Source organism: Pseudorasbora parva, chromosome 22, assembly GCF_024679245.1.
Source record: "Pseudorasbora parva isolate DD20220531a chromosome 22, ASM2467924v1, whole genome shotgun sequence".
NCBI lineage: Eukaryota > Metazoa > Chordata > Actinopteri > Cypriniformes > Gobionidae > Pseudorasbora > Pseudorasbora parva.
In genome coordinates, this window is record NC_090193.1 from 17,059,755 (window position 1) to 17,124,094 (window position 64,340).

The 64,340-nt window shown below is 40.2% G+C and overlaps 2 protein-coding genes and 1 long non-coding RNA gene across 4 annotated transcripts in view; 1 reads left to right on the top strand and 2 right to left on the bottom strand.

The window, feature by feature from the left end:
- Positions 1-2,024, top strand: part of LOC137058686 (uncharacterized) — a 2,142-nt gene extending 118 nt beyond the window's left edge. The window contains exons 1-3 of the long non-coding RNA XR_010900792.1: positions 1-16; positions 1,502-1,566; positions 1,913-2,024. The exon at positions 1-16 is cut by the window's left edge and continues 118 nt beyond it. This is a non-coding gene — a long non-coding RNA (uncharacterized lncRNA). The remainder of the gene's footprint in view (positions 17-1,501; positions 1,567-1,912) is intronic.
- A 19,117-nt stretch (positions 2,025-21,141) lies between these two features.
- On the bottom strand, positions 21,142-29,385 carry krt99 (keratin 99). The gene is made up of 9 exons (XM_067431509.1): positions 29,078-29,385; positions 28,544-28,672; positions 28,184-28,266; positions 27,891-28,047; positions 27,629-27,790; positions 26,834-26,959; positions 22,010-22,230; positions 21,860-21,918; positions 21,142-21,757 (listed from the first exon to the last, which is right to left on the bottom strand). The coding sequence occupies exons 1-9, from the start codon at positions 29,345-29,347 to the stop codon at positions 21,651-21,653; spliced, it is 1,314 nt and encodes a 437-aa protein (XP_067287610.1). The 5' UTR covers positions 29,348-29,385; the 3' UTR covers positions 21,142-21,650.
- A 14,138-nt stretch (positions 29,386-43,523) lies between these two features.
- Positions 43,524-58,057, bottom strand: hap1 (huntingtin associated protein 1). Of its 2 annotated transcripts, XM_067432021.1 has the most exons (15): positions 57,648-58,057; positions 54,145-54,221; positions 53,912-54,028; positions 52,198-52,289; positions 51,850-51,958; positions 51,676-51,754; positions 51,454-51,584; positions 51,162-51,236; positions 50,828-51,039; positions 49,738-49,953; positions 49,336-49,655; positions 48,027-48,221; positions 47,653-47,755; positions 47,366-47,412; positions 45,144-45,283 (listed from the first exon to the last, which is right to left on the bottom strand). In XM_067432021.1, the coding sequence occupies exons 1-14, from the start codon at positions 57,790-57,792 to the stop codon at positions 47,379-47,381; spliced, it is 1,905 nt and encodes a 634-aa protein (XP_067288122.1). In that variant the 5' UTR covers positions 57,793-58,057; the 3' UTR covers positions 45,144-45,283; positions 47,366-47,378. The 2 variants fall into 2 exon arrangements, with proteins under 2 accessions (XP_067288121.1, XP_067288122.1); XM_067432020.1 differs by lacking the exon at positions 47,366-47,412 and having other exon boundaries at positions 43,524-45,283.
- Between the last annotated feature and the right edge of the window lie 6,283 nt (positions 58,058-64,340).

The following is a 64,340-nucleotide window of genomic DNA, read 5'->3' on the forward strand; positions in this document are numbered from 1 at the left end:
GAGTAGCATGCACCAGGCAAGGGATATATTTCTTACAGGTGCCTGACTGACCTCTTTAAAGGTGCCCTAGAATGATTTGAAACAATATGTTAAATTGTTCTCTGATATCTACATAGAGGGTATGTGGCTTATTAAAGGGGAACAAAATGTCCAGATACAGTTTTACAGGTCCATTTACAACCCTATAAATTGTCCCTAGGATGTAATGCTCTGTTTTTGCCTTATTTGGAAGAGAATATTAATAATCATATTAATGTTGAGCTCTGCTCTGATTGGCTTATTTCAGCCGCTCACAGCTCACAGCAGTTCAGTAGGCTCATGACATGAGTCCTGACAGTCCTGACAAACACAGACTAAATTAAACTTTAAGCAGAACATCTCAAATGGAGATTACTAAAATGCAGCTTACTTGTTTATTGGTGTTTTCAGATCATTCGCAGAAAGAGCTCGCTGCGGTTGCCAGATTGCAGTAATTAAATCCCCCAAACAGAGCTTTTCTGTGAAAAGAAACCCGTATATTCTCGAGAACCGGAGGCTGCAGTTTCAGGACCATAGTTCTAAGACCGCAGTTCTAGGACCCTAGTTTTTTGTACCGAATTGAATCACCAAAACACTAATTTAAGATGGACGATGGACACTGATCAGACCGATATTCAATCAAGTTTTATTTTTTTCAGACGTTTAAATTAAACAAAATGTACTAAAGTGAGCTGCTAACTATGAATTAATAATTAATTCACACAAATTAAGAATTTATGTGCTAGTTTTATTAATTACTATGATGTTCTTGATTGTGGAGTGGCTGAGATTTATTAAATCCTTTTCGATTTTTAATGACTATAATACATCTAGCCTGCTGCCAGCACTTTAATTAAATTTAAAAAGATGACAAAAGCATGTTGGTGTAAGGGTATACGTTACCTGTAGCTTACTGTATTAGTGGGCAAACTTGCTGATTACTCATTGTTTTACCATAGTTAAGAATAAAATATTCTTACATTACTGCTCTGACTGCCTGGTTGCACTACAATATTAGTCTCAATGATGCCAAGTTTAGCCATTTATACTTTGGCTACGTTCTTATAGCCTGTACTGATATATTTTTGCTGTGAAGGATTAAAAAGTTTAAAATTAATCCTTTAATTTTAAAAAAATAATTTTTCTGTATGAATCTTGCACAAATGATTTTTTGTTATCCTTGGAGCTGGACTGAAAAGACTAGGCATAATATTGCAGTGATTAATAAATGCATATTTAGAGACTCCAAACAAATATTATTATATTCCATTCTGCATATCATGTAAATTTCCTAATGTAACCGAGATGGCAATGGCTTTTGACATGTATGTTACCTTTTTTTTTGCTTTTAGGGATTGCCACGCCATCACTGTAGAAATGACTGCGTGATAAAGTCTCAGTGTTTTTTTGTTGTTGTTTTTTCTTTTCTTTTTTTGCCAAGTATATGCTAACAAAGTATCTATCAATGTCACACCTCTTTCAGATGGACATGCCTTTCATTAGAAAGTGGTGGTGTCTTCTTCTGATGGAGCGCTTCAAAATAGAAGGGTATTATAACAATATATATTTTTATATTCATCTCTGTAACACTTGCTGGTTTTTATAACTTGTGCAGTTTTTTATTATCTACAGTTCATTTTGTGCCGTGGCTCATTTATCAAAATTACCATGGTCACCAGATTAGTATAATGACTGTCAGTCGTCATCCATTTAGCTAAGTAAGGTGTATATGAAAGGTTTGCAATAGTTGCCTTATGCTGTATACAGCTTCAACTGTAAAGTACCATTGTCTCAATTGGTGGATATTGCTCTTATATACTTACAAATTTGGAGTTTGGAATTAGACATGAGTAACATTAATATTCTGTTTGGCTTTCTTTCTCTACTCCAACAGTGCACAAGTGTTAATTCGGATATATCCATTCCGTCTGTGCAGCGACTGATGAAAAAAGGGGTCTTTTTGGTGCTCTTGTTATTGCAAAAATGACATAAATATATATTCTTCAATCATTCTTGAGTCTTGTCTTGCCTCTCTACAACCTTTAAAATATCTGACTGTAATTTAGTAACTGCATATACTGATTCCATCTTTATTTTACCTGATAATGAACTAATTAGTTAAAATTAAGGAGGTTAATCAATATAATTCAAGAAATTAAGATTTTTAGGGTACTCAACTTTTTTTTTAAGAGTGATATACATTTATCATTTATATTTTGTGTAAATTAATTTGTTTAAATTTAAAATTGTGCATCAAAGCAGGTATTACACACTTTGTAATTAACCTCTAAAACATTTTGAATTTAAAAAATCACATAAAATATACTCCTGAGATTAAATATCTTGATGGAAAAGGTGATGTTTGCTAGAAGGATCGAGTGAACGATCTAAGCAAAGTATCTACGGTTGTATTTTGTAATACAAAATAATATTAACCTTTGTGTTTAGACACACTATTTCGTTTTGTATGGTACTTGGGGTTTCCTATTGTTACTGTACTAGAATCCTGCATTATCTATTCTAGACAATGCGGTCTCCCTAAGAAACTTTCAATTGAATCAGAAATTGTTTAAACAGTCAATAAGTGGATAAAATCGCTACTTACTGCTTGCAGGAATGCAGCGAAGCTTGCTTGAAATGGGCCGAACAAACTAACAATCTTGAATTAAATTGTTGTGGTATCGGATTATAAACATCAACCATGACTGTTGAAATTTGTAATCTGTGGGAAGGGTAGAAAAGTCCTCCATTTCTCCATTTCATTTGGACAGATGCAAATGTTGGGGGTGGGGGCGTGCATATAAATGATCCCCAATGCTTGCGTCACTGTTGGGTTTATGTTGAGATGTCCCCGGGGAGAGATAGCCTTCTAAATTTGTTTCTATACCTGATGCATCCCACCCATTTCCCTGCTCACACAGCCCCTCCACATTTAAATAACCCGTAAGTCAAATAAACCGCACGAGCAGAGTATGGATGTCTTCACAACCTTGGTGTGCAGGACCAGGAGAAAAGGAAGGCTCACCGGAGCTGGACACCCTGCAGATAAATCTCATTTAAGTCACCACACACACAATCACACAAATTGGGGTCAGATAATTGCCAATAATTTCGTTTCTTCCCTTAATTTTATTTTTGAATTTTCTTTCTTTTTTCTTTTCTTTCACACATGCAAGCAGCTTCCTGTAGATAAAGAAGCTGCTGGTATATTTGCAGACAGCCTTTTTATACGTTCAGGCACACTTTGTGACGTCATTGCATTGCGTCAGCCAAGTTATGTCTCAAATGACACACTATATTTGAGGGGTGTAACAATATATCGTTAATCGATATATCATGATAAAAAATTTGATGATATTTATTGTTGATGTAAACGATATGATTCACAATATAGATTTGTTTTTTCCAAGGCTCAATTTGCTTTATTTATAAGGTATAAATCACCCAAAAATGTAAACTCTGTCATCATGTACTCACCCTCATGTAATTCATGTAGTTAGACACGATGGCTTTATATGATGAACAGATTTACCATGACGCACACGTAAACACGGACGTTCAAATGCTTTTACTGTGGGGACTGTATATGAGGGGCCCCACAGTACCCACCAGACCAGAGAGTCCAGCGACCATGTCTCCGGTCCACGTCCAGAGCCATACCACTGCCCCAGACCAGCACCCAGAGATGGCTCCAGCCACAGACCAGCATCCAGAGAGGGCTCCAGCCCCAGACCAGCATCCAGAGAGGGCTCCAGCCCCAGACCAGCGACTAGAGAGGGCTCCAGCCACAGGCCAGTGATCAGAGAGGGCTCCAGCCACAGACCAGTGATCAGAGAGGGCTCCAGCCACAGACCAGTGATCAGAGAGGGCTCCAGCCACAGACCAGTGATCAGAGAGGGCTCCAGCCACAGACCAGTGATCAGAGAGGGCTCCAGCCCCAGACCAGCGACTAGAGAGGGCTCCAGCCACAGACCATTGATCAGAGAGGGCTCCAGCCACAGACCAGTGATCAGAGAGGGCTCCAGCCACAGACCAGTGATCAGAGAGGGCTCCAGCCCCGGACCAGCGACTAGAGAGGGCTCCAGCCACAGACCAGCAACCAGAGAGGGCTCCAGCCACAGACCAGTGATCAGAGAGGGCTCCAGCCACAGACCAGTGATCAGAGAGGGCTCCAGCCACAGACCAGTGATCAGAGAGGGCTCCAGCCCCAGACCAGCATCCAGAGAGGGCTCTAGCCCCAGACCAGCATTCAGAGAGGGCTCCAGCCCCAGACCAGCGACCAGAGAGGGCTCCAGCCCCAGACCAGCGACCAGAGAGGGCTCCAGCCACAGACCAGTGATCAGAGAGGGCTCCAGCCCCAGACCAGCGACCAGAGAGGGCTCCAGCCACAGACCAGTGATCAGAGAGGGCTCCAGCCCCAGACCAGTGATCAGAGAGGGGTCCAGCCCCAGACCAGCGACCAGAGAGGGCTCCAGCCACAGACCAGTGATCAGAGAGGGCTCCAGCCCCAGACCAGTGATCAGAGAGGGCTCCAGCCCCAGACCAGTGATCAGAGAGGGCTCCAGCCCCAGACCAGCGACCAGAGAGGGCTCCAGCCACAGACCAGTGATCAGAGAGGGCTCCAGCCCCAGACCAGTGATCAGAGAGGGGTCCAGCCCCAGACCAGCGACCAGAGAGGGCTCCAGCCACAAACCAGTGATCAGAGAGGGCTCCAGACCAGCATCCAGAGAGGGCTCTAGCCCCAGACCAGCATTCAGAGAGGGCTCCAGCCCCAGACCAGCGACCAGAGAGGGCTCCAGCCACAGACCAGTGATCAGAGAGGGCTCCAGCCCCAGCCCAGCACCCAGAGAGGGCTCCAGACCAGCGACCAGAGAGGGCTCCAGCCCCAGACCAGCAACCAGAGAGGGCTCCAGCCACAGACCAGCAACCAGAGAGGGCTCAAGCCACAGACCAGCGACCACAGAGGGCTCCAGCCCCAGACCAGCGACCAGAGAGGGCTCCAGCCACAGACCAGTGATCAGAGAGGGCTCCAGCCCCAGACCATCATCCAGAGAGGGCTCTAGCCCCAGACCAGCATCCAGAGAGGGCTCCAGCCCCAGACCAGCATCCAGAGAGGGCTCCAGCCCCAGACCAGCGACCAGAGAGGGCTCCAGCCCCAGACCTAGTCTCCTAGTCACACCCAAAAATATTTTGCGGCGGGGCAGTGGATACCTTGAAGGGCCATGCTCCATGATCCAGGTCCACCCGCGCTCCAAGACCTAACTCCGCCCATACTCATGGCCCATGTCTGCCTGCGCTCTATGCTCCAAGGTCCAGGTACGCCCATAGCCCACAGCCCAGGTCCGCCCATGGCCTGGCCCACCATCCCTAACCCAAGACTGCCCCCTGAGATAGTTTGTTGGTGTTTTGGTTTTTTATGGGCATCTATGCCTGCGCATAGAAGGAGGTAACTATCACAGTGGTTTTTGGGTTATGTTTCATGTTTTTGAGTTTGTCATGTTCACTGTCTTGTTTCCTGGTTTGTCATTTTCATGCACTCATGTGTTCTTGTGTCATGTTCTCCTTGGTTCATTGTTTCATCATTGTTCGCAGGTGTCTCTTGTCCACTCATTAGTCCTTGTGTATTTAGCCCTTATGTTTGTCATGCTCTTTGTCTAGTATTGTATGCTGTAACCCATTGTTGGTGAAACCTAGTCTTTGTTTTTTTGTTTTGGATTTTGAGTTGAATAAAGTGCGCTTGGGCTCTGAAACTTGCCTCCAGTGGAATGATACATATACTATATACTCAACTATGTAGTGTATGAAATTAATAAGTTTATTTTGTCATTTAACATCGGAGTCTGATTGCCCATCTCCCTCCACTGTATAATTAAAGCTGCATTATGCATTTTTTCCTTCCATTAGAGGGCGCCTATTCAAAAGGCGTAGTTTGAAGATGCCAAGTTTGAACTCAAAATCTTGTGACGTGGTTTTTAACTCACAGCCAGTGGAAAATAATTGGGATAGGACTCGGGCAGAAATCAAATCATGTTCATGGATACGGTTATAAACATTACTGTAGTATGAAGCAGAGCAGGGCTAAGTGTTGAAAGAGCTGAGCAAGGCCGCTGGAGCGATAGGCCGCTACGAAACATACGGCTCACAAGCATCGGGACTTTTATTATGACGGGACACAGTTGCCGGGACCATTTCCACTTTTTCGGTCATGGGAATGAGGTAATGCAGCTCTGTTTATCATATTAAATACATTTAATAATAATAATAAGTTTAATTTTTTTTATTCTAATGTAAAAATTAAATGGGCAATTTAAGCGTGTAATTTAAGTGTGTAAATTGAGATGGGCAATTTAAGTGTGTTTAAAATGGTGTTATGATGGTACTCTGTGCGTTCGCTCAGCAGCTTCTGTGACACTTGTTTACACTGCTAAGAGTAAAGCGCTTCTGCCAAATAAAACCGGAAACCGAGGGTAACGCAGATATGACGCAACTGACAGGCGACTCTCTCAGACGTCCCAGCTCCTTGGTTAAAATAGCAATTTTATCAAAATGTACAAATAGTTGGAAACATTTGGGATATTGTAAGAACTCAACTGAACAAAAAATAACAATGGCCTCAGTGGTTTTTAGATATTTTACAGCAAAAATCCTAAATAGTGCACCTTTAAAGCTGCGAATATTGAGTGCATGAAAGTGTCCAACATTCCACGAATTGTTTAATTTAGTGAATCATCCAGGCAATTAAAGAGTACTTTTTCTTTTGGAATTTTATTTATACTACAAAACTTTATACTACAAAACGGCATAGAATAGTGCATAAGTATGACTTCACCCTTCAGAGTTTGACTGACAAGCGATCTGACAATCATAACACTGAAGACAAACAAATCAGATAAAAGAGTTAGGCTTTTAGATTAATTTTGGTGGACTTGAACTTGAAAAATGGTGTGCATTGACATCCTGTCATGGTTAAAACAACAAACCTTGTGACGTTCAATCATGTTTATTTTGTGCTTATTTATAAATAAGAAGATTTGTCACAACACTTTAAAGAGCCACAAAATTGTATTGTTTGTAGAACTTACTTAAAAAAAATGTAATCTGAACTGTTTGCATGCTAATGCATTTGTTACTCAGAAAACCCAAGTACACTTTACGTGACTGGTTTGAGTAACATTTTGCCAAAGCAAAAAAAAAAAACCCCAAAAAAACAGGTGGCCGGGCAAAAGGTTGAGGCGGGGCAATTCTTAATAGACTTTTTACTAATTTCCTCCATCTGCAGTCATCGTTCTTCTTAGATGCATTCACTCATTTTCCAGTCATCTTGAATGTTATTGACAATACCACTAAATACTTTGGGAGAGCATCACATAAGCTGACTTCATAAATTTATGTTGATTTCCTAAAATTCTCACCATTATGGTGATCAGTGTTCCCTTTGGTTTTGTACTTGGAACTTAATTTATATTACTATAAATCTCTTCCTGATGCAGCAATGCAACACGAAATCACAGTTATCTGATTACAAAGGAAGGGAAGTAATATGTTTATATATATATATATATATATATATATATATATATATATATATATATATATATATATATATATATATATATATATATGTGGCAAGGGGGGCGTGGTTCAGCGAGGTCTGCAGCGGGAGAGAGAGCCGCGGGACAAGCGGTAAGTGAGTGGGTTGGAAGCAGATTAATAACACCTGTCTCTCGTTCCAGTAATGAGCGCGGAGAGGGTATAAAACATCGGTGGAACCGGAGATCGAGGAGAGAGAGAGATCGGACGGTTGATGCCAAACCCCCAAAGAGACTGAGTAACCGGAAGCCGGAAGTGCCGACCCGGAAGTGATCGTGTGATCGTGTTTATGTGAATCCACACCTTAGTGTGTGTTTTGAGTTATTGAGAAAATAAAGAGAATAGCATCAACCGTCCAGCCGACCCCCGTGTCCTCTTCCTTCCTCATTATATCGAACTTTGCTACAGTGGTGCCGAAACCCGGGAAGGAAGTTGGACCGCGCCGCCGCCATGACAACACCAACGCCCTCCGCCTCACCGTTTGCGGACATCATCACCTCTCTCGCGGCCCTCCACCAGGAACAACACCAGTCCATGCTGGACCTGCGGGCGGACCAGGAGCGCCACTTCGAGGCCATCGTCCGCGGCCAGCAAGAGGACCGCGAGAGGTTCCGGAGCTGGATAGACCGGGAGGTTCGCACCGAAGCCGCCGGGCTCGCCAGCGCACCGGTCCACGTGCCCCTACACAAGATGGGGCCACAGGACGATCCCGAGGCCTTCATCGACCTCTTTCAGAAGGCAGCGGAGGCCTGCGGGTGGCCCCGGGCACAGTGGCCGGTGCGCCTCATACCACTGCTCACTGGAGAAGCCCAGGCGGCCGCCCAACAACTGCCGGTGGCGAACCTCCTGGATTATGAAGACCTGAAGAGGGCCATCATCCAGCGGGTCGGCCGGACCCCCGAGCAGCATCGTCAGCGGTTCCGCTCGCTGGAGTGGGGTGAGGCCGGCCGACCCTTCGCGATGGCCCAACAGCTCCGGGATGCGTGCCGCAAATGGCTATTGGCCGGTGGAAGCGACGTGGACCACATCGTCGATCTGGTGGTACTGGAGCAGTTTATCGCTCGGCTACCCAAGAAGACCGCCGAGTGGGTCCAGTGCCACCGGCCCACGTCGCTGACGACGGCCATCAACCTGGCGGAGGACCATCTGGTGGCGTGCCCGGGGGTCGGCGAGCCCCTACTAACCTCTCCCTCTCTCTCTCCCCCCTCTGTCTCTCCTTCTCGCCCTGTCCCTCTCCCTAGGTCCCGCCCTCCAGGGCCCCCTCGCATTCCCCCCAGAGGCCGGGGTGGAATGGGCCCAGGGCAGTACGGGAGTTCGAGGGCCCCGCCCAGGGGGGCGGGGCTGCTGGGGCCGGGCGGGGATAACGGTTCCGGTTCCACCCCCCCTCCGCGCTCATATTCCAACCCACTCCCCGCCGCAGGGGCGGCGGGCAGGCCTGGGCTGGCCTGCTGGCGGTGCGGCGACCCGGACCATTTTGTGGACCGATGTCCGATGATGGACATCGGGACAATGATCCGGGTCCCGGACTTCCAGCGGACCACCCCTGATCAAGCAGGAGAGTACCAAATTCCTGTGAGTATCAAGGGGGGTACATATCAGGCCTTGGTGGATTCAGGATGTAACCAAACCTCGATCCATCAAAGCCTGATGCAGCCTGGGGCATTGGATACAAGCCGCATGGTTAAGGTGCGGTGTGTGCACGGGGATGTGGTGGAATATCCGGTTGTCCCAGTCACGATACAGTTTAGGGGAGAAAATCATAGTGTTGAGGTGGCGGTTAGTCCCCACCTCCGGCATCCGCTAATTCTGGGGACGAATTGGCCCGCCTTTCCGGCGTTATTGGGGTCGTTATGCGCGGATGCCGCTTGGGAGAACAAGGCTAGGAACGGGGCGGTGCGTGTGCAGGTTGGCGAGACTGATACGGGGCCCTCGGGAACTGCTTCAGAGGAACCGAGCGGGGTCGAGAGACTGATTCTCTCGGACCGCGATGACTTCCCTCTGGAGCAGTCTCAAGACGAGACCCTAAAACATGCTTTCCAGCAGGTCCGCACTATCGACGGTCAGTCCCTCCAACCCGCATTGCCCGTCACGTATCCTTATTTTGCCATAATTAAGGACAGGTTGTATCGAGTGACCCAAGACGCTCAGACAAAAGTGGATACAACCCAGTTGTTAGTACCAAAGAGCCGCCGGGAAATGCTTTTCCAGGCGGCTCACTCTAACCCAATGGCGGGCCACCTGGGACAGGCGGCCACACTGAATCGTTTAATGACCCGATTTTTTTGGCCAGGCATTCACGACAATGTGCGCAGGTGGTGCGCGTCTTGTCCTGAATGTCAGTTGGTGAATCCACTGGCCGCCCCAAAAGCGCCATTGCGCCCCCTTCCATTAATGCAGGTCCCCTTCGAGAGAATTGCGATGGACCTCGTCGGGCCATTAGAGCGATCCGCACGCAGACATCGTTTTGCGTTAGTTATCGTGGACTACGCAACACGATATCCGGAAGCAGTGGCTCTCCGCAACATCTCTGCGAAGAGTGTTGCGGACGCACTGTTTCGTTTAATCTCCCGAGTGGGGATTCCGAAAGAAATCCTCACTGATCAAGGCACGGCGTTTATGTCACGCACGTTAAGCGAATTGTACGGATTATTGGGCATTAAATCCATTCGGACAAGCGTCTATCACCCACAAACAGACGGCTTGGTCGAACGATTTAATCGCACTCTTAAATCCATGATCCGTAAATTCGTACAGGAAGACGCCAAAAATTGGGATCGGTGGTTAGAACCCCTCTTATTCGCTGTGCGAGAGGTCCCATAAGCCTCCACGGGGTTTTCCCCCTTCGAGCTTCTCTACGGACGGCAGCCCCGGGGGGTGCTGGACGTCCTACGAGAAACTTGGGAGGAGGGGCCGTCTTTGGCCAAGAACGAAATTCAATATGTGCTGGACTTGCGAACAAAACTCCACACCTTGGGGCGGCTATCTAGGGAGAATTTGTTGCAAGCCCAGGACCGCCAAAGCCGGTCGTATAACAGGGGTACGAGACTACGCAAATTTACACCGGGAGAGAAAGTGCTCGTATTACTCCCTACATCGAGCTCTAAATTAATGTCGAAGTGGCAGGGGCCGTTTGAGGTCGCACAGCAGGTCGGAGACCTCGATTATGAAATGATACGGTCCGATAGGAACGGGGCACGTCAAATATACCACCTCAATCTCCTTAAGAAATGGAATGAGGTGGAATCAGTGTTGTTGGCGACGGTGATCGGGGGAGAGGATGATCTCGGGCCAGAGGCGAGCATCAAAGCACAATCGGTCGCGCTGGCCCCTGGGGGAGATCACCTCTCACCGTCCCAACTCACTGATCTCTCTAAACTACAGGCGGAGTTCGCCGACGTGTTTTCGCCCCTACCGGGACGTACCAACTTAATTCAGCACCATATCGAGACCGAGCCGGGCGTGGTAGTTCGCAGCCGGCCGTATCGCTTACCTGAACACAAGAAAAAAGTAGTTCAGGAAGAATTAGGGGCAATGCTCGATATGGGAGTAATAGAGGAGTCCAACAGTGACTGGGCGAGCCCGATCGTTTTGGTCCCTAAAACCGACGGCTCGGTCAGGTTCTGTGTGGACTACCGCAAGGTGAACGCAGTGTCGAAATTCGACGCGTATCCAATGCCGCGGGTTGACGAGTTGCTTGATCGGCTGGGCACGGCTCGATTTTATTCGACATTGGACTTAACGAAAAGGGCTATTGGCAGATCCCCTTGTCTCCATTGTCCAAAGAAAAGACTTCACCGCGCCGTTTGGATTGCACCAATTCGTCACGCTTCCCTTCGGCTTGTTCGGGGCACCCGCTACCTTTCAGCGCCTCATGGACAGGATTTTGCGTCCCCATGCCGCATATGCTGCTGCCTACCTGGACGATATCGTGATTTACAGTCACGATTGGCAGCGGCATATGCAGCATGTCAGGGCGGTCTTGAGGTCGTTGAGGGGAGCGGGGCTCACGGCCAATCCGAAGAAGTGTGCAATTGGGCGGGTGGAGGTAAGGTATCTGGGCTTCCACTTGGGTCATGGGCAGGTGCGTCCCCAAATTGATAAGACCGCCGCAATTGCAACCTGTCCGAGACCCAAGACCAAAAAGGAGGTAAGGCAGTTCTTGGGGCTGGCGGGATATTATAGACGGTTTATACCAAATTATTCGGACCTCACCAGCCCTCTGACTGACGTTACTAGAAAGGGGCTACCAGATACGGTCCAATGGACGGAGCCGTGCCAGCAGGCCTTCACCCGAGTTAAGGCTGCTCTATGTGGCGGGCCGCTTTTACACTCCCCTGACTTTTCTCTCCCTTTTCTGTTGCAGACTGACGCGTCGGACAGGGGGCTGGGCGCAGTCCTGGCCCAGGAGGTGGAGGGGGGAGAGCGGCCGGTGCTGTACATTAGCCGTAAGCTCTCGAAGAGAGAGGCTAAGTACAGCACCATCGAAAAGGAGTGCCTTGCCATCAGGTGGGCCGTTCTCACCCTCCGCTACTACCTTCTGGGGCAGGAAGTTACCCTCTGTTCGGACCACGCTCCTCTCCAATGGCTCCACCGCATGAAGGATACCAACGCGCGGATCACCCGTTGGTATCTAGCTCTTCAGCCTTTTAAGTTCCAGGTGGTCCACAGGCCGGGTGCTCAGATGGCTGTGGCCGACTTCCTCTCCAGAAATGGGGGGGCTGCAGGCCGGACGGCTCCCCGGCCTGAGTCGGGCGGTGGGGGTATGTGGCAAGGGGGGCGTGGTTCAGCGAGGTCTGCAGCGGGAGAGAGAGCCGCGGGTGAAGCGGTAAGTGAGTGGGTTGGAAGCAGATTAATAACACCTGTCTCTCGTTCCAGTAATGAGCGCGGAGAGGGTATAAAACATCGGTGGAACCGGAGATCGAGGAGAGAGAGAGATCGGACGGTTGATGCCAAACCCCCACAGAGACTGAGTAACCGGAAGCCGGAAGTGCCGACCCGGAAGTGATCGTGTGATCGTGTTTATGTGAATCCACACCTTAGTGTGTGTTTTGAGTTATTGAGAAAATAAAGAGAATAGCATCAACCGTCCAGCCGACCCCCGTGTCCTCTTCCTTCCTCATTATATCGAACTTTGCTACAATATATATATATATATATATATATATATATATATATATATATATATATATATATATATATACACACACGCATATATAAAAATGTAATGCCAGTTAATGATCTATTAACATTTCATTGCTAACACTTCTGACTAATTTTGAATTGTGTTGATATAATGCCTCTATATTTGTGACAATATCCAACAATTGACCATGCTTGAATCACACACAGACTTCAGCATGCAAAACACAACAATGGTAAAAAAAAACTAAAAAACATGTTTTTTTACACTTAATAAGACCTTTAAAAGTTCATTTGCTGTCCCTTTTGGGGTTATACTGACAAAAGACAGCAAATAAAATGGTCAAATAAAGCCAAAAATAATAAAAAATGAAGTTACGACTGCCCTGCGATTAATTTATTTGTGCTGCAATGCATTCTGGGAGTACACTTCCTCAGCTCACAGGTAGAATTATGTCAACACAACTTGAATGGTTTAAGTAAGCACAACTTGATGCAATTAAGCTTACTTAACTGAGTGTTAACTGCATTCATGCTAGGTGAACTACTAAAAATATGTTCACTTTACTTGAAGAAAACCTGGAAACCGATTGCACATAGTTTTTTAATTTGCCATAGCTGAAAATGACAGATTTAAAACTATGTTGAGTATAATTAAGATGTTTGCATAACATAATATAACACTGTTAGTTAAATGGAACTACTCTATTAACTACTATTATTATGAATAAATCTTAAGTAAGATTAGTAAATATCTAGAGTATGTTAACTAGAATAGGCATTAAACTGACTTGATATGTATTACTTAATTCACTTGGGAGGTGTAAGCTTTCTTTACTTTTAGCTGAATATAATTAACTTCAGTTTTCCCTTTAAGTTTGCTTTGCAAAAATAGCGCAATCAGTTGCCAAACTTTTTTTAAGTAAACTGAACTTGAATTTACAGTGCATAGAGATATACAATATGACCAAAAGTAAATGAATACCCAAACACCACATGGTCCACACCCTTATCTTCTTTCTAAACATTTGAATTCAAAACATGGGCAATACAGGGAGTTGCTCCTCTCGTACAGCTTTTTCTTTTCTGGGAAGGCTTTACAACTAGATATTGGAACATTCTATTCACATTTAATTTATTATCTGTATAGCACTTTTCACAGTTTCAAAGCAGCTTTACAGAAAATGCATGTGTCTGCATTATAATTTAAAGTTATTTGTTATAAGCAGAGACTGTGTCCAAGTTATGGATTTCAGAAAAGTACATATACAAATCACACAGTTAGCCAACAATGTATTAATAAACAATGTAATAAAGTAAGGTGGGCTCAATGGGCTCATTGAAGTAAAACATGAATGCAGGGATTTGCTCCCATTTAGACACATCAGAGGTCAGGCATTGCTTTTTGTGACAGCTTTGGTCTCATAAATTGTATTTCTCATGATCTGAACATGTTTTGTCAAGGATTTGACCTGTCATGCACAACAAGAACAATTCACGCATGAATCATGGGTGGATTCTTCAGTGTTGTTGAGAGGATTAACTGTTCAGGTGCATGATCATTTGTAGAAAGTTTATTCAGATTTTTACTTTTCCAGTTTTCAGGGAACCAAAAAAGGGGGCTACAATAAATAAATACATTTCTAAATATTAAATTACAATTAAATATTAAGTATGATGAAGTTAAAATAAATGAATGATAAAGAAAGGGTTAAGAAAGAAAGGACAAAATTACAAGTGGGTCTTAGAGTAACATCCAATTCGATACCAATAGTTGCAAAAGAAAAAATAATTTAAACCGCAAATGAAGCAATAAAACATGTCAATTAGATTAACAAAAATATTAGTGGCCAAAAGGGGAAATTTGTATATAAGTTAAATTATTATTTTTTTAATATTTTGAATAGAAGGGAATAACTAAATACTAAACTTTGTTAAGGTATTTATCTGACTAAATTATTTGGCAACTACAGCTACAGGTTTTCTTTATACAAAATTATGCATATAAGAAAACAAAAAGCTCACAGGAAAAAGCATACATTGACAACAACATAATCAGTTATTAATATCTAGTTGGTTCTCTCGTTTTTGCATGTGTTCCCGCCTTTTTTAACCCACTTTATATTATGTGGCCTTAATTGCTATGTACTAACATTTTAATTAATAATTTGATACAATGCACTTATTGTGTACATACACATTTTTACATTGTTCTTACGTTTTTAAAATTACCTGCATGTAATTACATCTGTAATTAATTTCTGTAGTTACTTTTATAATTATACCGTCGATACTTCCCCTAAACCTAACACCTAACACCCTTACACCTAAGATTGTGGCCAAAACTGGTACTGCAATCACTTTTAAATGACTGTAGAGCGGTGTACCCCCTCTCCCCCTCCCCCTTGACTCAAGGTTGCCAGATAAGCTGCAGGATCCAGCAGGAACCTTTGTAGCTGCAGCTGTGGTAACTAGAGCAGATCTGGCAACATGGATGCAGAAACACTACTGACTTCGTGATTGGTAGATAGGTGAAGGGCGGAGTTTCAGGCCAAAACACAACATCAACATCAGTCGAGGGCTGCAACAACACCTTTCAAAATGACAAAATCCTGCCCAGACTACTGTCAGTGATATAAGTATTTAAAATGAAATGTTGAAATGTTTTATTGTTTTATTTGCATATCATATGACCATTCAGATGGACCATGAACCCTGAACACACAAATGTTTTCTTAGATAGCCTAATTGTTTTAATTATTAACTTATCACGTTAAAATCTCAGAAGGTACTTCAAGTATATTAGGTCAAAAAGTAGTACATTTTAAATGTAATTTGTGTTTGAAAGACAAAAGCTGATGAAAATATAAAAACCCGATTCCAAAAAAAAGTTAGGACACTGTACAAATTGTGAATAAAAACAGAATGCGCTTATGTGGAAGTTTCAGATTTCAATATTTTATTTCAATACAACATAGATGACATATCAAATGTTTAAACTGAGAAAATATATAATTTTATGGAGAAAATAAGTTGATTTTAAATTTCATTGCATCAACACATCTCAAAACACGTGGTACAAGGCCATGTTTACCCCTGTATGGCATCCCCTCTTCATTTTATAACAGTCCGCAAACATCTGGGGACTGAGGAGACAAGTTGCTCAAGTTTAGGAATAGGAATGTTGTCCCATTCTTGTCTAATACAGGCTTCTAGTTGTTCAACTGTCTCAGGTATTCTTTGTCGCATCTTCCTCTATGATGTGAATGTTTTCTTTGGGTGAAAGATCTGGACTGCAGGCTGGCCATTTCAGTACCCGGATCCTTCTTCTACACAGCCATGATGTTGAAATTGATGCAGTATGTCTGGCATTGTTGGAAAATGCAAGGTCTTCCCTGAAAGAGATGACGTCTGGATATACTTGAATATATACTTGTTCTGAACTAGAACTTGGATATACATTTCAGCATTGATGATGCCTTTCCAGATGTGTAAGCTACCCATGCCACACACACTCATGCAACCCCATACCATCAGAGATGCAGGCTTCTGAACTGAGCGATGATAACAACTTGGGTTGTCCATGTCCTCTTTAGTCCGGATGACATGGCGTCCCAGTTTTCCAAAAAGAACTTTAAATTTTGATTCATCTGACCGCAGAACAGTTTTCCACTTTGCCACAGTCCATTTTAAATGAGTCTTGAGCCAGAGAAAGCCACCTGTGCTTATGGATCATGTGTAGATATGGCTTCTTTTTTGACCTATCATAAAGGAGAGAAAAGAAAAGAGTTTGAAGTTATCATCATCTACAATGAATAAAATCATCCAAAAACTCAAAGAATCTGGAACAATCTCTGTGCATAAGGGTCAAGGTCGGAAAACCATAACAGCGAATGGCACAGTGGATTGTATTCACCGACAATGTTTTCTGGAAGTATTCCTGAGCCCATGTTGTAATTTCCATTACAGTAGCATTCCTGTATTTGATGCAGTGCCGTCTACGGGTCAGAAGATCACGGGCATCCAGTATGGTTTTCCGACCTTGACCCTTACGCACAGATATTGTTCCAGATTCTTTGAGTTTTTGGATGATATTATTCATTGTAGATGATGATAACTTCAAACTCTTTTCTTTTCTCTCCTTTATGATATTGCTCCACTATTTGTCACCGCAGCATTGGTGGAATTGGTGATCCTCTGCCCATCTTGACTTCTGAGAGTCACTGCCACTCTGAGAGAGTTTTTTATACCCGTGTGACAATCAATCAATTCTGAATCATTTATTGCCATTGTGTGAATATTTGTGGCATATATATCATGCAATTTGTTTTGTTGTCTATGACCTACACGAGCAAAGGATTTATAAAATAAACCAAAATGAATGATTTCTATTCTGAACTGAATGATCTTTGAGTAATATGAGAAAATTCCATCGTTGCATAGATCATTTTGGTTTGCCTGTGAGGCAGAGCAGCTGTGCTGATAGTGGTCATGGGTGTGGAATCTTACCTCTTACTAAGTGTGAGAGCTTGAATGAGCTTGACAAAACTAGTTTTCACTGGTGACTCATTTATTAATCTGATGCCATCTCAGAGCTTTTTTGCCAAGGGCCTGAATATCAGTCACTTTATCTTCTTAATACTGTTCATTATTAAATTGTATAACTTTTCAAAAAAGAGGAGTTCTTTTGAAAATGTCAATGTCAACCTTAAGACTTTATTCGTTTGACAACCATTCAGCTCTATGTGCTTCTAATATCTCTACACCCATTATATAACAAAATTAAGAAGGCCAGGGCCAAACATGCCTAAAATATGCTTTGAGAGAAACGCAATTAGAAAATAAGATACACGAGAGCGCTTGTATACTGAGGAGCCTCAAAGTCTTCATGAAGTGTGAAAACTGCAGGTTGTGTTTATCAAAAGCTGTTAACCAGAAGTGCACTGGATATAGTAGCCCTATACAGAAATTGAATAAAAGGCATTCTACTTTATTCCATTTCATCTGTCTTTGCAAGAATGTAATGTTCTTTTTTACCTTTAATGTTTTACTTGAATTCAAGTAGGTTATGAATGCAAAATTAAACCTGGTCCAGCTCTATCACATATCCAGAAATACGTTCTAAAGTTTATTATTTTAACACCAGCTTTAGGAAATATTTACCCACCAACCAAACCCTTTATCTTTGTGTAATCCTTTGGATTTATTTCCTTAATCTCTAGAACATTAAAAGATTATGGATTTAAAAGGTATTTCGTTGAATTAGCCAGTTTATTTTACATCGTTTAATACTATACATTTTATAGTTTTAATTATACACCAATCAGGCATAACATTATGACTACTGACAGGTGAAGTGAAAAACACTGATTATATATCTTAATCGCGGCACCTGATATATTAAGCAGCAAGTGAACATTTTGTCCTCAAAGTTGATGTGTTAGAAACAGGAAAAATGGGAAATTTGAGTTAGTTTGACAACGGCCAAATTGTGATGCCTAGACGACTGGGTCACAGCATCTCCAAAACTGCAGCTCTTGTGGGGTGTTCCCGGTCTGCAGTGGTCAGTATCTATCAAAAGTGGTCCAAGGAAAGAACCGTTTAGCACCAGCGACAGGGACCTGGGCGGCCAGCTCATTGATGTACTTGGGGAGCTGGAAGGCTGTCCAGTGTGGTCCGATCAAACAGATTAGCAACTGTAGCTCAAATTGCTCATGAAGTTAAATCTGGATCTGATACACAGTGCTTCACAGTTTGGTGTGTATGTGGCTGCATAGCCGCAGACCAGTCAGGGTCCCCATGCTGACCCGTCCACAACTGAAAGCGTCAACAGTGGGCAGTTTTGAGCAGCCAGTGAGCTGGACCACGGAGCAATAGAAGAAGATGCCCTGGTCTGATGAATCACGTTTCCTTTACATCACGTGGATGGCTGGGTGTGTGTGTGATTACCTGGGGAACACATGGCACCAGGATGCACTATGGGAAGAAGGCAAGTCAGCAGTGGCAGTTTGATGCTTTGGGCAATGTTCTGCTGGGAAACCTTGAGTCCTGCCATCCATGTGGATGTTACTTTGACATGTACCATCTACCTAAGCATTGTTGCAGACCATGTACACCCTTTCATGGAAACAGTATTTCCTGGTGGCTGTGGCCTCTTTTAGCAAGATAATGCACCCTGCCACAAAGCAAAAAGGGTTTAGGAATGGTTTGAGGAGCACAATGAGTTTGAGGTGTTGACTTGGCTTCCAAATTTACCAGATCTCAATCCAATCGAGTGGGATGTGCTGAACAAATAAATCTGATCCATGGGGGCCCCATCTCACACTTTAAAGGACTAAAAGGATCAGCTGCTAACATATTTGTGTCAGATACCACAGAGCAGATACCTTCAGGGGTTTAGAGGAGTCAATGCCTCGATGTGTCAGGGCTGTTTTGGCAGCAAAAGAGGAATCAACACAATATTAGGACGGTGGTCATAATGTTATGCCTGATCGGAGTATCCTTCAGAATGTGTTTTACAGCATGTTAAATGACATAACACTTTTCTTTTTTCAAGGGCTTTATTGAAGCTCAGTGACCAATTGACAGTTATAGCTTACATTAGGGTGTCAACTTAATGACATTTTTGCCCATCTTCTGAGATTTTGAGAATATTCTTTAACTGTAGCAAAAGGGATGTTTTATTGTGAAAAATATCCTTTAATACCACAAAACATCACACAATTTATCAAATCCATTGCCAGTAGGCTACTTACTGATATTTGTCATGTTGTTTTCCAACCGAAAAGAAAGCCACTTCCTGGAGGATGTCATTGAGACTTTTGTTTTAAAAAGGGTGCAAAAACTCAAATTGTATTCGTGTCAGTTCTTCCTGTCATAAGCATAGAACCCCAGGCATGACAAAAATGGTCAACATTCACTCAAATTAAATTAAAGTTGATTTAAATGTTCATTTGTGAATTTAGTATTTCATCAGTTTTATTTTTTATGAAAATGTAGTCAGAAAGAAATTGCATTAGCCTACTATCACAGCGCATATAATGGTTGTATTACGACACCTAGTGGCCAGCATTCTGCATTATACTTCCGACATTTAATTATGCTGCTTTTAATTTCTGACGCATTGATTGATGCCACAAACAATCGTTATTTATATATATATACTGCCTCTCTGCCCTCGTCGCGTCGAATAGGTGCTCCTCTTGCTCCGCAGCATCGCTCAAAGTCTGTGGCCGTGTCTGCTCTCTGTGTGGAGACGACAGTTCCAGAATGTCGTCCCATTAACAGGTAAATTAATATTACAAAGTACAATCCACATTACAGACGGTGGTTGATCCGCGGAATTAGTAGTTTGGTAGTTTGTTTGTTTGTTTCAACAGTGCAAACATAGATTCAAAGCTCCAGCATGCCAGCGTGTAGGCCTATATCATTTGTATCATTTGGACCTATAGGCCAGGGCATACTGACAGTTTGTCACTTTTTAACTCCTGTAAAATATATTTACGATTATAATACCTTTTATGAGTTAATACTAGTATATATAACATACGTCATATTTATGATATTTTATTAAGATCATACTAATTGTATACACAATTTAAAAAAAGGTAGCCTAAAGGCCTAAAATTTGTTGTATCAGGGTATAATGGGGCTAAAGGCACAACCTAAGAACCCCACACCTTAAGATAAATGTGCCTTCAATCATGTCTAAGTTTATACTTAACTTTTTTGATGAATAAAATAATTAATTATTGTTTAGTAAATAATAAAATGTTAGTATAAAAATATTTTTTAAAATACAGAAACTATTTTTAAGTAAATAATCTGAAAAACAACTGAATTAATGAGATCGCATAATAATTTAATACATTTTTACAGTAGTAACAACTAAACATATTTATATTATATGATGATTATCATATTTTTATTATAAATATGATGATTATCTCTGAGGTGGAGACCCAAATTAATATGAATCTTGACCATGTCATGTCAACAAATGTTAAAGTCAGCTGTTTATTATAATGTTAAATAGGCCTATGCCATTTACCCCAAATAATTTTGTATATTCTGTTATTGAAGACTGTTGTGTATGATTTACAAAAATCATAAACAAGACCTTTGTCTCAAAATATATTCAATAATTTTAGTGATTCTCATTTGCTACTTACATCTCCAATAGAAAAAGAGGGATCAAATTATCGCAGAATCAACTTTTTGGAAGCATAATTACAATAACGTAAATTGAATTAACTCTAAAGCAGTTCTATTAACAGTATGATTGTAAAAAGGTTTGTTATTCATTCTCTATATTAAGATGATATTCAACCCCCTTATAGTGCCCCTTTTTTTGGTTTGGGTCACTGCCCCTCAAAATGTCTGTGTGCACGGCCCTGGTTTGCAATTCTAGTAATAGCATTAAAAAGTTGCAGTTTCTGCAACAATTTGCATAAAGAGTGGTTGTTTCAAATGACGGAAAACGGCAATATGTCAATTCGGCAATATTTGCTTAGGACATTATGAAACATGTTTTGCACTGACTCTCAGCCTTGTTAGGCTACATTTAACCGCAAAGCAATGAAACAGCAAACTGTGTACTGTGTATGTATTATTTAATAAATGTTCCTCCACTGGCACAAATCTGATTGCACAAATTTTCTGAGTGTCAATGTTCACATTTGATTTGATTTTAATAATAACAACAACAACAAAACCTCACACCACACACACTATCTCAAGCTCAAGCTCTAACTCTGAACCCTCCCCTGTTATTTTAAGACTATAGCTGATCATTTAATTGATGTACTGTGACACCTAGTGGCTAGTATACAAAACACACCAAATCTAACACCAGAGTCATTAGAGTTTACATACAGGATATTTTAGGTTATTGCATTATCTTCTTAGCTAACTTCCTCGATGTTCTCTTTAACAGAACAAGCTATGACTTTGCCATCCACAAGCTCCTCCACAATGACCTTCACCCTGCGCTGGAGGTGAGGGTTATGCTCTGTAAGGGTTCAAAAGACACATTTGTATTACTAGTTTCATTCATTTCTGCTCCATGTTGGCTGAATGAAGGGGCCAACAGAAAGAATTTCATTTCACTCACCCTCTGTTAATTCAACAGTTTTGCTCACTGTTTCTGTCTCTGTCGTGCAGATGGTGGTCCTAAAGAAAAAAATGATAGACCCTGGGTCGCATTCACAACTTCAGAAATGTAGAGCAGAACATTTAAACGAATCCGTTCTACTGTACGTACGTTTGAGCTTCTCCTTCCAGCAGCCTCCTGTATTCAGCGATCTCCATCTCCAGCCTCATCTTGATGTCCAGCAGCAGCTGGTACTCTGAAGCCTGCTGTCGGATGTTGGCATTGATTTTCTGGAGCTCCTCCTGCAGGTGGTCTATTTGCAACTGCAGCTGACTCAGCTGGGTTGTGTAACGAATGCTCACTTCAGACGAACTCTGCTCCAGGTTTTGTTTCTGGAGAAAATGATTGAACATGGCATGGGGTGATTAAATACTTAAGGGAGAATAGCATATGCTAAGTTATAATATGCTATTCCCCCTTAAGTATTTAATAAAGCTTTTTCAACCTTACAATTTATAACCCATGCTAAGTGGTTGAGAGACAGAGAGTGAGAGAGAGAGAGAGAGAGAGAGAGAGAGAGAGAGACTGAGAGAGAGACTGAGAGAGAGAGAGCATATTGCTTTTATGTCGTTCAGCAAACAAGAAACAAATACTGAGCAACTTACATATTAGACATAATACTGCCAAATAAAGCCAAAGCAAACTGAACAATTTTTTCTCTCCAAGCAACACATGATTAATTAGTTTAGCTACCTAGAACCAATCGGTTGAATGAATAATTCAATGACTCACTCATAAAGTCAAGTCAACTTTATTTCTATAGCGCTTTTAACTCAAGAGGGTGTTAACCTAAGTGATACGTCAAAACGCATTAGAACATCTTAATGGGACTGGATCCCTGAACAGTTATTAAGGATCAGTTATTTTGCCAAAAATCTATTTTTTTTCTGCGAGTGTTATCTAGCAACTCTCAATAGACTTCTGAGCTGGAAAAACCAAACTCTGGTCAGGCTAATCACGTTGTGTATAGAGTCAGTGGGCGGGCTTAACATAATGACAGCCGAGTAGCGACGGTTCCACATGCTTCTTGTAAACAAAGAAGCTGGCGGTCTTTTGAATCTGCTTTGACCGCGACTTTGGACGATTTGGAGTTAAGCCTTTCTTTGAGTAAAGAACAAAGAATGGCACTGAAGTCATTCTTAAGAAGGGGCTGTTCAGAGTTTTGGAGACTGGATACCGTGAAAGTTGAATTATCAACTAGCTCCGCTTCACGTTGCTCTGGTTGGTTGTAGCACTATCCAGTTGTGTGCAGAGGGAGTTTGAAAGACAACCGTTTATCCCGCCCCTCGGATTGAGCTGTCAATGGTGAGTTTCCAGACCAAACATCTTGATGTGGGTCTGGCTTGTCAGGCTATTAACTCAGCAGTGTACTATATTTAACAACAAGGGTGAATTATGTATGTCACTCACATTCACTTCAATATAGTTCATTTAGTAATTTATTTTATTTTGATATTTATTTGAAATCTTAGATCAAAATTTTAGCCCAACTGAGCAAGCCAAAGGCGACAGTGGCAAGGAACCAAAACTCCATCGGGGCATGATGGAGAAAAATAAACCTTGGGAGAAACCAGGCCCAGCTTATTAGTCTATGTTTTGAACTATGCTCTACAGCTGTTTTTAACGGTGTTTGTTGTAAAACTAAAAAAAAAAAAAAATTTTAAAGGGATACTTTGGGATAAAGGGATACTGCTTTTTCATATTAAATGTTATTCCCTTAACTAAAACGAGTTGATACATCCCTCTCTCGTCTGAGTGTGTGCTCTTAATCTCTCTGACGCGCGGTGACGATCTGATAGCATTTAGCTTAGCCCACTAAGCCCAGTTCATTCACTATGGTACCAAACAGAGATCAAGTTAGCAAGTTACCCCCTATTGACAGAAAGGAGAGAGGGAGGGAGAGATGTGAGGAAGGATTTTTTAGCCGGGACTTTTTACTGCGCTGATTTGAAGCACTCTCAGAAGTGCTATTCTGCCATACATTATATTTCTCCTTTTTAATCCGCTTAGAAAAGCACTGCGTTTTATTTTGTGTCACCAAACTTGATCGTTAAACTATTAGTGTAACTGTATTTAAATAGGGAAAACGTGGAGGTGTTTGGTCGCTTTCAGCTTGATCTCTGTTTGGTACCATAGTGAATGAACTGGGCTTAGTGGGCTAAGCTAAATGCTATCAGATCGTCACCGTGCGTCAGGCGAGAGAGGTATGTATAAACTCATCTTAGTTAAGAGAATAACAGTTTAATATGAAAAAGCGGTGAAGTATCCTCATTTGGTCATGTTACATCGTGCCCCTCAAGTGTTATGTGGCCCACCTATCCGGTTGTTAAGGCTGACGACACGCGGCAGTGCTTCCGGGTCCAAACGCTTTATCTTATACCACAAGAAAAACTACACACAGTGCTAATATACACACACAATGTGGTGTAATACTACAAAAAAGTTATAATAATAACCTTTTTCTACATACCAAAATTACAGATGGCCAGACAGTGATTCATCTTTTATAAATCGTTAAAATATTAATGTCTGTAACGCTGTGACCATAGAGAATGGTGTGTAGACTGTAAGTATTTAAAATGTTTAACTTTTTTAAATGTTTGATGTTTAATATGAAAAAATAGCGCTCATAACGGGTGTCAATTGCATTCTCAAGTGAAACAAGTTGAGGCTTGGACCCAGAAACGGTGCTCCTTACGTCACGACTTAAGCGGATAGGGCATGTTGTCACATTTCACTTCCATTCTTTTGGGAATTAACTTTATTAATTAAACAAAACCACATAATTGTACTAGACGCGGGCAATTAATGTGGAAAATAATAAATACTCTGAACCCCAAGTGGATTTACACAAACTGAGAAAGTAAAAAAGTATTAGTGCCCGCTCTCCCCTACTGCTCTTTTCTGGCTACTGATGTGTTTGCCCCCTATATACGATCATTCACTATTCCCTACACTACTCCACTAGAAGGAGTGAATAAAAACGAGTGAGTAAATTCAGACAGTGTGAGTGCGCCGGAAGGGCTGCATTCCCACTGTGATGAACTATCAGCTCCAGTGATGAAAAGATTTATCTTGAACTCTGCCATGGAAGCTAGTATAAACCGTAATTAAACAATTTAATAATCAATTAAAAAGGAATTTATGCTTATTACGCTGGACCAGTGCAGTTTGGAAAATTGATTGATGATTGATCGAGCTGTGAGCGCCATCTCCTGGCGAGAAGTGGAAATTCATAGTGCATTATGGGTAAGCTAGGGTGCCGTGTACAGAGCAACGCTGAAGGTGCAGTCACATTAGTATGCTAGTCCACTGGTAGTGTACATAGGAATTTACTTTAAATCTACTTTAAATCTAATATACGTGTTTTCACTGTTTTACGGTGCTGCAAAAGTACAGGCTATCCGGATCAAAACACAGATGAAGAAGAAGCAAAAACAAGTGACAGAAGATTGCTTATGCACTTGTAAAATAACACGATCATCAAACATTAAACAGCATATAAGTTCAAAACCACCTAACATTACCGAATGAAATGTCGAACCCATGAAGAGGAAACGACTGTGAAGCTTTGGGGTTGTTTTGTTCATTTGCATTCAAGTGTTGATAAAAAAAGATGCATGAAGCTAGAATAAAAAAAATTTAAAGTGGAAAGAGTCAAAGTAAAGTTATATTTCTGTAGTGTGCTTAAAATGCAAAAATAATTAATAAATAAATAGTAAACTATGAGTATAATGTTATGTTCACTTAAAGAAGATTTACTTGTATTCTTGCAGTGTAAACTAAAATATGTGCTACAAGTATTTGACAAGTTAACTATCAATATACCTATAACTTTGTAGTTGCAGTACAAACGAAAAAATTGGTTGTAATCTAGTTGTGTACTCAGTTTACTACTGTCACACCAAAAAGTACACAAAAAGTGTTTCAAGTATAATAGTGAAACTTACACTTACAAGTATACTTACAAGTATACAAGTATAAAGTTTACTTAAAAATATACCCAGACATTACTTAAAGGCACAATATGTTATTTTTGCAGCTTGAGCTTAGCTTACAAATGGTTGTCGTAGGTTGACGATCTCTTGATTTCGCGGAATCATGGGAGCTCTTGTCTACACATCTAGAGTCGGTGGAAAAGAATCCAATGGGACTCATATTCAGGAATGAGCTAATGTATTAAAGATTTATTAAGATTACTGTAGTATGAAGCAGGGTGGGGCTGAAAACCAGGGGAGCGGAACCAGGCTGCTGGAGTTAATGAGAGACCAGCGTGACTCAAGGCTCGAGAGCAATGGAGCTTTTATTATGCCACAGACACTGCTGCCGCTTCTCCCGGTCAAGCGTATGTGGGGTAACGCAGCGCTATTTTATTATATTAGATACATTTGAGAGTGTTGAAAGTCTTATGAGACACTTGCACACTGCAGTAAGCTAGATCGATTTGAGGCGCGGTAAAACATGGTACTCGCAGTAAATAAATAAAGCAACAAGATTTAAATAAACAAGACTAACTGTGTTGAGCTATATAACAATAATTAGTTTTCTGTCGATGAATGTCCAAACAGTTGCTCATGTGTCTAATAAAACACATAACATACTAAAACATTTTGGTGTTTCCATGTTTTCAACAAAATAATGATTGTCATTGATAGGCGACGCACCGGCACGGACATTTCTCTAGATTTAAACATTCTTGGAAACATTTGGGATAATGTAAGTACACAAGTCAACAAAATATAACGTTTTTATAATAAACATTGTTCTAGTGGTTTTTGGATATTTAATCCAAAAATCTTACATATTGTGCCTTTAACTAGAATGAATCAAATAAACTTGAAGTATACTTTATTATTTATATATACATATATTTTGTAAAGGGTATCATGAAAAATAAGCAGATTTGCTTCAGAATGAGAGAAAGCAAGAGGATACCATTGTGTGAACTCCCTGTAGTTCTATCTCCAGGCTCTGGAATGTTCTCTTCAGCTCAGTGACCACAGTCTGAGATGTCTTGATTTCAGTATAGCTGGTGGTCATCTGAGTCTTCAACACCTCCACCTAAAATATTGAAACCCAGTAAGTTATGAGGAATACATGACTGTAACACATGTGTGGCTATAGTTCAACACTGTTGTTTTACTGCAGACTGAAATGATGACCTAAGTCGAATTAATGAGAAAATGTAACTATTTTACATTTTAAGTAAATTGTGAATTTGTATGAATTTACACAATTTGACAATACAAATATGTAAAATATAAGCATAAAGGTCCACTTCTAACCCCACTCCTAAACCTAGTTTGTACGAAAACAAAAGCAAGCACATGAATTCAAACCAATTTAAATATGCTAATATATAGTTTTCATTGCCATGAAAGTGACATCTAGGCTAATAGACTGAATTAAAATACTTTATTTTTTTTCGCCCTGCCCCTATACTTGTCTAAGCCAAAAAAAAAAAAAAAACTTTGTTTGTAGACAGTTTTGACAGCTGAAAGACTCTAATGATCGCAATCACATTCCTTCTGCTAATGGAGTCAATTGTTCTATAGCATGCCATCAGGCAGCTGGCATCTCAAGCATTATTAGGGAATGTTCTTTTTAAAAATGAGACAATGAATTACATTTTACTCTTTTAAATGCTTTGACCTTGCAGAAAGTTCACATGCCTCTGCTATGTGCAGCAAATGGTTTTCTTGCAGAGGAAGACTTGTCTTACTGGCTCACCTTGCTCTGGAACCAACTTTCAGCCTCCCTGCGGTATTTCTCAATAAGCATCTCATAGTGAGCTCTCATCTCCTCCATCTCCTTGTCAATATTTGAGTGAGCTGCGTTGTCCACCTCCACGTTAACAGAGCCGCCGTGCTTTTCTCGCAACAAGTAAAGATCCTGTGGGGAAAAAAGAAGAGGAGAGAAAAGAGCAGTTAGTCTTTAAAAAATCCCATTTGATCCATCTTGTCGTTTTGTCAGACAAAACGATTGCAGTGACCTCCTGATGGTTCTTCTTCATGTACAGCAGCTCCTCGTTCAATCCACCAAGCTGGATCTCCAGGTCTCCAATGGACATCTTCATCTCTCCCAGAACCTGTCGCATTCTAGTCAAATCTGCTTCCACAATTTTACGGCCTTTCAATTCAGACTCATACCTGCCACAGCCAAGGAGAAAAAGGATCATATGCTATTTTAAGATCATATGCTATTTCAACCAACACTGAAACTAAATATACTGTAACTCTAAATTCAATACTAAATTAAATAGTATTTCTTTACAACGTCACGTACTTCGTCTGGAAATCAGCAATGGTGAGCTTGGTGTTGTCCAGCTTCAGATAGAGCTGTGTGTTCTCCATAAAACGGCTGTGTATCTTTCAAGGACAAATGGGAATGCATGATTGACCGAGGGATGTTAAGCTTTCAATGAGCATAATAACTAATGATCTAGATTCATTAAAAACACAACGAAACAATATTTTTGGTTTTGTTTACAGCTAAACACTGATGCTAAACAGGATTTGTGATGTGGTATTTGTGATGTTTGAAACACAAAACATGATATAATGGCATAAGGCGAGGCACCGTTTATCTTATGGCATCTCGTTATTTCAGACGTGCAATCCTTCTGATGAGAGATAGCAGCTCTACCTGTGTGCGGAGCTCTGCAATGGTTTTGAAATAAGCACTCATGTCTTTGCTCTGCAGAGGCCTCTTGCTGTCATAAAACTCCTTAATTTGCATCTCGAATTTCTTGTTGGCCTTGTGCAAAGAGTGCACCTAAAACACAAAAACATACATGCAAATCTTCTCAGAAAAGAGTTGAAGACAAGATTAGACAGAAGTCAAAATCACACACTCTCAAGGACGAATGTTGTCTATGAAATGTTCAATCTTGCATCTTTTGATTTAAGGAATTATTTGGAATTGATTTAGAATTAGAGAAATACGAATACTATTTTTTTTAATTAGGCTTAAAATTTAGCATAAAACATTCATTAGCTAATGATTTATAAAGGTATCATTATGCTATGATTTTACTTGTTGAGGTATACCACAATTACATGTTACTTAACAATAAATTAATAGTCATGTACCTCAACAAGTAAAGTCAAAACATGATACCTTTGTAAATATTTTTCAAGTCATTTCTGTTTTTTAGTTAAGCAGTAGAAGGTATGTTACCTGCTCTAGGTAAGATGCCAGTCGGTCATTGAGGTTCTGCATTGTCAGCTTTTCGTTGGCAAACACATAGACCTCATTACCAGCCGTCGTCAAGGACGAAGTGGACAAAGATCTGGAGATGCGGGCACCGTAGCCCCTAGCACTGCCATAGTTTTGTTCACCAAAAGAGAAAGAGACCCCCGAACTTCCCAGTCCGGTCATGACCAATCCACCAGAGGAACCAAACATACTCTGAGAGCTGAACGTCTTACTGCTGCGACGGACCGACATGGCTAAGTGAGAAGATTTGTGGAAGGATGTCTTTCAATGTCGAAACTAAACAATCTAAAGTAATTTCCACTAAAGAGTGTCTTATATATATATAGCCCTGTTGCATTCCAAATGATGTAAGATTAACAGTTCCAGTGAATAGATGGAATGTAAGTGGAGACTCGCCCCAAACCATTGAATTCAAAACCAGCTAAACAGCACCCCTGAAAAAACATTTAAAATGATTTGTGGCTTAAAGAGATTGCAACTTTTTTTTAACTGTTTTACTATTGTATAAGCTGAATAACTGAAAGAATAACTCTTAAAGCTATTTCCTCAGATGTTCGTTTACTTTGTGTATTCACCACAACATTCATCAGATTTGCTTTGCTGTTTAGGTCTTATGACAAACATTATTCTTTCTCAATTTTGGACTCAAATGTCAAGTACCTGAACAATAACCATCAATCATGATGAATGGATTTTTGTGTCAAAATTTAGTGAAAACATATCTCTTCTATAAGTTTTTGTCCATCAGCTTAATGCCAGATCACAGTCGTAACCCCTAATGAAACATCAGCTTTGCTGGTGCGTTTGACAGAAAATAGGTTATACATGCTGTACATTTTTAAAGAGGGTGGAACATTCATTAGAATTTAGTGGTTATGCTATTTTGACTTCAACTGTCAATTTGCAAAACATGCAAATTCATAAGGCCCGGCCCATTCTGTTGAAAAATATTTAGCTCATTATACTTTTTATTTATAAATGCATTTGCATGTTACCTTTTGGTAGATTTCCAAAATCTGAGTTCCTAGCCTGGGAAAACCCAGTCAACTTCAAGCAAATTTAGATTTGCTCTGCAAGTAGTCTGGCAAAAAGCTCACTTCTAATCCGCCCGAAATCGCGGCATCAATCTGAAACGTTGGGGCGGGCTTAACACGATGACGACAGCGCAGTGATGTTAAAGGGTCATGAAACCCCAAAACACTTTTTTTGAGATGTAAACAGATATGTATAGGCTGCACATCATTGAAAACACTAAGGGTACTCATTAATGGTATTCATATGTGAAAATAGTTATTTTTGCATTTTTCAGAGCGATTCCTGTCTTCCGGTTTGAAAAGTTTAGTCGGAGCAACGTCACAAATGCTGACGTCGGCACGGCCTTTTCGGCCCAAGTATGGGCTGCTGGGCACATGCTGACGTCGACCGCTCCGAGCGATTCTCGATATATATTCATGACATAAAGCTCATTCAGTCCAATCCCTGCGCTGTAGTATGCGTACAAGATAATTTAGTTAATATGCATGAGACAGTCACTTCTGTCAGGCTCGTCTTGCATCATTATTGTAGAGATATGGTGGGGAAGTTTTGGAAGCAGCGTGCGGAAAAGTCACGGAGGAAAGCTAGGCGTTGTGCTGATACGAAGTAACGTAAAGGGCGCCGAGCGAGTTGTAACCGGCGCCGTCTGTGGAAGCCTTTGCTACAAAGGCTCGGTAAAGTAAAATTCACCTGAGGAATCGCACGCCGAACCTCCAAGCGTTGACTATCTATGTCAGGAGTGCAAAATAACCAATCTGTAACCTGTAGGCTAATGAACAAAAGCCACGTCCTCTCCGTTTTATTTGTGGTCACAGCCATGCACTAAAACGCATGTGTTCGGGCTCTTAGTGAAACCGTGTGCTGCATATTTGGACAAATATAGATTTAGCTGCAGAGTGACCGTGCGGATCGTCACGGCACCCCAGCGCGCGTCGCTCTGCTTCAGATGCGCGGTCGAGACTATGAAGCCTCAAACACCTTCACTTTTCCCCCGATCTAGAATTACACATCTCTATCACATCGCATGTTGGGTGGTTCACGTTCTCTTATCACGTCGGCGCGTTCTTCATCTTGCCAAACAGCGTGCATATTTGGACAAATATAGTTTTATCACGTTTGCAAAATATTTCGTCATGCAGAATAACATTTATTTTCATTTCTCACTGAATTATGCTGGTTTGAACTTTGAAGAGCTGAATGATTTGCGATCTCTGCTGCACGCCACTCATAGCTCTCTCATTCGCTGTACTCATCCCTCATTTAATCTCACTGTGGTAAACTATGCCAACGTGAACCAAGAACATGTCTCAGAACCGCTGTCTGCTGCTGCTATATCTCTAATCTTAATGCACCTATACTGACAGACACTCCCCTATTTATGCAAACCATTCCCTCTTTCCACACAATACCATCCCACCTTTTCACAGTCGACCACTCCCCTTTTAACAAGCTTTTTCAAATCGAAGGTGTGAAAAAACACCGCTGCAGCAGGGGGGTTTCATGACCCTTTAAAGTAGAATGCCGCTGTGGAATATCACTCGTTCGAATCAGCTATTGCGTCTGTTTTAAGAGATTTAAACTTTTCCTTTTCGTTAAAACCCGAGCAAAGAACAACACTCAGCTACCAGATGTGGATTACACTGGCTACTTTGATGAGGAGGATGGGGAGTGTGATCATGTGCTAACACCACACAGCAGCTCTGGATCTGGGCTTTTTGTGCTTATTTCCTCTGACTAGATCTGGTAATCATGTAAAAAAACACACACAAAAAACACTTTAAATATATTACTAGTGTAACTATGCTCACGTCTGAAAGTGTTCTAACACATCTGAAACAACTGAATTTGAATAAAGTTTGTGAGACACAATTTTCCAAGCACTCATCAATATTATTTTATTTTCAAAATATTGCAAATCGCATTCTGATTCCAATACAAATGCCTTACAACGGGGACAAATGTGATCAGAGCTTGATGTTTTCCTTTTAACCAGCAATCTGAGATGTTTCAGTTGGTCTGATATGCTATTTGGTTTTCCAAATTTTGCAAAAATGGATTGGCGGTGGACACCCGTTATCATATTTCTTTGACAACAACGGCAAAAGTCGTCAGAAGCCATTGCAACATTTTCCTCGAAATCACAAACAGAGAATTACTGTCTCAGATGTTTTTCCGTCGCTCTGCATATAGGTTACGTCATCCGTTGGTGACGCCCCTTTGGAAATGATTTGTCTATAAAGTTTTGCCAGACCATAACTCAGTTACTACTGAGAATGGCCTGGTTTTAACCAGGCTACGGTGTTCCCAGTCTGCAGTGGTCAGTACCCTAACCATTAAAAATGTTCCAAGGAGGGAATAGTGGTGAACCGGCGACAGAGTCATGGGTCGCCAAGGCTCACTGATGCACGTAGGGAGTGAAGGCTGTCCTCTGTGGTCTGATCAAACAGACGAGCATTCTGTCAGACTACTGTAGCTCAAATTACTCAAGAATTTAATTCTGGTTCTGATAGAAAGGTGTCAGAATACACAGTACATCGCAGTTTGTTGTGTATGCGGCTGCATAGCCACAGACCAGTCAGGGTGGCCATGCTGACCCCTGATCCCTGTCTACTGCCAAAAGTTTCAACAGTGAGAAAGTAAGCATCAGAACTGGACAACAGAGCAATGGAAGAAGGTGACCTGGTCTGATGAATCAAGTTTTCTTTCACATCATATGGATGGCTGGGTGTGTGTACATTAATTACCTAGGGAACACATGGCACCAGGATGCACTATGGGAAGAAGGCAATCCGGCGGAGGCAGTGTGATGCTTTGGGCAATGTTCTGCTGGGAAACCTTGCATTATTTTTCAAGCATACGTTTCGGTGGCGCACAATGGGATACCCCCCTTCTGCGTATTCCTCAGAAGCCCTATTACTTTACGCCTGCCTCAATTACCTGGCAGACGTGACGTTGTGTCTGGGAGTGGCCTCCCATCCCTCAGTATAAAAGGGGCGACACAACATCACTACAACATTATAAAACCTCTTCTCACTTCACACCAGAAGCCGAAGCCTTTTGATTAAAATCTTGAGAACAAACTTCTGGACGAACTACTGGCCACGCCGTTTTTCATTTGGCTCTTTCCATTTGCATCCCAGTCGATTGCAAGGATTGTTCGATTACAACGATGGCTACAGCAATGCAAACTATCCCGGCTAGCAGGGGAGATGTGGTGCGACTTTGTTCATGCAGGAATAAAATTTCATGCAAGGACACACACCAGGTCTGCTCTGCATGTCTTGGGCTGCATGTCTTGGGCCTGTAAACACTGCGCACCATGAAGAGCCTTTGATGCAGGCTAGCACACCAAGCTAGCCTGTCAGGCCAAGATTCCCTCATGTCACCTAGCCTTGTTCCAGCTGCCACTCCGCAGGTAACCATTCCTGTAGTAGAGCTGCCCACCACGGCAGCTTTATCCCGGGGTGAAGAGCTTGATGTATGCTTTCCTCTGCCCAGCATGCTCAGCATAGACGAAGATGAGGATGCACTCGATTTCGAGGAAGAGGGAAAATCTGATTAAGAGGAAGATTTCGAGGACTCCCCTTTCCTTCCCCTTGCGCACTCGACACAACTCCTCACCGTGGTGGGAATCACGGAAGAGGCGGGTGGAGCATCATCCTCTCCGCTTCTTGTTGTGTATCTGCAATATGTGTGCAAACGGGCTGCAGATAAACTAAATATTCCGTGGCCGACCATGGAAGAGATGCAGAGACTGCAAAGTCTAGCTATGAGGGCAAGAGGCTGCAGAGAGTGAAACGGGCAGCACGTCACCTCCTTCCAGTATTTCCTGATCTCCTGGAGGAAGTTGCAGTGGTCACCTGGAAGGGCAAACCATTCACCAGCAAGATGCCCGTGCAGGGACAATCCGCTCTTGATGTGGAGGGGATGGAGAAGGATGGACTTCTCTGAATGCCCCGCATGGAGCCACTAGTTGCCGCACACTTACACCCAAAGCGCACGGCAGCTGCAAATCCGACATTACTATCTAAAGCGGACAGATTCCAGTCAAACATGACAAAACGCGCTCACAAAGCCGTCACTCTCTCTCTCTCAGGGCTCTGAACGCGATCTCTATGCGTACCAAGCAGAGCTGCAGGAAGAAGCGTCGACCATGCCAGGTCAGACACATTGGGAAGCGATCTGTGTCCTTACGTGATTCAAGCTGCGGTCAAGGCCATGGCCACAATGGTCATTCAAAAGAGAGAATGATAGCTTGACTTGACTAACAGGGGGAAAAAAGCGCATCCTGGACGCAACGGTGGTCGCAGAGGGCATTTTTGGCTCAGCTCTGACACTGATGCAAAAAAGATGCAAGAAAAAGAAGAGGGATGATGAGGCTCTGCAACTATGCATGTCCAGAAAGTTGCAGACAGCACCCCCTCCGCCACATCGGCTGACCTTCGCACAGGCCGCGGTTCGCCCACCCCCAGCTTTTGTATTCCTAAATGGCAAAGACCGATCGTGAATGCAACCCATCAGGGCGGAGAACCAGAACAGAGAACTGCCTGGTCTAGAAAGAACTATCTGCCCGCAATGGGTCAGACGGTTCAGCCAGCTCCTCAACCTCATCCTCATGCCCATTCTCAGGGAGTGAGGAGGAAGAAAAAGGCAGTTTGATGGGATCTTCCCCGGGGACGGGAGCCCACAGCCCCCCTGTTCGCTAGCTCCTGACCCTCAAAAGTTCAGTGTTCAACAAGGAACGAGTATAGAAGTTCCTACTTTCAGATGTTCTGTTTGGAAAACTGAGCCCAGCTGGGCCAGGGGAAAGGCTGGGCCAGTAGTGGTTAAAAGAACGAGCGACCCACCCACTAGTCACAAGCACTTTCTATGTTCAAAACTCAATAAAGTTTTCAATGTACCCCAAAACATGTTGAAAAACATAATGCCACAAAAATGTTGCAAAACATATGAACAGAACACAATATAACATCTCCCTGGTAGGGCTGGGACGGTTACCGTTTTACCAGAATACCGTGGTCACGTGATGCCTACCACGGATTTGAGATTGTCACCTCCATCACCGTAAAAAAAAAAAAATTACATTCCAGAATTCATATTTTTTGCTAGAAAAACTAGCATGTTCACTTTATCGTGATTTTTTAAAATTTGTATACAAATATATAATTTACTATAGGCTACTCTGTATTTTATCTCTTTACATAAATACAATTTTCTTATTAAAAAAATATTTTTTGTTATTTTACTAACCCGAATAAGGTTGCACGCGAGGGGAAAAAAGTAGGTTGCTTCCACTTACGAGTTGTGCACTTTTTATTTTAATATCTCCTTTCATATTCTTTTCGACTTAAAACTATAATTTCGAACTATAATATTGACCCAGTGTTTTGTATGTGAACGCTGCTTTGCGTGATTTTTACCACAGGGGTGAAGCACAAAGCTTTTACATGGGAAATACATTTGCAGATGTTACATCGCAGCCATGAAAATAGGCTATGGATTCATGCCGAATGAGAGAGGGAGGCTGAGCCCAATTTAAGATTTGCCAGCTTTTTAATTCTGTTTTGCAATCTGGTCATCCGATATTCCGATATCCGTGAAGTCCATTTTATCCCACAGGACTACATTTTTAGTCGCGTCGGACTAATTTTTGCAGGGAATTATAAACGTTTCTTCCTTTCGTTTGCTTAAGTCTATTACACACATTCTCATCTTTTACTGTGGTAAAGTAGAAAAACACTGTAGGACACAATTTTATTTATGTCACATTTTGGGCTTGTTATTAGACTTGAGGCGCGTCAAGTTTATTTGAATAGTGCAGTTCACGTGCACCCAGCAATTTTACTTTCGTTTTCTCTAGCAGTGCATAATCAAACATAGCCTAAATGTTTTGACCCTGTGGAAGATAAAATTCAGGTGCAGGGAGAATTAAAGCATGTTCTTCTGGAAGAAATTTCCTCTCTTTTGAACAAAAAGGTGATAAGAATAGTCCCATCCGAGCAAAGCCACAGTGGGTTTTATTCGAGAAACTTTCTCGTGCCGAAGAAAGGAACTTAGGCTCTTCATCCCAAATTAGATCTGCGTGCACTGAACAAATACTTAAGAAAGTGCTCACCCATTCTACACTCCTAAAATAGTGTGCCAGGGCGATTAGTTTAGGTCGATCAACCTGAAGGACGCATACTTTCACATAAAGATATATCCACCCCACAAGAAATTCCTGAGGTTTGGCTTCTTTGGTGTGGCAGACTATCTGGTTCTTCCATTTGGCTTGTCTCTCAGCCCAAGAATATTTGTAAAATGTAAAGAAGCTGCTCTAACTCCTCTCAGGGAAAAGGGTTTTTGTTTCGCTACATACATATTGGAGTTCAGCCCGGTGAACGAGAGGGTCGCTTCCCTGCGCCTTCGAGTCGGGGATAGGTCTCTTACTGTCATTTGTGCCTACGGGCCGAATGGCAGTGCAGTGTACCCGCCCCTCTTGGGGTCTCTGGGAGGGGTGCTGGAAAGTGCTCCGACTGGAGACTCCATCGTTCTACTGGGGGACTTCAACGCCCACGTGGGCAGTGACAGAGACACTTGGAGGGGTGTGATTGGGAGGAACGGCCCCCCTGATCTGAATCGGAGCGGTGTTCTGTTATTGGACTTCTGTGCTAACCATGGCTTGTCCATAATGAACACCATGTTCAATAATAAGGGCACCATGTTCAATCATCAGTGCACATGGCACCAAGAAACCCTAGGCCGAAGGTCGATGATCGACTTTGTGGTCGTCTCATCTGACCTCTGGCCATATGTCTTGGACACTCGGGTGAAGAGAGGGGTGGAGCTGTCAACCGATCACTACCTGGTGGTGAGTTGGATCCGATGACAGGGGAGGAAGCTGGACAGACTCGGCAGACCCAAATGTACTGTGAGGGTCTGTTGGGAACGTTTGGCTGAACCCCCTGTCAGAGAGATCTTCAACTCCCACCTCCAGCAGAGCTTCGACCAGATCCCGAGGGAGTCTGGAGATATTGGCCCTCATTTATCAATCTTGCGTAGAAACAGGCGTATATGTTGGCGTAAGATTATGCTTACACTCCTCTCACCGCCTGATTTATGAAACTGTGCGCACCTCTGCAATTCAGGTGTACGCAATACTTGCCCTTGATAAATCCCGCGGCTGAAAACGATCGTCATTAGAATAACACGCCCCTATATATTCAAGTCTCCGCCTCCCGCACGCCCTCATTTTACGCCATGGACACACGGAAGACGGCAAAGAAGCGAAACTTCTCCGACGTGGAGATCGGGCGCGCTCTATCATCTCACTAGTCCACTAGTCAGGGCACTGATTAGGACATAAGTCAATGGGCTGACTCCCTGATCAGTGCTCTGACTACTGAACTATTGAGATGATTGAGACGCACCCATCGAGATCACCAGGGAAGTGGGAAAAAAAAACGAAATTGTTTTATTTAAGAGTATAAAGAGTGGGAATAAAGGCACCCACAAAAACAAAATATGGACCCAAATTACGAGTAATTACGAGCTGAAATACGAGCTCATATGAGTAATAATATGAGTAGTTTGAAATACGTTATAACATTACGAGCTGTTAATAGTGTGGGGGTTGAGAAGCGCACTCCAGCAGTTTAAATAGCTGTTTGGATAAGAAATTACCATCCCAATGCATTATTTTACAGCACGTTTTGAAACAATTAGCATTTGATTTCGTATCACGGCATGTATTGGGGTGTACGACAGTGATGATGATGTGATGTGGAGTATTCATTCACATTAATAATTACATGACAATTTGTAAGATTCTTCTTCTTCTTATTATTATTATTATTATTATTATTTTTATTAATGACGCTTGTTATTTAGAAGAAGAATGTCGTTTTTATTGATTTTATTATTATTTAAAAGAAGAAGGTCATTTTTATTATTTTGTCAGTCTGAATTATTTTAGTCCCAGTCCGTGCGCAGCTGCCGGGCCAGAGTGGCCGGTAAAGCGCACAGGCTCGCGACTGTAGGAATACATATGCCTACAAATCAAACGCTTTGGTAAAGTCACACAAATTAAACATTGACGTTCATGTTGCACAAAAATAAACACAATGTTGTTGTTGTGGTTTTTAACAGTGGGTCATATAGCATATCTTGTCAGTGCGTTTTGTGTTAGGAATTGTTTTTCTGCGCATTTTCCCACTAACTCAAACGTGCGTACACCACCTCCTGAGCTGGCGTAGGATTTGAGCGTGCCGTACGCCAACGTCCATATTGATAAATCTCAAAGTCACCCTGGGTTTGGGTGTACGCAAGGTGTACGCTGGAAATTTGGTGTACGCACTTTTGATAAATGAGGGCCATTGAGTCTGAATGGACCATGTTCTCCAACTCCATTGTCGACACGGCCGCTTGGAGCTGTGGCCGTAAGGTCTCCGGTGCCTGTCGAGGCGGCAATCCCCGAACCCGGTGGTGGACACCGGAAGTAAGGAATGCCGTCAAGCTGAAGAAGGAGTCCTATGAGGCCTGGTTGGCTTGTGGGGCTCCTGAGGCAGCTGACAGGTACCGGCAGGCCAAGCGGACGGCAGCCCGGGTAGTTGTGGAGGCAAAAACTCGGGCCTGGGAGGAGTGTTCGGTGAGGCCATGGAGAAAGATTATCGGTTGGCCTCGAAGAGATTCTGGCAAACCGTTTGACGCCTCAGGAGGGGGAAGCAGAGCCCTACCAACACTGTCTACAGTGGAGATGGGCAGCTGCTGACCTCGACTGGGGATATTGTTGGACGGTGGAAGGAATACTTCGAGGATCTCCTCAATCCCCATGTTGTGTCACCCCTTTTATACTGATGAATGGGAGGCCACTCCCAGTCTGCCAGCCAATTGGGGCGGGTGTAATTTAATAGGGCTTCTGAGGAAGTGAAAGTGGCATATCTCATAGTGAGACACCTCACCTAATGCTATTAGAGAAAAGGGCAAGTAACCTATTGTTCTGCCATCTATGTTGATGTTACTTTGACATGTACCACTATACCTAAGCATTGTTGCAGACCATGTACACCATTTCATGGAAATGGTATTCCCTGGTGGCTGTGGCCTCTTTCAGCAGGATAATGCACCATGTTACAAAGCAAAAACGGCTTAGGAATGTTTTGAGAATTTGAGATTTGCTCAATGTACTGTATAAATATAAAGGAATTTTCCGTATTTTTTTTTTTACAGGTGTTTTACCTGTATTTTGAATTACACATTGCATTAGTTTGTGTTTTAAGGGTTATCGGAAATTTCCGTAAAATTAATGGATAATGTACTGTCAGAAAATTACCAGTACATTTTCAGTTTTAATGTTTCACAGTGTAAGTTGTGTACCACCATTTACTTACCTCTCAGTTGGTCCAAACCCCCATAAGACTTTCTTTCTTCTGTGGAACACAAAAGATAATATTTTGAGAATTTGAGGGGTTTTGCAAAACAAACTTGAAAGTTTGAATGTCTGTGTAAATGTCAATGAAAGCCTGTGTTAAACAAAACTGTTTGGTTACCAACATTCTTTAAAATATCTTCTTTTATGTTAAACAGTAGAAACAAAGTTAAGTTTGGAATGACATGAAAGTGAGTAAATGATGAAAGATTTGTCATTTTTATGGCCTTTTATGGTTGTTCTTTCCAAGAATTAAATTTGTGTTATGAAGCTGTTTTTTCCCCTTTATAAAATAGGGATGGTTGTATCATCAGCCTGGTATTCTTACTTTATGTCCCCCACAAAATATCAAAATGAAATTTAAATAAGAAATTAAAAAATGCTTATCATAGAATAGGTGCATTTAATTCCATGTATTTTCTGAACATATGTTTATAGATCACATCATTGTCCCATTATGTCATCACTAGCTAGAAGATATGGAAAAGGGGAAAGCTGGTAATAAAGAAGGATGCAACACATTATCTGATGTTATATATAGGCTATTCTTTCAAAGGGTGGATTGGCAATTATTTGTTCACCTCAGCTTCAAATGATAGCAGAAGATCGTGATCTTGGGTAAAATCTTTAGGTACATAAAACTAATGGTCCTCAGAGGAAGCAACAGACTCCTCTCCTGCAATAAAATCAAAAGCACTGCGTCACAGCCTTTCTCCAACAGGTTATTTTAATCAATACAATACTTTAAAAAAATGTCACTTATTGTTTCCACATCATATAACATAACATTAGAAAAAATTATTAGATGAAATTCGGGTGCTGATTTGAATAAAAAAAATCCAGTGCTAATTCTTTTTCACAGCTCACGTAGCACATTGTTTCCCATCAAGTGCCATGCCTTCCTGATCATATGGTTTTGTTATGTTTGCTAAGTTAAATTCTCATAAAAACTATTGAATTTCCCATTTCATGTCTGACGTGTTTGGTTTAACCATGCTCCTCCTCCTGAACAATAATTATCCAAATCCATTGATTAACACTTGTGCTTTTTACCTGAAAATTAAATATAAAGGGACTGGCCCGATATTTTGGATTACAAGGTTTTATTCTTACACTCTGTTAAAACGTTTCTGGCTCAGCACTATTCAGGTACTGTAAATATATATTTTTTTCTTATTATAGTTAGTAGAATGTCTAAAGTGGACTATCAAAATAAAGTGTAACCTATTTCTTTGCTGAAGAAGCCATCTTAAGTTAGTATATGTGTTTGGATTATGATATATGGTTTCTAGCTTGTCTTTAGTGGATCTAAACTGGTCATTTGTTGAGCAGGTGGTAACTTCAGTTGTTTTTTTGTTTTGTTTTTTGGAACATGATGACAATAACCAGATAATAACCAGTCTGAACCAGTTAGAAACCATCTACCATGTTCCAAATGTATACTAAAAATGGGTTTCCAGCAGGAATGGGTCACTTTTATTTTACTTTCGTATGACACTGATAGTACTGCTTTGAAATACTTGCAATTGTTCTTCACAGAAAGGATGGCCAAGTGCGTTATATTGACCGCTATAGCGATGCTGGCAGTGGCGTGTGTGGCTTCTCCTCTATCCAAAGACACACCTGCGAACACAAAGATGATGACAGGGCTTCCAGAGAGACCACCTGAGACACCTGAGCGACTGCAGGCTCTTGTGAGGCGTTCTTTGCAGTTATCCGAGGATCAGCGTGAGCTCATGTCCCGGCAGCTCTTACAGGCACTATCAGGTGCGTGTCTCTGAAGATAAAAACACAAGAAGAAATGAAGCCTCGCTCTTACTTGCTGTTCTTCATTTTTTGGGCAGAAGTTATCCAACGGGAGGACTGCGTTACAGACTACCAAGGCTGGGTAGATTTTGGCCGCCGGAGTGTAAACTGAGACTGCATGCAAAGTAGTAAAAAGTCTGTACTGTGATCTGTCATTAAATATATTTGCAACTATACAAGTTTGTGTCATCAGATTGTGAATTCATTTTAAATGGTGTACTTTCACCTGAGATAAAGATGAAGCCACTGCTTTCAAGACAGTCATCCCTGTTAAAAAAAAACACCATGGCTGGTTTGAGCTGGTTTTAAGCTGATCAAATGCTGGTCCTAAGAAACTAGCTCCAGCTCAGAACCAGCTTAAACCAGCTCATGACTAACTGGACCAGCACAAAAAACAGCTAAATCCAGCTGTAATGCTTCAAAACATACCTAAATATATGTAGGGGGTGTGTGTGCAAAAGTTATTATTAATAACTGACTGCAAATAAGTCTCAGCCAATTGGGCATATAAAAAATAGACAAAATTCCTTTAAAAAGCCTGCCCTCTTGATATCAGTAAATAGAGCGGATAATTGCATATAAAAAGCTCAGTGACCAACAAAAGTTTATGATTCTTTCATGTTTTGTTCATCATGATAATCTACAAATGAGCACAACTTTTATGAATTTAGAAGTCTTAACACAATTTAACACAACTAAAAAGCTCAAAGTAGCTAGTTTGGTCGTGAGTGGGTGGGCAAAATGTACCAAAAATGTTCTGAGAAAACCAACCTGCTGCCAAACAAATGTCCTGAATATACATCCTTTATTCCAAGCCTACGAAGAAGCTATACTCATAATACAGGGATCATGAACTCTAAAGGAATGTCTAATTTTTAGAAGTAACTTCCACAATCCAATGAGACAAGTGCTGTTTTTCAGCATTATAAGCTGTGCTCTAAACGGCAATGCATGGACTATAAAGACAGTCATCTTTACCAAACGCCACCAGCTGATTCAGACAGAGCATGTAAATCACCTTCTCTCTTCCTACACCAAAGCAAATAAAAGTGCTGTCTTAAGTGAGAGCAATTGCTCTCACTTAAGACAGCACTTTTATTTGCTTTTTTTTCCTTTTATTTCTGTACAGCTCCGGATGGAGCATACAGCGGTTCAAAAAGAAGGCCGCACCAAAGACAAATCCCAGACAGGTACCAGTTTAGGACAAGAAGGACGCAAGATACGGCTGCAGAAGCAAGAGCGCCATTGACTAGACGCTTTAATGCCTGGATACAAAAAAAAATTCTTGTCGACAGGGCTCCACAGTCGTATCCAAGACCATTTACGGCACTTTCAACGCCTGCCCCTCAGCCCCAGAAGTTCTACCAGGTCTGGAAACCTTTGCATGTTGGGCCAGTTTGACACAACAAGCAGCACAATCTCCCGTCCCTCCCTGACCTTGTGCAGCACCAGCAGCATGATTTTGACCAGGGAAAAGGCTTGCGTTTTTTTGGCTAGTGGCTTGGTAAAACATGTCCTTTCAGGGGAGCACTCATCAGCTAAAAGAACAGCGGCCAATGCTCTTTCTCTTCGAACAAACCTATCTCCATATCTCCAAACAGGCTCCAAATCATCTGGACTGTCTAAAGGCATCTTTACACAGTCGAGTTAAGGTGACACTGTGTCTGCTCAAAATTCTGTGTCAAGATGCAATCCCGCATAAAAGCATAAAATATACCGGGTCTGGCCCACCTCGGCCCCTAGTATCAAAGGCGACGCTGAAACGGTTTTGATTCAGTGTAAATGAACGCGAACTTGTGCCGCCTTTAAACTACGTCGTCATGACAACCGCCTGTCAGCGTCAGCTCACGCGCTCAAACCTCCATTCTCCATGAGCTGTACCACCCCTGGACAACATGTCCACGATGCAATTTAGACGGCTGGCTAGGAACAGAACTGCACGTATCTGTGTGGTTCCAGTCCGCCCACAAAAGGAAACGCTTTGCCAGTGAACGATGTATCACCTCTGTGTTGCCCGCCAGGTCACAACAAAGAGGAAAATTAGGAATCCCTGAGCATTTGACTTTCTTTACTGTGATAATAAATGTAAGTTATTCAATTTATGAATTTGAAATTAGCATTTAAAAAGCAGGCCGTTTCACACATAAACATGTAGCCAGGTCAAAATACACTGAAGTCTTTATTGCCATGTAACACAATATCAGTGCCCAAAAACTTACTTTACAGTGAACTCAGGGGCATCGATTAAATGTGAGACTAAACAGTGTCTAAACATTGTTCTAATGTAAAAATACAACCATTACTCAACCTTTAGCCTTGTATCCTTGTTTAAATTAATAATTCTTTTGACATTAGTCTTTTTTAAACAACTATACATATTCTACAAAATTGTGACCAGGCATATTTTGTACAGAGTGGTATTTCAGGTACACATTTATTTATATATTAAATTTTATCTGATACTCTAGATCAGTAAATACTACACTTCATAATGTCCCTCTGAAAATCTCAAATGCATAGAAGGCTTTCCACATACAGATATATCACCATGTTTCTTTTCATTTGGTTGAAAAACTCTACTGGACACAATGAAAGATGTTGATGGGCAGGTTGTTGAGAGTGAAAATAAAAGCTGTTAAATGAGCAATGCACCCAATAGATCTTGTATCCAGGGATATAAAATTTCCAAGACGACTCAATATTTTAACTAACCGATTGTGCACTTACTGTTTATGGCTCTACAGCACTTAATTCAAGCAGAAACTGCACCATTGATTTTAATACTGCATCCCTGATTCTGACAAAACACAATCATATGCATTACAAACTTTACGATTGGGTGAAAGCATGTCCGTGACATTAAAGTTGCATTACATACAGTATACGTGTGTGTGCATGGTGTACCATCACATGAGGTGTTCATGCATTAAAGCACAGTGAAAATAAAGCACAAGATCATTTCTGTTCGCTCAACAAGTCTGTATAATGTTCCCTAGAGCACCAACAGCTTCTCATTTTTACAGTGTTTAGACTGCGGGTACGGTACATCACATAATGTACCCTACATTCCCTAGAAAAAAGGGGTTTGAACGCCCTGAAAAGTGCTATTATGAACAAATGTATTTCTCAAGAAACGCACTACTGACATTGATGCTTGGTTGGCGGCAAGCAAAAATCGAGGCCACATAGTGCATTTTTCTGTAGTGCTGCTACAATTTCATAACAGTGATTACAAGACTGAAGATGACACAGTCATGTTAAAAAGTCAACAAATGTACAGCTATTCCCTTCTGAAGAGTGTTTAAAACACCCTATGACAACAATGATACAAAAAAAGATGTTTGATTTCATCATGAAATGTATTCAGGTGCAGTCCATGTTTACAATTCCCAGTGACATACAAAAGGAAGTCACCACAGAAACGCAAACTTGACGAGTCGTTCAGCTGATATGGCTTCTGGAATGCCCCATAACAAATGGGGAAAAGTTTAGCTGCATGCCAAAATGAGCGTGATGCACAAAATGGCACCTTTAATGGTGAACAGCTCTGCGCCTTTCAAGGGGGACTGTTATTCGAGTCTGGTTTTTCTTTTCGACCATAATCCATCAGTCCTCTGGCAACCACTTTGTACAGACCCAAGCTTCTGAGCTTTTCCACAAGATTGACGCTGAAAATGTTTCTCTGCTGTTCCTTCGCTTTTCTTTGCTGTTCTCGTTGTCTTTCCTCTGAGGATGCGGTGAGGGAGTGAATGAGAGAAGAGCTGGGATGGGTTGCGGCTGAGATGCCATGCTGTGATACAAGTTGCAGCAGACCGAGGGATGAGATCGGGTGCAGGTGCGATGTGGAGGCGCACTGGAGGCCTGAGGACGTCCTCACATGCTCACAGCTCCCACAAGCGGACGCACTGCGGGGCCGAATGCTGGGGAGAGAACAACGAAGAACAGTGTCAGATGCTCCATGGGGAGATTTATTCAGCCACACCAGAAACAAACAGGGTGCTTGAACAAGTGTTAGTGAAAGCCTTTCCGGGAAGAAACGCATTAGATACATGATCATGCTTATGAATAAATGGATGTGAAGATGAGACTCGCACAAGTTGGTTCAACGGTATTTAGAGGAAGACTTGAATGTAACATGCAATGTTACACTAGGATTAATAAGTCATTCTCAAAATATTATGACATTTGAGTCAAATATTCAAGAAAGCCCATATAAAAAGGGGGGTTACTTTCTATAACCTATAACATTTTAATTATAATATAAAATGGCTATTTGCCAGGTGCCTGTCCTCTTTATTTGGTATATCAATTCAATGAAATGTACAGCTAGCTAGCTATTGAATTCATTAAATAAAAAAATGTTTTATATGTATATATATATATATATACATATATATATATATATATATATATATATATATATATATATATATATATATATATATATATATATATATATATATATATATATATATATATGTATGTATATATATATATATATATATACACAAAATATTTTTTAATTTAATAATTTTATTTTTATTTTATTTTTATTTTTTAAGAATGTTTATTTTTTATCAATGTTAAAAGAAATAGTATTTTATTTATATTTTTTAAAATGTCTTTCAAAGTCAAAGTTCAGCGAAAGAACATTGTTCTATCATGGAGCTCCTAAAGGGACATGATGTAAATAATAATAATAATAATAATAATAATTAAAAAAAATAAAAATAAAAAAAAATAAAAAAGAAATGGGAGAAAAAAATTACTTGTTAATGCTTTTGTGTTCCCTCGGGAAACTTTGCATCGGGCAAAACTCAAAAACATTGAAAAAAATAAAATAAAAATCACTTTTTTCCATCACCATGCCCCTTTAGGATCACCACACTGTTCAAATGTGCAAAAGGTGATGTTTTTCAGCATATTCCCCATGATGTTGAAATTATGAATATACCTTTATATGTATTTTTTCCCCCACTTGGTTCATTTTCATGTTATTGAGGTAAAATATTTTATTACAAATGATTTAAGGGATGAGTTAATGAAATGAAATGTGTATAATTGTCTTTTTATGTGAATTTGTCACTGACAGGGGCACCGTTGGGGGGTGCAGAGTATGCCAGACATATGGGCCCAGGACGCTAGGGGGCCCCAAATCACAACTTTGGATTTTTTGTTGTGCATTTGTAGTAAAATAAAACATTTGAATTATTAAAAGTAAGAAGTGAACATGAGCACACTCTCTCGTCACTTCAAAATACAGAGCATGATGTGTTAACCGAGCAAAAAACCAACAACATGATGGATGGAAAGAAGCACCTGTCAGGAGCAAAAATGTAAAATAAATTAAACAAAACAGTAGGAATGATGCCGTATAAAGGATTTGGGTCCTTACAAATCAGAATAGGCTAAACCAAATGCTTAAGATGATTGATGATCGCAGATGAGTCGAAAGACCTAATTCAAGAAGTCTGTAGTGCACGTGATCTTCTGTGTGGGTGCAAAACCACAACTGAAAAATTCTTCAGAGAATCAATGAATCCTGTATTTGGTTGTGTGGGCTGGAGGCATCTATATTTTAGGGCCTCTATTATATATTCTAGTTCCGCAACGTCAGTTTGTATATAGTACGTTTAGTAAACACGAAATGCTTACTATATCATTCATTTTATAATATATTCCGATTGTCAAATATGTGGAAGTATAGCTCATTGTTTTCATTTATGGGAGAATTTAACTCAATTCATAACTTTTTTTTGAGAATGACCCAAGTACATTCATTTTCCCCAATAAAAGAAAAGAAAAGTGTTATGTTAAAACAGATGAGCGATGCATAGATATACCCAAACCTATCTCTAAACAGGAGAGAAGACGGAATTAATAACAAAACGTCTTTTTTCTAAACCTGAGGTTAGAGAGAAAGAAGGTTAGTGAATGGATTTCGCAATTGCACGGATGACCCTAGTAAAGGGATCAAAATGATCATGCCTGACACGTCTTACTTTACAGATGGGATTATAACTGTACAAACAGCCGGTTCCAGCGTTTCCTGTTACAGAAGGAAGGAGGGAAATTAAGCAGGAATACTAAGATATTCAAATAATTTGATTGTGTAATTTGACAGATATTTCTAATATTTTGCCAAGACTAGTGCCTCGTTTTGTTTTTTAAATGTAAGAATTAAACCCATTGTCTAGTTTTATGCAAATGTACCTTAAAATCAAGAGCAGGATCACTTTAATGGATGTGTGATAGCCCTATAATAATCCCTGTGTGAATCAAGTCTTACCTGGTGGAGAAGGAGGAGAGGAGGACAGAGGGATGGAGGATCTGACAGCTAGTGGTCGGGTGCGTGGGGGAGGTCTGAGGGATGTTAGGTCTGGGTGAAGTGACTGCAAATTTATTTGAGGAAACACAAACACATGCTAAATCTCAGCTATGCATGACAGAGTTACAGTACCTACAGCATAACAGTAAAGACAGGGTGGGATACAATCATGATCATTGCTGTGAAGCATGGGGAAAATGATCAAACTAATCATTTAAAAATACATACATATACACTGAAATCTAAACCCTTTTCGGATCGGAAGTGTTTTGAGCACTCCAACAAACAAAAGAATTAAAAAGAAAATGTGTTGCTGTAGGTGACTTGGTTCTTACCCACAGTGCCGTGCAGGAGGTTGGGGAATTTGGACGGATCAGGCTCATCTTCCTCAAGGTCGTTGAGGCTGTAGACATGCTGAAAATCCACGTCCAGCTCTCTGAAGTCTTTGGTGAGGACACCGGGGCGTGGGTGCAGGATGCCCCCGAGATTGGGCTTGGCCAGCTGCTGCCATTGGTGCAGAGTCACTGAGCCTGTGGACAGTGGATAGATGTAAGAATCCAGGATAGATGAAGTAAAACAGGTCAAATGGGTCAATTCATTTGGTCAAAAGTTTGGTAACATTAAGGTCTCTAGTCTTAATCTCATCAGTGATGCATTTATTTGATCAAAACACAGTAATAATCTGAAATATTATTACAATTTAAAAAACTGGTTTCTGTTGTAATATATTTCAAAATGTAATTTATTTCAGTGACAGCAAGGCTGAATTTTCAGCATCATCATTTCAGTCACATGGTCCTTCAGAAATAATCCTAATATACACTGATTTGATGCTAAAGAAACATTTATTATTCATGTAAAGTTGTGCTGCTTAATACTTTTGTGCAAACTGTGATTTTCTTTAAGGTTTCTTTGATGAATAAAAAGTATAAAAGAACATCATTTATTATAAATATACATTTAAAAACAAATATTTAGTAATATAATAAATGTCTTTTTGATCAATGTGTTTTTGCTAAATAAAAGTATTATTTTTTCCCTTTCTTGTGTTTAACAATCACTAAACTTTTGCCATGAAACACTGCTGTATTATACATTTGTTTTTTTAGAAATTCTTACTTTTACATTTTAGAAAACTGAATAGGGAAAATCGTGTGGAAAAAAATATTTTTCATACTCTGTTTTCATTTTCGTTTTTCTATACTTATCTAGACCAGGACATTATTCAAATCAATTTCCATACTTTTTAAAAACTGTGTAGGAACTCTGTATTTTAATTAAGATGCTTATTAGTTTCACTGCTTATTAATATTCAAAAAAAATCATCCACCTAATCAAAGTCATGTGGAGCAACCAACATGCAGAAACATGATGGGGGAAAAAACATAAAACTGAATATGATATCATACAGAGGATCCCTGCATCACATTAGAGTCAATACATCTTATTCCCATAAATCCCATATTTTGATCATGTTAAGATATATGTACCGGTATTACTCTTTTATTTGTATTTAATTATTTACTCATTATTTTAGTTTTTGTTATTTATTATTATGTTATATTTTGTGTTTAAGAAAGCTACAATTGTAGGGTTGATCTAAAAGTTTATCTTTCATGACTATTTGTGTGCGTATCTACTGACCCTCCAGCGGCTTGACTATCTGCAGCCGTTCGGGCAGGTACGAGCGGGAGGAGCCTGTGCCTGACGAATGCGTGGAGGTGCCAGAGTAGTTAGTTCCTGTGGATGCAACGCTGCCATTGGGTGTCAGGAAGCCACTGGAGCCGCCGCCACTGCCGCTGCTTCCACTCTGCAGGGCGCGCAGTTTCCTTTCTCGCTCCACCTCGAAGAACGGACGCTCTGATGTGTGGCTCTCCTGACGCTCTGAGAGAGACCGAAGCGCTTCCTCTAAATCCTGCCCACCTGGCGTACCTGGCTGGCCCAAACGCTTCGACTCCAGCAACCTATGCAGGAAATATGTTAGAAATCATTATTGATTGATTCTTAAAAATTATTTTTGTGAAAAATTTGAGAGCAGACACTGACCCATGATCATGTGTGTGTGTCGGAGGCGAGTGCTTATCCTCCAGGTTGATGCTAACATTGTCCGATTCGTAATAACTGGTCCGCGGTGTACTGATTCGACTAGAGCGCAATGATGCAGGGCTTGAACCCGGAACCTGGGGAGAGAGATTCTGAGAACGTAGCCGAGCCGCCTGATTGGCCACTTTCACTGTCTCAAACACTCGCAGTGGATGATTCCTGCAAAGCAAATTCAAGAGAATCACATCATGGCCATGGTTATTTACAATATTTATATACATAACATATACACAACACATTTTAGGCACTGAATCAACTGAAGATAAACATGTATTTTTATTTTGTTTCCAAATAATTTTTTATTTTATATATATATATATATAAAAGACTTGTAATTCAAATGCTGTTTTAGACAAAATACTAATACAACTATATATATATATATATATATATATATATATATATATATATATATATATATATATATATATATATATATATATATATATATATATATATATATAAAATATGTATTGCAAAATTATAACATAATAAAAAAGAATTTAGATGATAATAATAAAGCATACTTTTTAAGATTTATCTTAAAATTGTAAAATAATTTGCCAACAGAAAGAGTAAAATAAATATAATAAGGTTTTGGGTAAGATATTTTTATGTTTTTAAAAGAAGTCTCATATGCTGACCAAGGCTCCATTTTTTTTGACAAAAGATATAAAACAATAATGTTGTGAAAATGTATTACGGTTTAGAAGAACTATTTTAAAATGTAAAAGAAAAATAAATATTTCTTCTTATTACCAATGTTGTAACTTTTATAGCATTATAAATGTCTTTACTGTCCCTTTAGATCAATTAAACTTGTCACTGCAGAATAAAAACCTTACTGAATAAGATTTTTAAACAACACTGAACATAAAACATTTCAGAAAATCTTACACATTTAATATTTTAGTAATATTAATCAAATGTTGTTGTTTTTTTAACAGATATTTAGATATTATTATTGTAAAACAAAAGTGGTTAAATACAATGCAAAATATGAACAACTGCTACATGTACTCAGGTGACTAACTTGTACTCAGTGGGTGCTGGGCTGTCTAGGCCTTTCCGGAAGGTTCCTTCAATCTCAGCCGCGAGTGAATCCATTGGGAAGACCGCAGCCAGGGTGCTATAACGCTGCACAGTGCTGTTGGGCAGACTCTTGTTGCGCAGGTTTTTAATGTCTTCTCTGGCTTCATGGAGCATGTCCTCACATTCAGAGTACCTCTCCTGCAGTTCCTTCAGCTGCCACCAGAGGAAGACAGAACAATAAATTGACACTTGAGGCACAAAAGACAATTCTTGAAAACATGAGAGCAGCAGAATGCTGTGTGAATATTGTGATGGTGATATTGTGAGGAGTGTACCTCTGTTTTAAGCTGCGCTTGGGATTCCCGGGAGGCATTCAGATGTTGAGTTAACTCCTCGTTCTCAGCAGTGAGCTGAATTTGGAAGTAAATTTGATGTATTCATTTACATAAATGTATTCTCTAAATGTTGTAAAAGATGAAATAGAGTGTGTGTGTGTGTGTGTGTGTGTGTGTGTGTGTGTGTGTGTGTGTGTGTGTGTGTGTGTGTGTGTGTGTGTGTGTGTGTGTGTGTGTGTGTGTGTGTGTGTGTGTGTGTGTGTGTGTGTGTTTGTTTGTTTGTGTGTCTTACCCCTTTGCAGCGCTGCTCCAGGTCAACAATCTGTCCCAGGAGGGCACTAATCTCCTCTTGCTGTCTTAGCGAATCTTCCACCTTCCGGGCCAACTCCTCCGACAGAGATACAACCCGCTTATTTGCTGTCGCTGGTGTGAGAGAGAAGAAGAGGAAACTTTAATCTGTTAACTTATTTGAGATACCGAAAGACGAGCTGGTCATTGTGGCTATTTTACTCACAGAGTTCATCCACACACACCATCATAAGCTGTTGCTCTTGTTCCTCATAGTTGTTGGTCTCAAAGGTTATCTCATTAGCCTAAAAAAAAGTGATGGGTGTGAAAACATGCATCTAATTGTAGCACAACTTTTTGATATTTGTTGTGAATGTATGAAGTTTGTGTTAAAACACACCTCTGTGCGCAATTTAAAGTTCTCCTCTTCCAAACCCTTGAGTTTCTGTTGCAGAAAGTCGTAATTGACGTAGTTGCTGAGAGACAAGGACGAATCATTCCGTATAAGCCTGGAGGAGGAAACACTTATCAGCATTACAGAAATAAGTCATGTGTGTGTGTGTGTGTGTGTGTGTGTGTGTGTGTGTGTGTGTGTGTGTGTGTGTGTGTGTGTGTGTGTGTGTGTGTGTGTGTGTGTGTGTGTGTGTGTGTGTGTGTGTGTGTGTGTGTGTGTGTGTGTGTGTGTGTGTGTGTGTGTGTGTGTGTGTGTGTGTGTGTGTGTGTGTGTGTGTGTGTGTGTGTAACTCACAGTGTTTCTGAGGCATGCTCAATATCTTCAGTGCTGGCATAAAAGTGCAGGAGATCGTCTCTCATGGAGAGCTCATGACGCAGCTGGGAAATCTGTAAGAACAAACCCAGAATCAGCGTTAAATTCCATATAACACAAAACACTAAGTGCATTATCATCTATATCTAGATCTACACTCTTAATTTATATACACAGATCAGGCATAACATTATGACCTAATATGTGGCAATCCCACTTTTGCTGCCAGAACAGTAATGATCCGTCAAGGCAAGAACTCCACTAGACCTCTGAAGGTGTGCTGTGGTATCTAGCACCAAGATGTTAGCAGCAGATCCTTTAAGTCCTGTAAGTTGCAAGGTGAGGCCTCCAGGGATCTGGATTGTTTGTTTAGCACAGATGCTCAATTGGATTGAGATCTGGGGAATTTTGGGAAATCCTGCTGAATGAGGCCACAGCCACCAGTGAATACCGTTTCTATAAAAGGGTGAATATGGTCTGCAACAATGCTTAGGTAGATGGTACGTGTCAAAGTAACATCCACATGGATGGCAGGTCCCAAGATTTCCCAGAAGAACATTGCCCAAAGCATCACACTGCCTCCGCCATTGCCTTCTTCCCATAGTGCATCCTGATGCCATGTGTTCCCCAGGTAAGTGACGCACACGGACCCAGCAATCCATGTAATGTAAAAGAAAATTTAAATCATCAGACCAGGCCACCTTCTTCTATTGCTACGTTGTCCAGTTCTGAAACTCACGTTCCCACTGTTGGTGCTTTTAGTGGTGGAGTTGGTGCAGCATGGGCACCCTGACTGGTCTGCGGCTATGCAGCTCCACACGGAACAAACTGTGATGCACTGTGTATTCTGAAACCTTTCTATCAAAACCACCATTAACTTCTTGAGCAATTTGAGCTACAGTAGCTTGTCTGTTGATCAGACTACACAGGCCAGCCTTCGCTCCCCACGTGCACCACTGAGCCTATGCCACCCATTACTCTGTCGAATTACTTAAGTTCCTTCCTTGGACCACTTATGATAGATACTGACCACTGCAGACTGGGAACACCTCACAAAGAGCTGCAATTGTGGAGATGCTCTCACCCAGTCATCTAGCCATCAAAATTTGACCCAAACTCGCTCAAATTCACTTGCTGCCTAATATACCCCAATCCCACCTACTAACAGGAGCTGTGATGAAGAGATAATCAGTGTTATTCACTTCTTCTGTCAGTTGTCATGTTATGCCTGATCAGTGTGTGTGTGTATATATATATATATATATATATATATATATATATATATATATATATATATATATATATATATATATATATATATATATATATGAGAGAGAGAGAGAGAGAGAGAGAGAGAGAGAGAGAGAGAGAGAGAGAGAGAGTTGTATTAGTATTTTGTCTAAAACAGCATTTGAATTACAAGTCTAATTCAGTAGTATAATATATTTTACACAGCTCTTGCCATACAATAACGTAATGACCTGTAAAGCTCTAAAAAGGGCAAAAAAACAATGAATAAGTCATAAAAAGATGACCAGCTAATTATAATTATATATATTGTCACAATTGATATTGTTCCACAAAAGCTGTACACACATATTTGGAGGGACATAATTAAATAATGAAGGATTTTAATTCTTGTGTGTAATACTCCTTATAAAACAAGTGAAAATATTTTTCTTTTAACAATTATGACCTCTTCCTGGGCAATTTCCAGCTGTTCGTCCAGTAGCTTGTTTCGTTCAGTCAGGGCTTTATTCTGCTTGAGCAGCGATTGTCCAATCCGGGCTGCCAATTCCAGATCCCGCTCTTTCTGTGGAGGAAGACAAGAACGTTTGGGACTTTTAATATGTCATCACTGAAGTACTGCAGCAATAACACCAGCTATTATCTCTGGGACTGTGAAACAAACCATGCTGTGTCTCTTACCTCCTCAAGCAGATGTGTAACTGCCTCAATGTCATGATACGTCTTTGTGATTTGACCAACTCTCTCTGAACACAACACTGCAGAGGGAAAAAAAGAGATATTGAGAGAGTGAGAATGTGAGAACGAGGCATGGGTTTGGCTGATGGGCTCACGATAATTGATCAGAAACAATGTAATGAAGATGATAGTAGATTTCAGAATAATGTCAATGCAGTATACGTGTCAGAAAACAGCTCTGATGTTAAAATGGATGAAACCCTGCTTTATACGGCACTGTAGATTTAGAGTCAATGTGACCTAACCTCAGTGAGACAGGTAACAGAGACATCAGTCAACAAGAGCCTCTTAGCCTGATCCTCATTAAGGGTTAATTCTCTCATTTTCATCTCTACTCATAAATACTGATCAGGCCTGTGTTAAACTTCTAGACCAGTGGTTCCTAGGCATACTTTTTCAGGGGGTGCATTTTTCTTTTAATGAAATATTAAAATATAATTAATCAAATATAAAGATATATACATATAAATTAAATATAAAAATAAAATGAAAATATAAACATTAACATATCTTACAGGCTGTCGCCTTTGGCTTGGCTTGCTCAGTTGGAGACACTAAAATTATGATTCAAGTTATTCAACTAAATATACAAATAAAATTAATTAATTAGATCTTATTTAATTCTAGAAACTATAAAACTGATCTGCCAACATTGTCGCTCTTATGATAAATTAACATAACCTGATAACATCACTGTTTTCTCCAGAACGACTGTACAGCCAAATCAAATTTTGTTGCAATATTGTCCTGTTTAACACTGTGAAGCTGCTTTGAAACAGTCATTATTGTAAAAACGCTATATAAATAAAGTTGATTGATTGATTGACTTAGAACATTAGAGAATATTTTATTGTAAAACAAATTTTTAAATGTAATATTAAATAAATATATATAGATATATAAATTATATAACAAATATTAAAATAAATATCTCATGATTTTTGTTCTTTTTTTCAGTTTTAAATTTTTTTAAAGGGAAAGTAACAAAATAATGTGTCCAATATTTATATATTTGCTAAAAAATAGTATAATTTGAGTTAAAAGGAACACAATTTCACAAAGTTGTAAATTTAACTCATGCTCAAAATTGGAATATCGCAATTTTTTAAATGCGTTCAAGAGAACACATCTCTTCCTGGGATATTGACGCAAAATATCTGAAATGAAAATGGAAGTTGCTGCATTGGGGGAAGCCACTTTAGCTTTCCTACATCATAAAGGATTTCCTTCTCAAGAGTGCACAGACTAAAAGCAATAAACACTGTCATGCTATCTTGCGTTCATATGCACAAAACATGAGAGACACATCTGGGAGGTCATTATACCAAAACATTCTGATGACAGACTTTGGCTCAAACATTTCAGGAGGATCAAACCAACATTTGAGAAGCTGAGGGGTTTCATTCGGTAAATGTGTTTCCATCAAAGTTTATTCGAATGTCTTCTTATCAGATTAAAAAAAAAATGTATTCGCCTCATTTGAGCACATACGTTTTTTATGTGCATTGCTCATCTTGGCGTATCCATCTAGTGTTTTTTATGCAATATTCTAAAATTTGCATACAAAATACACTCTTCCTTAAAAGATGCATATTAGTACCTCAGAGTAGCAATATGTGCTTTAAGGTACTACTATGAAGGGGTAAAAAAAGGTACAAAGATGTCCTTTTAATGGTACTGCCCCAGTGAAAAGCGGTTGTACCCCTAAAAACTCGTACAGTTTTTCATTCTGAGAGTGTCGGCGAATGAGGCGAATAAAATGAAAACATAGCTAATGGTACTTGATGAAACTGTCATGATACAAAGTTTAAAAAAAGTTGGGAAACACTTGCTCATATAAGTCACACTCCCTGGAGATCAAAGCTAGGATTTTTGGGAGCTTAAACACTTTTATTTATTTATTAAGTAAGTAAGTTAGTAAGTAAGTAATCTCTGTAAAGCAACACCATAAGGGCAATATATTTTGCCCTTATTTATAAAATATTATTATATTTTGCCCATATTTTTGCTGCTTTCTTTTAAGAAAGGTATTTTCACTTGGTTGGTTCTTGTTCTTCCCTGAGGCGTTATCAACTTTCAACTGGAATGAGGCGTGTTTGACTTTGCTAAAATAAGAGCTTGGCAGTGGGTCCCAGCTCTGCAAATGATGGCCTGGCTCAGCAGAGTCCACATTAATAAAGCTTTAACCTTCTAGACTGGGACAGTGAAATGCACTGCAGAAATGGGGTGACAGCGAGTCAAATAACAAAGATCTGCTCTAAAGGCTTCTCTGAGGGTCCTTGGACATCACAGAGCAGTTGTTTCAGCTGATAGGGTTGCAGACAACAGGGGAAATATAGCTAAATGCTAATAATCAAATGCAATATGACCATTTCATAATGAGTTTGGATAGAAATCAATTAGAACTTTTAAACCATTACTACGACGATAATTATAATATGGGCAAACCACATGGTTTGGATGCCAAAAGCATGAAACCACTGGAATTCAAGACATTTAGAAACTTAAACGAATAAGTTTTGTCTATGCGATGAACAATTTTTGTTCTGTTTGGCGGTCACTTGATGTCTGACGTTAAATGTGAAGCGAAAACAGTTCAGTGGCAGAGCGTACGTAATGATTAGTGTCAGCATGTGTCCTTTCATTCAGTGCTCCACATGCTTTGGCCAGTGACGGAGACGATGCCAAATCCGCTCACCTGGCCTAAAGGAGTTCAGTTCTGCTGTGATTTACGTCACTGACAGAATTAAGGACATTAAGGACAGTAGTCTGTACTATGTGAAACTGGACTGAGCTTCTGTGGGCAGATTAAAGTGATTTACCCTTTGTAAAACGGCAGCAATGAACCCTACATCCTTCAAAGCAGGAAATTGTGATTAAATGTTTTGCTATAACTAAAACACAGAGCTGCTCTGGAAGTGGGATATACATTTTTTAAAAGGAATAAATTACCTTGACATAAAATAGAAAGAAAATACATAAAACAATTGATATTTAGAAAGCTCAAAATATCTATACAGCACAAAAACGTTGGTTGATCTGGCACACATAAAACCAAAATCACAATTTATCTGCATTTTATCCAACTACAATCCATATTTTAATGATGCATATCAACAAGGTCAAAACTCCAGAACCTTGAGTTGCCATCCTTGTGAAAAAAGGACAATATCAAACAAGGACAAAGACACTGTAACCACATGACTGATGTGAAACAACACTGACATCTTCAGAAAAGAGCAAACCAATTCTTCTCCAGACGATAATGATTTATTGACATGCGGTGCATGTTGTTAAATGCCCTCTTAACAAATAAAGACCTTCACAATTCACACAGTAATTCGCTTTCTCTCCTCCTGCCTCACAGCATGTGATTCCTTCTTTTAGCTTTCCTGTACGAATAACTGCTCTCTCACGCTATTTGTCTCCTTATCTATCTCTGTTACCTTCCACCAGCTCCCTGCACAGTCCCTCAGTGTCGGGTTCCTCTTCGTCCTCTGGTTCTTCATCGTCTTCATCGTGGCTTATGCTGCTGTCTCTCTCGCTCTCTTCCAGTCCCGAACTGCTCCACACCTCCATTTCTTCACTCATGCTTCGCTATGATCTCTGTCTGCTCTGCAATGCGGTCTGTCTGGAGTCTCTCTCTCTTTCTCCCTCTCTCTCCAGAGTCTGTGCCAGGCTGATTTTACAACGCGTTATGCGATCCGTGTGTGTTTGCTGCCAGTCACCACGGCTGTCCCCTAAGCTTTCTGTTCACTAATGCACCTGTAAGCATGCTGATGTTGTTATTGAATCTGCTGAGAGTGTGTGTCACTGCAGCTCATGACTGATGGCAGCTCAGATTCACCTGCACTGAGTCACAGGAGGGCATCGACTCTGAGAGGAGGGGAGGACGGCTGAAGGAAATTTAGAGGGGTACATGAAAGACCAGAGGATTTGTTTAGGTTTTTGTTCAATTGGCGTCTTGGAGTATTGGATCATGTTTATTTACGAGAATTTTTTTTGGATTTGATATGAAACAGCTTGAGTTATTGTACAGATGGAACAACCCCCCTGTTCAAACACAACATGGTACCTTCCAGATTAATGTCATAATACTGCTGCAGCACAACAGACGGACACTCCCACACTCACTGGATGCATCAGTGTTGTTATTGTTAACTAAAACCAAAGCTTTTCTGTAATTTAAATAAAATAAAATAAAATATACATATTAGATTAAAAACCTTAAAAAATAAATAAATAAATGTTGGCTTCACAATAAAGGAAATTAATAAAATTAATAAACCCTGTTATAAACCTGTATACATTTCTTTCTTCTGATGCACACAAAATAAGATATTTTCAAGAATGTTGGTAACAGAAGGTTGACGGGAGCCACTGACTTCCATAATAGGAAAAAAAAATAGTATGGAAGTCAATGGGTGCTGTCAACGGTTTGATTACCAACATTCTTCAAAATATCTTCTTTTGTGTTCAACAGAAGAAAGAAACACGAGGGTGAGTAAATGATTAAAGAATCAGCAGCACTGTAAAAATATTTTAAAATAATAATAAAAATGACAAAAGTCTAAAAATAGCTACAAAAACAGCTCAAAATACAAGTAATTGTTTTAAATATTTTTTTAAAATTATATAAAAATTCAGAATATTAAAGAGATAGTTTGCCCAAAAATTAAAAGTATTCCATGATTTACTCACCCTCAAGCCATCCTATGTGTATACGACTTTCTTTTTTCAGACGAACACAATTGGAGTTATATTAAAAAATACCATTGCTCTTCAAAGCTTTATAATGGCAGTAAATGTCCATGTAAATAATGTTGAAGTCCAAAAACAGGTCAAATGTAGGAGTGATGAACGTGATGAATGTAGGAGTAGCGTACATTTTGACACCTCTCACGGTTCAAACAAACAGGGTTGGGCAGCAAATATAAGCTTGACATTTCTCTTTAACAATTCTTCTAATGCATGACCAGTGTTTTGTTTCACTCTTATCCTCTGCACTTCTGCGTTCGTCAGTAGGTCATGCGTCAGGTCAAGGGTTAATCTTTTGCCGTAAATCAATGCATACGGCCATCTGTCAGAAGCTAGTTATTTTAGCTCAGAAAGTTTCTAATATGGATATTTTTCTTACACAAACGCATCGCTTCACTTCAAAATCTCGACCCCCCATTCACTGTCATTATAAAGCTTGAGCCAGGATATTTTTTAATATATCTCAGTTTTTTTTTTTCTGAAAGAAGAAAGTCATATACACCGAGGGTGTCTAAAGCAATCCCTTTAGCATTCATGCTGTCAATCCTTCTGCCCCTAAAGTCATACCTGCGTACCACTGTTGAATGCTGAATGACAATGGTGAAGCTATCGAATTCAACACTGTATGTCGTTCCTCTGCCACACATTTCCTTTCTCTTTCAGACATGCTAAAATATTCTGGGTCAAAAATGCCAAATTTCCTAGCTAAATTCTATGACCTGTGTCAATTATTCATTGCGGTCAGTGGATTGCAGGTCACGTCACCACATTAAGTGGCGTGATGTGTTTAAAATCTGACCAACAAAACACTGGGCCTTCTACCATTGAGATCATAACACATTGTAAGGAAACCAAGTTCATCATTATTGGGAGAAATCCTATTTTCTAATTGTGAAGGCCAAGTATTCAAAATGTGAACTCTGTATTCAACCCATTTAGAGAGAGACTAAGTTAGTGCACACATATTAAAGCTACACTGTATAACTTTTTTAGTTTATTCTTAGCTAAAAACACTAAGTTCTTTCAAAAATAGATGTGCTCATTAATGTATATTAACTTCTTTCAAGTAATAAAGTATTTTCATAAGTTTATAATATGCCATTGAAAATACATACGGGTGAGGGGTTCGAATGCTGGTCGCCATGTTGCCCATCCATCTTGAGAGTACATTAGCCAAAGAGGGACATACCCGTAAAATCAAGCTTCGCCTTTCGTGTTTTATCACTCGATGGCACCGTCTCGAATGTGAAGAGGGGGATTGCCATGATAATCTTGGACTAAATCAGCCACCGTAGGAGTTGAAACGAAATCAGAACTGAGAGGAACAGAAGCTATTATTCGCTGCATGGTCATATACCTTTTCACCGCTAGATGGGGGAAAATATCACACAGTGTAGCTTTAAGAGTAGTGAAACACAAACACTGAAAACCGTGGACAATGGGCAGCCATTTTACATTGCCGCCTGAGGAGCAATTGGGAGGTATGCTGGGCACCTCAATAATTTTCTGCCAGTATTAAGAATCAAACCCATTATCTTCAGGTTACAAGTCTGACTTGCTAACCATTAGGCCACAACTGCTTCAACTCAACCTGGTGCAACTAAGCATGCAATAGTTTCCAGACTGGACAAAGGTAAACAGATCCTAATTGAAGTAATAGGCCTATAACCTAATCAGTTTGCTGATGATGGCAGAATTAAGAAATATGAAAAAGAAATAACTACTTCATAAGTCAAATCTACTGTGATCTTATCAGATGTTAGTGAAACAAACATGATAACACAACTATACAAGTTCGGCTAGATGGCTTTCTAACTCAGAATGACAACTACCGTATGCCAATCATTTACAAATATCCCAAATCTGCCTTCAGTGAAATAATAACCATAGCAAAGTGACAAATACAGTGAAACAAGACAACAACAACATTTCGATCTCTAACAGATACAGGCTTGACATGTGCGTGTTTAGATATTAGGCTAGAAATAACAGCTGTGTTTGGGCTACAGCCCACGTAAAGAGATCAGTGCAGGTATGAGAACACGTTTCCATGCCAAACGGATTAGAGCTAAATTAGCAACAAGGCTGTTTCCTTTTCCATCATTTTAAAACTGTAAAATAAACACTTACTGATTACACTACAGTTCATCATTATTTATTTGCTCAAAAATATAGTTAAAACTTTAACATTGTTTCATATTATTACTATTTTAAAAAAAAAATCTATTTGAATGTTTTAAAATGTAATAATTACTGTGAAATTAAAGCAGCATTTACTTGAAATAGAAATCTTTTCAATTTAATTCAAGTTTATTTACAATCACTTTTGATCAATTGATGTACTTACTAAATACAATTATTTATTTCTATATAAAGTGTTAATATCATACATTTAAAAAAAACTGAACCCAAACTTTTGAACAGTAGAGTATATCCAGCAGGTATTTGTGGTCAATCACAAATAGTTTTATAATGCCATAAAATTAACTTAAAGGGCTAGTTCACCCAACAAATTCTGTCATTAATTACTCACCTTCATGCCATAAACCCGTAAGAACACAAATAAATATATTTTTGATGAAATCCAAGAGCTCTCGGACCCCTTCATAGACAGCTATTTAAAGCTACAATGTGTAACTTTTTTAGTTTATTCTTAGCTAAAAACACTTAGTTCTTTCAAAATATATGTGCTCATTAATGTATATTTACCTATTTCAAGTAATAAAGTATTCTCATAAGTTTATAATATGCCATTGAGAATCCATACGGGTGAGGGGTTCGAATGCCGGTCGCCATGTTGCCCATCCATCTTGAGAGTACATTAGCCAAAGAGGGACATACCCGTAAATTCAAGCTTTGCCTTTCGCGTTTTATCACTCGATGGCACCGTGTCGAATGTGAAGAGGGGGATTGCCATGATAATCTTGGACTAAATCGGTCACTGTCGGAGTAGAAACGAAATTAGAATTGAGAAAAACAGAAACTATTATTCGCTGGATGGTCATTTACTTTTCACTGCTAGATGAGGGAAAACATCACACAGTGTAGCTTTAATAACCACTTTGAGGCCCAGACATACTTAAACATAGTTAAAATAGTCCATATAACTACAGTGGTTGAACCTTAATATTATGACGCGACAAGAATACTTTTTGTGCATGAAAAAAACTAAAATAATTTTATTTTAACAATTTCTTCACGTCTGTGTCAGTCTCCTTCGCAGTTTACATTGTAAATACAGCACAAAGCTTCCGAGTCTTACATCTGAACGTCGGCTCACCATTGGCTAATTGGCATGAGGTTGAGTAATTAATGTCATACGTTTCATTTTTGAGGTTAACTATCCATTTAATGAATGTATATCCTAGCCATGAAACAAACCAATGTTTTATTTATAAATAAACAATTAAATCCTGTTGAACCTCAAAGAAGACCTGTCTGAAAATCCAAAACTGCAGTGGCCTAAAGTTTAGCCAACCTGAGCAGCAGATAGATACTGCAGTGCTGGTGTAATGTCAGAGCGGCTGACTGTTTGCCAGGCCCTAGAGTGAAGCCACTGAGAACAGCAGAATGTCTCTTTATCCTTAAGCATTAAGGAGCTAATCCTCTTGATGGCATTTACATCTGTGCTCCAAGAGGAAAGGGTGTGTCTGGGATTATTGTATTGCTCTGTAGCAAGGTCAGCAGTGGCACCTGTAACTTGTACAGTGAGCTGACGTACTGGCATACATTTTAATATATCAACTATAAGATATTATAAAGACAACATGCTGTGTATATTACGGGAGAAATGTGTGGAATGTAGACTCACAGAAATACTTGAGTGTCTCGTCGATCTGCTCCTGTGTAAGTCCAAGAGCGGCCTCTAGTGGCAGCAGAGGTGTGTGCAGCCAGTCGTCATGCTCGTACCCAAACACTGACTCTGCCCGCAGAGTGTATTTGGGCAATTCTTCCGTAAGCAAGCTGACGATCTCCACCTCTGGCAGATCCACACTGGAGCACAGATCTGTGTGATGAACAGAAAGACAACCATTTACTTAAGTAATGTAAATAACATGTTACATTGTTTAAAAGATCGTATTCATTGATGGGATACAAAAAATTTGGCTCAGAAAGTAGGCCTAACTCAAAAATTAATACAGTGTGGACATGAAAACATCTGAGGTGCAACAGAGGCCAAAACAAGTCAAAAGAAGAGCAAGATCTATATATTATTAGTCAGTTGGTAATAATTATTTACAAAAACATTAGATCTAAATTACTGATAACATATAACATATATCTGAGATGTTTCAATCAAGAAGATAATTTAAAAATACAATTTTAGCATTACAAGCTTTTAATAAAGTTACAGCACACACTCTTGAGCTTTTAGAATAGCCCATTATAAGAAACGTAGTAGGCTACTTCCTTAGTCCTATACCACCTTTCCTGCCTTTGTCTGCATATCTGCAACTCATATCAGCATATTGTCGGCAGTAAAGAACATATGCTACATGTGAACAATATAGCACCCCACTTAGCAAATGTAGGCCGTTTAAACTATAAAAGCTGATTTCTTTTGCAACCAATTGATGTTTGGGAAAGAAAATAAAATATTAGCATTAGTGCAACTGAAGACATACTGCTAAACAATAAAGGATTTATTCAGAATGGCATTCTACATTCTACTCTTACTGTGTATAATTGTCCACATGCCTTTTCTATTTGCATAGACAACCCACATGACCTACAGGTGCAAAATTGTCCACTGTCACACCGCACATAATCTATCAAACATTGGTCCGGTGGCAACGTCGTGTCTCTAGCCAAAAAACAAAACATTTCCTAAAAATGCATTCAGACATGTCCGTTCAACTTACATTTTGGAACAATTTTTTAACCATGACGGGACTCAGAGGGGCATTTTTTTCAATGGTCATTAAACGTCCAAATGTTTGCTGGGAAGGCCTTGTGACAACACTATAGCATAAATGAATGGTTAGGGTAAGAATTTGAAATGTTTATCGTTGCATAAATAGTTGATGGTATACTGTGTGCAGTATGAGGTAAACGTCCCAGAAGTGAAACTAAAATGTACATATTAAATGAAAATAGTTTTAAAGAAGTTTAAAAGATTGAAGTCTCTTATGCTCATCAAGGCTGCATTATTTGGTCTAAAATACAGTAAAAACAGTAATATTCTGAAATATTATTGTAATTTAAAATAGCTATTTTCTATTTTAATATATTTTAAAATACAATTAATAAATAAAGTAATAAAGCGGATTTTTCAGCATCATTACTCCAGTCTTCAGTGTCACATCATCCTTCAGAAATCATTTTAATACGCTTATTTAATGTTCAAAAACATTTCTTATAATTTTCAACATTGAAAAACG

What these genes read in the sequence shown, in the direction of transcription:
- krt99 (XM_067431509.1), bottom strand. Translation starts at nt 29,347, where the DNA reads ATGTCGGTCCGTCGCAGCAGTAAGACGTTCAGCTCTCAGAGTATGTTT. An exon ending in TGGCATCTTACCTAGAGCAG is followed by an intron (nt 28,673 to 29,077) that starts GTAACATACCTT and finishes TTTGTGTTTTAG; the next exon opens with GTGCACTCTTTGCACAAGGC. An exon ending in TGAAGAAGAACCATCAGGAG is followed by an intron (nt 27,791 to 27,890) that starts GTCACTGCAATC and finishes TTTTCCCCACAG; the next exon opens with GATCTTTACTTGTTGCGAGA.
- hap1 (XM_067432020.1), bottom strand. Translation starts at nt 57,792, where the DNA reads ATGAGTGAAGAAATGGAGGTGTGGAGCAGTTCGGGACTGGAAGAGAGC. An exon ending in TGGAAATTGCCCAGGAAGAG is followed by an intron (nt 52,290 to 53,911) that starts GTCATAATTGTT and finishes TTGTTCTTACAG; the next exon opens with ATTTCCCAGCTGCGTCATGA. An exon ending in AAGCGCAGCTTAAAACAGAG is followed by an intron (nt 51,040 to 51,161) that starts GTACACTCCTCA and finishes CTCTGGTGGCAG; the next exon opens with CTGAAGGAACTGCAGGAGAG.